Consider the following 60,948-nt stretch of genomic DNA (forward strand, 5'->3'; position numbering starts at 1 on the left):
CATAATAGTTTGTGGATATCTTTGTATTGATTGAAAAAGAGACATATTCATGGTTGGGAAAAGGCAACTGGAAATGCCAAACACAGCATAAAAATTTGTATAAGAATTGTAACATCTTCCAGGATGTTTTCTAAAGAGTCTATTTCTGCTACAAAAAATATGAAATTTAGCTCCACTTTTATTTTTTTAATTACTTAAAAATATTTTTTGACAGCGTAATTTTTCTTACACTTGCATATTAAAACAGGGGGGAGAAATGCTACAATTTATTTTTGAATGGCTGATATGTCCCATTTGTTGATTCAAAAATTACCACTGAAAAACCTAACAAGAAAGATATAAAACTCTTTTTAATACATTACGTATTTATGCTGTGCTTACTTGTCACATTTTGGCTAATAATTCTGTAGCCTTTTAAAATGAAAACAAAATGTCTTGACCATGATGTTGTAATTACGCGCAGCGCATTCATTCCCATTCCAGACTGACTCCCTGCTTTATTCTGCTCTGATAATCACGCAGCGATGGCTTTGCTACACAGTAATTTATTTTTTGTCCTCAGAGTACTTCTCCCCTAACAAGAGTTTGCATCTGTATGGTAGCATCTGTACAGACAAAGAGCTACAAATACATGTAGTTCTGTCCCCATGTATGTGTATACATAGAAAGACCAACGGGCAGCAGGTATAACTAGTTTTTACAATGAGAAGAAGAAAATCCTTCAGGAACCCACTCCATTAATTCCCTGCCTTCAAGACATACTGCTTCACCATCAGCATTTGTGCATTTGGTGTACAAGTTTCCTGTGACTTTGTCCCTTCAGATTTTTATCTGGTTTAAGTGTGCTGGGTCGGGGGGGTGGGGGGGTGGGGGTTGTCTGAGCATGGGGTCAGATCTTATTTGTTTGTTTGGTTTGTGTCATCATTTGTCACAAGCCACATTTTCACTAAACCTTTTTTGCTGCTCTACAATATAGTTCTAGATGTGTGTATGTGGTGGGGGGTTTGGCTACCAGGTGACTTGGTTTTGCCCTCAACTACCTTCATAAAAATAGACAGAGATTTCATAAAAAGGAGAGAATCATTTTGTTTGAAACAAAAATAATGCAGGCAGCAGAGATCTGCTGCTTCCTTCCCCCAAGAAATTACTAGAAAAGACTTGAGAAAAAGCATCCGTTATTTTTGCCTTGTGATTCTCTTTAATTTACTTTTATTATCCATTTTTATGTATAGATACATCTGTCCATAAATAGATTGCATTACTTGCTTTCTTAAAATAACTCTGCTAATTAACCGCAAAAAAGAAATACTTTCTTGTCACATCTTCAGCTTAAATGCCTCAAACTTGGAATTTGAAATTGTTTTAATTTCAGCACACTGGGAAAACTCATATTTTAAAAAATAAGGTAGCATTCTCTAAACTTATCATGATTTTCCTTTAGCCCGTTAAGCTTTCTAATAATCTTGAATTGCCTATTTGGAAATTTTTAAAGACGACATCACTATAAACACAGCTCTTTCTGTATACACATGCATATATATATATATACACATATATTCTAAAGGCAGGTTATAAACTGCACTGAGTTGGCAGCTGTCGGGAGGCTTATTTGTGGAGCGAGCACTTTAGCCTAGGGACGTAGTGGGCTCTTAATAATAAGCGAGGGGGGGGAAAATTAATGTTTTCTTTAAATTAAGACTCAAACAGAATTGTTTTAATGAATATCTAGAGCTAGCAGAGGAACTCACAGGCTTCAGTTTGCTCCTGCTCTAACAAAATTTCCTTTGTGGTTTTCACTGTAAGATCAAAAGGAGCCAATTAACTTTTCTATAAGGTAAACAAATGGGGAACTAGAAATATCCCCATGAATGATCTGGCTGGCGGGGTCTGGCCTTTTGTTGTTTTCCCTTTATTTTTGGTGCCATTTCACCCATTGCCAGGCAGGGAGGTGGGGGTGCACCCCACACCAGCGTTCATGGGGAGCCAAGAGGTGCTGCCCAGCTGCAGGGGCTTCCTAGCCCAGGCAGCCCAGCCCCCACCCTGGCAGGACAGGGTGGGCGCCCACACCCCCTCCCTCACGCCTCGGGAAGGCAGCCGGGGCAGGATGACGGCACCAGCATGGAGAAGCCCAGGGCTGGTCAACATGCAGATCACCCTGGGTGCGCCCCAGCTTTTCAGATGCAAGGCACTCCTTAGCACTCCAAGGAGGAAAATATGAACCGAGACCGCCATATAACAGGGGAGTGGGAGCATCTCTTCACCCTCACCAGCTGCAGTCTCTCCCCTACCCACTGGCTTCAAAGGGCCCACTGGAGCCCTGCGCAGGCGTAGGGAAGGCTGAGGAGCTGGGGCACAGCTTCGCCATACTGCATGTCCCACTGAGAGATGAGAGGGCACACACTGGGAGCGCTCCAGGGAAATCTAGTGTAGGTGAGAAGCGGCAAGTTCACGGGCAGACCCAGAAACACAGGAGCAGGGGCTAGGGAAGGAGAAACAGAACGCACATGAAAAACTTTCAGCCAAACCCTCTTCAGTTTTCTTCTCACACTGTAAAAAAAAACAACACAAAAATATGCAGATCCTCGCACCACCTTGCAGGTAGCCAGGGAACCTGCTCTTTTTAATTTTTTTCTTGCAGGGTATTTGCTTTTCTCCCTAATGCTGCCTCGCTTGCTCAGTTAGCACTGGAACAGCTGCGCTGCTCTCCCAGGCAGGGAAACAGAGCCCTCAGGACTGTGCCTCTCTGGAGGGAGTTGCATGCCACCCCCCAGGGCATCCCTGGCTCTGGGAACCAGCCACTGCTCCCTGCCATGCCCCAGGCAGGAGAGCCCAACCGCCTCCCTGCACCTCAGCAAAGTCACTCTGGTTTTGGGGAGCACCAGCTGTAGTAACAAATACAAACAACAGAATAAAACAACCTCCCCTAGAAAAAGAGAGGGCTTTCTGGAGCCTTTTCAGTTATGTTTAGCTAAAGTGGCCATTTTATCTTTGAAAGAGCCACTGAAATGGAGTGTCCCACAGGTATGCTCATTTTTGACAAGACCATGGAAAAGTGGATACTTCAGAAAGACAGCAAGCCATACTGATGCCAACACTTTGCTCTTGAGTCCCCAGCACCTTGTGGTGTGGGGTCCAGGGAGGCTGGCTTGGAAACAATGAGGCTATGCCTCCAGCCCCCCCAGCCCCAATAGTATTCCTGAGTGGGAAAGCAGCTCCTGCATAAGGCATCAAACTATCGGGGTGCAGAAGCCACCAAAAATTTCAGATGGCACAATGTCTTGCCTTTAGCCATGGGGTCAGAGCACCTAGTGTTGCAAGGCTGAGCAGGTCTTGGGCATCCCTGTGATGTGATGTTCATCAGCATTAATTGCCTTGCAGTGTCGGGGCTAGAGGTAGGAGCAAACTCAGCGGTAGTGACACCAACATCCTTAGCCCTTGGGTCAGATGTTGCAGTCACCAGCACCATGGAAATACTGCAGATAGACAGGCTGAAAGATGCCAGGACACAGATGTGAGTCACATACTTTATCACTGCATAAATATCTCAAAATACTTCCAAACCTCTGAATAACACAGAAATGCAGCCAGCTCTGGGGCGGAGGGCAGCAGACAGCAAAGAGGAGCATTACAGAGTAACAGCAGGAAGGAAGGATTTGGCAGGCTCCCACTCACACGGAAAGGCATCCGTGGCGTTTGGTGTCTGTGCAAAACTATCTCCTCCCTCCTAGGAGCACTAGGAAACTGCAGAGCCATCCCCATCTGTGTGCCCTCCGTCAGTGGTGCCAGCCTGCTGGGTCCTCTCCTTGCATGCCACCCTGGGACCAGCAAGGCACATCTGCTGCCCCGGGGGGCACGGACCTTGCTGGCTTTCGTTTTGGTGCCACAGCCCTGCTGAACAAATGCAGAGAGAAAGGTGGTTTTCTAAGGAGTGGTTTTCCCTTTGTGCTCTAGCAGGCTTGCTCCTGCACACATGGTTCAGGAACATGGAGAGAGCTTGGCCCAGCAAAACATTTCTGTCCCTGGGGAGCGTGCAGGGGTGCCCGACAAGAGCACTCAGGGTCCACAGGACAAAGCAACCCACCATGCAGAGCTCCGGGAAGAGGGGGGAAGTGGCATGGTGGCTGCATCCGAGAGAACAGCGTGCTATTTTAACCCCCAAATGGGTTTCATTACTAGCACTTTTTTTTCCCCTATTCCAAGAGACAGCTAATGGTTTCTTGGGTGTTTTAGAACAGGCTTTCCTGATCATGTCACCAGTAAGTGAAATTAAGTTTCTCTCCCTCCACTCCCATCCCCCACACCTTCCTGCCAGATCCCTTTGGTAGGGAAGGAGAGTTAGCAATATTCACAGATCCCAGTCATTAGGCCTTTCCTGCGTAATTTCTAAAATGCACTAAGAGAAAGGGGTGAGGGCGGGGGGGGATAAAGAAAAACCCCTTTATTGTGCTGAAGCTCATAAATTCACTGCAGGATGATTTATAGCAGCAGAGCGTAGCACCTAACTCAAGTCAATGCAAGAGGTTAATATGAAAGGTTAAGGAACTCGGTTCTGGCTGATTTATGGTTGGTCTGTCGGCTTTTATCCTGACCACAGCTCTGCAACTGTAGCTTGGGACTCTACAAAGCACAAGAGGGGGTGGTGGTGTTAAAAAAATAATGTGTATTTAGACATTATCCCTCCCTATAAAATAAAGACTCCAAAATGCTTAAATGACCAAGGAGTTTTCATATCACCACATGCCACTGCAAAAGCAAAGTGCCTCCACTCTTTTATTCCCCGGCTCCCAGACCAGAGGGGACTGCTGTGATCATCTTGTTTGCCTCCTGTATTACACAGGCAATAGGTTTTTCCCGGAAGCTGGGTTAAAGCGCGCCTTTCCAAAAGCTGCCCACACTTGCAGTTTCCAAGCGCCAGAGAACGCCTTTGCCCCCGGGACAGGCAGAGATGCCTTTGGTGGCAATGAAATGATAGCTTGCTCCAAGGGTGAACTGGTCCAACTCCAGCATCCAGCCATTGCATCTTGTGATGCATTTTCACTTGCAAGATGGAAAAGCCCCATGAATGTGGACATTGCTGTTTGCAAGTGTGCGCAGCCAATGCTCTCCCAACCTTTTCCCTCCAATAAGATGACTAGATCGTGCTCTACATAGCCTCCTGCTAAGAGATTGATTTGCTTGCCTTGCCAAAAATCTTTTCAACTTCCTCCAGCACTTGCACAGCCAGAGGAGAGCAGAACTGGGTGCAATATTTGAGTAGCAGCTTTACCAAGTGTTGAACTTCTACTCCCAGAAATATGCAGCATTACTACTGCTGTCACAGCACTAGTATTTCCATTAAAATCCATAAACTAATTTGCTTTTACTTTAAAAAGTTCCATCTTAATTCCACATACTACAAGTTTTTAATCTGGCAGCATTAAGACAGGCATCGTTAAGAAATACGAGTAGGCAGATTAAATGTAAATTGACTTTACTGAGCAGTCTGTATTCCTGTTTGAAAAAGACAAGCAGTTCCTCTTACAAGACCCATTCCTGTGAAGCCATATATTGGCAAAAGACTTTTGTCCGTGCTGTTTACCATAACCATTGTACTATTTAATCCATGACCAATATCAGACTACTCCGTCTATAGCTCCCTGAAACTTCTCTTTCAGTCCCAGACTTCATATTGTTTATTCTTGGAGTCTTGTGGATTTGCCCTAGATTTACCTCTGTGTAACTGAGCCCAGTCTGGGCAACTGGGAGCAGTTCTCTCTAGCCGTACGTCCTGGAGAAGGGACATAGCAAGGATACTTTTGCAGTAATATTTTGCAGCAATGATCCAACCCACAAGAAATTCCTGTGCCTGTAAGTCTATTACTTTGTTAGAGAAAATTGGGTTTGTCCTTCGATGTTCCTTATAAGAGCATCTGTCTGCCAAAGGTTTGGGGAGCTGGGCTGCGTTAAAGCTCCAGCCCAGTACCGGCTGTGAGGTTTTCCCGCTCGGGAGAGAGGGAGGAAGGATGGGGAGCCAGAGGCAACCTGTAGGTACTTGGTCTTCCTTCCTCTGCCATGCAGGGCAGGGGGTAAGTCAGCTGCCCCAGCCAGGGCACAGTGGCCTTGCAGTGACTACCAGAGCCCTTGGCCATCCTGGTCTTCTCCCATGCCGTGCAGAAACCCCACTCCCATGATTGCCATTCCAAGCTGGTTTTCCAGCCACTGCCTCCCAGTGCAGCACAGAAAGTATGTTCATGTACCAGCTGGGCAGCAGCACAGAGGGGACAGTGTCACTGTCTGCAAATGCTCCCTCCGCCAAGGATACACTCGCTCCCAGTCAAAAATAGCCTTTGGGTTTACATGCATTGGCTAAACAAATGATAAAGCTTTTAACCCCACTTGAAACCCGAATCTCCTAAGGATTTCTAATCAGAGAGAGAGAAAGGTACCCTTATGTGTTTGGGAAAGGCGTTATTTGTTTCTTAGCTGAGTAACTAAGCTTTTTGTTTTCACTTCATTTTCTTTTTTGGTCAATTATGTTTGAATGAGCTCAAATTTTAATATCTGCGTGTTTATGCTACTCGCCACTGCTCCTGCTGCTTCTGGAGAATAGAGGATATTGGTTTATGGCCCATATGAGACACAGAGAGAGAAAGAGAGAGAGGAAAGAAAGTTAACTAAGTCTAAAGTTTGAGGGGTTTACCCAGTTTTTGAAGAACAACTCATGGGCATATTCCTGCTCTTGGCTTTTAAATGATTTGCATAATACTTGAAGGGCTTAAGATGTACAAATATCTTTAAGAGCTATTGTGTAAAGGTGAAGTACAAAGTAAATTTGCCAAGCTATTCTAATCTGGGAAGGTAGACATTTGCATAAAGTTTTGTATGCAAGCGTAAGATGATTAAATGCTCAATATATAGTATTTCAAGTAAAAAAATACCATCTCTCCCTCTCCACTCACCTTCCATATCATCAGTTGGCATCAGTGGTTAAAGGTCTCGGCAGAAAAATTAAATCACAGATAAAAAAGTAACACAGATAAAAATAGAGAGCGTAAACCTGCTGCCAAGGAGCTGGACAGCAAAACTTTTATTGACTTCGGTGCAGGCCATATAGGGCCCAGTCACACAGAAATTAGGACAAGTCACTATCTAGATTGTATGAGCCAACATAATGCACTCTCAGGAGGTTAAGAAGATTTCCCTTTGGAAACACGTCCGTCCAAACATTTAAAACACTGGAGTTTCATACAACTAAGGACAGGAGACAGTTCCCAAAACTCAACTTCCCTCACAGACCTGAACATATGCCTCCTGGACAGCTCAAAAAAACCCGTATTTTTCTCTTTTAGCAGGTAGAAAAATCAACTTTAGAGTCCACCTGCCTGTACCAGTTGCACATATGTGCATGTGTAATTTTTCTGGAAAGATGGACCGGAGAAATGAGGTTTTTGAGCATTTGTCAGAACAGTTGCATTTTCTTGCACCCTTCAGCTCAGTTACCCCTTTACAGGTCGGTGGCAGTAATACCGTGACCAGCCACTGCCACAGGGAGGGCTCACTGCTGCATGAGGTCCCTTGTACTCTTACCAGAGGAATCTCAAGAGTTTTAAAAATCAAATGTACTTTAAAAAAAGTACAAAGACCTTGAATTGGCCTCTCGTTCTGTAAGGAGGCAACAAAAGAGGTGTATCCTCAGAGACCTGAAGACCAGTGTCACTGCACTGAGCTTTGCTGGAGGTTTTCTCCAGTGGATGAATTTATTTTCCAGATAAATTCAGTTCTCTATGTCCATATTTGCAACTCAAAGGACAGGGACACAGTCTTGCAGCCCCGGTCAAAACCACACCATTTGTCTGCTGCTGCTACAGCTGTTTAGGGATTTCAAGGGAGAACGGTTGAAAAGGATCAGCTTAGTAAACTCAGGCTAGCTTCTGTTAACAGACCAAGAGAGACCCTGGCAGCCTGTCATATGCAGGTATGAAACAGAGGTCAGGGCCAAGTGTCCGAGAGGACACCACCAAATCGTTCCCGCTGCCTCCTGCAGCAGGCTCCCTGGGCAGCTGCCAAAGCCACAGCACTGACTCAGGCTGCCAGACCTGCACCCAGGGTAACACAGAAATGGTGTCCCTGGGGAGGGGGAGCTGGACATGAGGCAATGGGTAAAGTTTCATTTCATCCTTGACCGTGGAAGTAACCAGACTCTTGTTTCCGTGGTATCTGTGAGGTCTCTGTTCATCCATGCAATTCAGTGATCTCATCCTTGCTGCTTGTCCTGAGGTAAAATAAATTTATGGATTTAAAGTGACTGAAGGTTTTTAAAACAAATCTCTTCTTTTCCCTCAAGAAATCTTTAAAAAATCATATTTCAGCTTTCTGTTTTGTTTAAATGGCATCACAAAACTCCATTGCCCTCCTGGAAATATCACCCAAGAACTGCCTCAAGTATGAGCTGGAAGAGTGCTGATGCAGTTGAACTAAATAATGCTGGTCATCCAGAGTGAACTGTTATTCCCATTCTCCTTATAAAAAGAATATTAACCTAGTAAAAAAAAAAAAAAAAAAAATGAATAGTAATAATAATACAGGATAAAATGCTGAATTTCTTGGAACTGGCTATCAGTTCATTGGGTCAATTTAAGGTTTTTAGTCAATATATTTCCTTCCTGCTGCTTGAGGCCTTGAAGAGGAACTACTATACCCATTCCAATATTTGGCGGTGGCATATAAAAAAAGAAATCAGATGGGCACATCCCTGGACTCTCTCCTCTTGTCCAGGCTGGCTGGGAGTCTTGCTGATTCTGACTGTTGGAACGCAATCAGCCCAAATCCATACAGCCCTCCCTCTGAACAGCATTATCCTTTTTAAGCACCATAAGATTTCTCCTTTTTTTTTTATCGGGACAAATACCAAGGAGTCAAATGCCTTGTGTGAATCACCATGGTGTCGTCAGAGCCATGCCAATTTCTACAAGGTAAAAAGCTGTCCTGGGTATTCAATGTGCTAAGCCTGCTGTAGAGAATTCTGATGGGAAGGAAGATGGGAAAATACAGAACAGGTTAAAAAATGTCTAAACCCCACTAGAAACAGCAGGTTTGTATTTCAGACCCACTGAGTCACAGACTGATGTGTTTCTTACAATGAGTCAAAATGTCCCTGTTTACTGAGCAGATTTACTCCAGTTAATAGCAAAGACATGTTCAATTAATTACTGTTTTGCCAGCGTACTTAATAACCTTGCACTCCAGAGCTGTAGGCTGCTCAACTAAATTTCTGTTCAGAAGAAGAGTGAAAAGAAAGCAAAGGACTAGGCGTAAAACTAGCGTTATCCTCATTGAAACCACTCATAAGCACTGAAGTCAATAGAGCGAACAACTTGAAGTAAGGAAAAATCTGGCACTTTCTAGCTGCCTTCTGGCTGCAAATACGGTTTTGACAATCACTGGCACAGAGCTAAGAGCTGTTCCCATTCCTGTGAGCAGAGAGCTTACTGGTGGGCAGCTCACCATTACCACAAGCCCATTGCTTCCAGTAAACCAGGCGTGAGTTCACACGCGCCTCATGCACACTGCTTGAAATGGAAATAATCACATTAGCTCAGAGATCAGAAAGCCTTGTTGAGCCTTATGGGCAGTGACACCTTCACTCTGATGAGTTACTCAGGACCAAATCTTGATGCTTGTTTTATACCACTGGAAAAAACAGAGGCCCACTAGAAGACGCCATAGGCATGAGTAATATATTTTGGCCTTCTGTGATCTGGGCTTTTTTTTTTGCCTTTGATTGCTTGATACGACAGGATGCAATGCAGAAGTCCACTCAAATGGCATGGAAATTTTAGAATCACAGGCAACACAAAATCCGTTTTAGGAGAAGCAGGACTCATTCCCAGTAAGGTGCAGTGAACACTTACTCACAAATCTGTCATTTACATCAAAATATAAGAATTAGTGTGAGATGATAGACCCCTCCACTTCCGGAAGTCATGACCATATCTAATTTATGAACCTAATGCCATAAGCCAAACATCATAGTGGAGATTGAATCTACAGAGTAATTTTGTCCATAGAAACCTCAGTGCTGTACATGAACTCAAGAGCAATATTAGCCTGACCACAAGAAGGGATTGAAATCACCCCTGTGCCATCAGAGCAGAACTGCTTAGTAATGATTCAGTGCCCTGGAGCTAGGGCAGCAAATCCTTCTGATTTCCATGCTGAAAAGTGGGGAGCAGTGAATACATATGCTATTCAGAGAGATCCACAGAGATTCACAATACTTATTCAGAGACCAGAGAAACCCAGTGGAAAAGACAGCACTGGTTGAGCCTTCTGGGACCACTGGAGTTTGTCCTAAGTGAGTGTGTGGGGGCACTGATGGTTCAGTGAAACATCATAGTAGCAATACGCTCAGTCTCTGAATCTGCTCAGGGTCTAAAGTGATCTGGGGAGAGAAGGAAATCTGGAAAATCTAGATCTAGTCACAGCTGGATTAATACACAAAGGCAGAGACACAACCATACTGGCATGTGCCCAGGCTACTGGACAGGGAATGCAAGGTGAAGTGTGCCTTGCAGAAAGGGCAACCCAAAAGCTTCTGCAACATTTAACTCTGGCTACTTCTTAAGCCCATTGGCTATTTCTGATCCGATGCACAAAGGTGGGTTTCACGTGCTCTGGGTGTGCAGTTCTGCAGGCTTAGCCCATGCAGGCTTCACACACACGTTCACTGCAAGCCTGGGACACATCTCTCGTTAGCTAGCGTCCTGGTTACGTAGTGCTGCTGCTCTCAGCACATTTTTGTTAACCACATCTGAATCAAGTCGAATTCAAGGGTTGCTACTTCTGGTTAAACAATTAGAAGTTTAATACGCATCTGGGTAAATATTCATCATTGTATGAGGGTTTAAACTACTCTCACCGGAGTCAGAAGTCATCTCATGGAGCATGCATGCTGGTTAGGAAATGCCCATGGCTTGCCTGGGTGCTTTCTGTCAGCATGGTTTCGTTCTTTCCCAGTGGCAACTGTGGGCTTAGTGCTGGTGCTTGTGAAGGACTGGTGGCTTCACAGAGAAGCAGGTGCTCTGAAAGCTTTAAATAGCTCTGCCACGTCCTTCAAACATGACTGGCAGCACTCCTAGTATTCTGCCCTGCATTATTTAGCCAAGAAGCCTCGGTCTTTAACTTCCAGACTTGGCTATTTCAACCTCGAGCTTCCATATGTCTCAATCCTTCGGAGCATCCCACCACTGAGCCTTGCTTAACTCAGGTATGGCTCCCTGGGGTGCTGTTCAAACATGTTAAGGCAGGAGGACATAATGAGAATCCATGGCAGGACATCTGTAATTTAAGCCAGGATTTGAACCCAGGCCTTGGCAGATGTCTAGGAGAATTTTGCCCAAGTGTGCTTGTTTTCCTCCTTTCTTTTTCCAAGTGTTTGTTTCCCAGTTTGCACTAAATTTTATTGAAAACATCAGGCTAATAGCAATGGGGAGAGTGGTTGAGTAGATTTTGCCTCTTTTTCCCTTTTCTTTCTGGAATGCAGCCATCAAAATAAACATTAAATACAAAATGCTGGGGCTTGAGTTATTACTTGTGAGGGTGCTGGGAGGGAAATTTATAGCAACATTACTGTGTTTTGCTAGAAATCTCTTAATGCACCAAAGTGGAGAGGTGTGTGTGTTTTTTATTAAAATGTTACACTCTATAAATCTGAGCAGCAGGGAGGACACAGGTGGCCTTGGGGCTCAGCTGACTGGACTGTCATTTCTAACTTGGGGAAGGTCTGTCTGACTGTCCTCCTGCCCCATCCCAGCATCAGCACAGCAACAGGCTGTCTCCATCCCAGACTGCAATGGCTGTGGAGCCTTTGCATTTGCTTCATTACAGCAGCCTTCCAGTACTCAAAAGGCAGACAAGAAAGCTGGAGAGGGATGTTTTACAAGGGCATGTAGTGATAGGACAAGGGGGAATGGCTTTAAACTGAAAGAGGGTGGATTTAGATTAGGAAGAAATTTTTCACTGTGAGCATGGTGAGACACCAGAACTGGTTGCTCAGAGAAGCTGTGGATGCCCCCCCATTCCAAGGCCAGGCTGGACGGGGCTTTGAGCAGCCTGGTCTAGTGGAAGGTGTCCCTGCCCATGGCAGGGGGGTGGTGGAACTAGGTGATCTTTAAGGTCCTTTCCAACCCAAACCATTCTATGATTCTGTGACAATTTATGATACGTGCTGTTACTGTCGTTGCTGTTGGGTTTGCTCTATTTTTGTCCTTTTGATCTTTAAGCCACCAAAGATAACAAGTCATGGTGAGTCATTGCTCTTGCCTTGATAGTGGGTTTCCTAATGATGTCATTCAGACAGTTCTCCTTTTCAGACTTTCTCAGTGTCTTTCTCTTGTATCCTGGCTATGGTTGTGTCTTGATGAGAAGGTTTCATGGATGGATGACCCCTAAAAGCTGAGGATGGCTGCTGGGCAGAGGTCGCTCGCTGTTAGCTGGGCAAGATTGATGGCCATGCAATTTGGAAACTGGGTGAACATCACCAGGACATCTGACTCAGCAGTCTAAATCCTAATGGCCTGATTTCTGTCCCAGCTTCTGCAGCTTTCACTGGCTCCAGGGCAAGCTGAAGAAGCTCAGGAGCTGGGGAAATCCCAGCCACTCATGTCCCTGTGCCTGTCAGTAGATAAGGTACTTCTGCCTGAAACTTGGGGGCCAAATGAGCCGCTCACCTGGGAGAATGGCTGGTGCTGCTGTGCTGCTCACTGGAGAGAGAGGCAGAGACACGCAGGACTCCTGGGCTTTTATCCCAGCTGCTGGTAGACAGCAGATTTTGTGGCTTATTGTGATTTCAGGCAACCACTTGTTTGAAAATCAATTTCTCTGCCTTAAGACAGGAGTCCTTCTTTCAGTGTGAGACTTTACAATAAATAAGTGGCATCCTCATGGGATGTATATCAGGCAACCCCTCAGCCTGCTCCACTGCTTGCAAAATTTCTTGGATGCTTTCTGTAAGAAAGAGCAACTCGTCCTGTGGAGGATATCTGTGAACCCTGTGAACTGATTCCCCCTTAATCAGGCATGGCTCTGACACCATCAGCCTTGATCGGATTTTTTGTGGGATCCCCCAAAAAAAACCCCAAAATAAGGAAAAGCGGCGTTCCTGGAAGGCTTACAAAAATAAACAAGCAAGCGGGTAACAGAAAAGGTCACAGCTATGGTCCGGGAGACTCAGAGAGCGGCATTAAGCCCCTGCTAGGAATCATTTCTCCTGAGACATCGCGCCGCAGCGGCTGTGAACTCCAACGGCCCCGGAACGCCGAGCCGGCCGGCAGCTCCGGCGGGGCCGGCAGCCCCGGAGCCGGGCCGCGCTGTGCCCGCGGAGGGGCCGCCGGTAACGGGGCGCGGAAGGGTGGCGGGGCCGCAGTCAGGGAGCCGAGTGTCCCGAGAGAAGAAGCCGAGCACGTTATTTGCAAATCCACTTCGTCCTGCTCCTCTCCCTTTTCGACACGTTTCTGGAAGGGACTTTTCCACTTTCCTCCCACCCAAAAAAAACCCAGACAAAAAGTTCCCCTCCTATACCCCTCCCCAAATGAACCCGTTGAAGAAAGGGGGGTCTCCTCTGGCGCCGCTGCCCTGGAAACCGGCGCTGCGGTCAGCGGGATGGGGGCAAAGCCGCTGCCGTGGCCCCGAGGCACGCTGCCGCCGCCGTCCTGAGCGCCTTAACCGGAGCGGGTCGGTAGAGTTTGAATCAAAGCACGCGGTAAATAGGTTTATGCGTGGTGCACTGACCACCTAACATGTTGCTGTGATTTCTGTAATTAAGGCGCGATTATAATCAGAAAAAAAAATAATCCTAACGGTTATTATTCTTAGCAGGGGATGGGGAGTTGCTGTATTTGACGAGGTCTGTTCTTGTTTGGTTTAGGGGTGGTTTTGGGGAGCTGATTGGAGATTAGAATGAGAAAGGTAGATTTTGTACAAACGACCCGGAGTGGAAATATTTGTCAGAGTGTAAGGCAAGGAGGGGAACAAACGAAATTCAATGGCTGGGCCGTGTCGGGGACGGGGCTGAGCCGGCGCCCCCACCGCGGCGGCCCGACGGGGGCGTCGGGCCGGGCACCGCGGAGCGGGTCTGCCGCCGCCTGCGGGAGGTCTGCGGCTGCCTTGCCCTGAATGCCTCATATTTGTAATTAAAAATATCCACGCTTCCCCAGGAGCGCTTTTCATCCGCTCTCGGCAGCAGGCATCAGCTGCTTTCCACCGAGGGATGCTGGAGGTGGGTCGCCGGGCTGGGACACGGGCGGCCCCGGGGCCCAGGAGCGGGGCTGGCTCCCAGCACCAGGCGTGACGGCCCAGGAGCGAGCTGCCCTTCGTTCGGCCTCCCCCCTGCCTCAGCGTGTGTGTGTGTGTGTCCCCGCCGCGGGCTGTCCCGGCTCTGCCCTGCTCGGAAAGGTCAGGGGGAGCCGCTCTCGCCGCGCTGACAGGTGCACCAGCTGCCACTGGATGCCTTCGGCACGGAGCCCCCTCCTCCCCGACCTCTGTTCCGTGCGCAGGGCAAAGAGGACATTCCCAGGCCGGCGCACCCCACGGGGAAATGCCTCCCTCGCGGCTCATCGCGGCCCCCGCCCCGAGAGGTCAGCGGCGCCGGGGGCTGCCCTTGTCCTGTCCCCGGGCCCGGGGCCCGGCGCGGGGTGCTTGTCAGGCGGCTCGCCCCGGCTCCGTGGCACGCCCCCCGGCACAGCCGGGATAGTACCCGGGGCGCGGCGCCGCATCCCTCGGGCCCCGCTGCCCCGCCGAGCCGCCCGGCCTGACGCTTCCCTCCCCTGCCCCGGGCTCTACCGTGCACCCTCCCCGGGAGCGCCCGGCAGGAACCGCGGGGCGACCCCGGCCGCTAGCCCGCCGTGCCGCCCGGAAGGGCCCCGCCGTCCCTGAAGGCAGCGCCGCTCTGCCTTCCCGCGCCGGGGCTTCTGCTTCCAGCAAAAAATAGCCCCTGACTTCACAGCGAGGTCTGGCAAGGTCACACGCAGACGGAAGGTATCGAGGAAATTAATAGCAAGTGGATTTTTCCCCGCAGGAGGGAGTTTACAGATAGCCACTACAATTTTCCATCCTGGGATGGCATATTACACGCAGGCACCCCCCTCCCCAGATCGTGCTCAGGGGTACTTGGAAGCGGGAAAAGTGTGCAGCAGAGCGTTAACCCAGCCCGGCGCGACCGTCTAAGCCCAGGCTGGAGTCCGAGGGAGGCGGCCGGGCCGGGCCTCCTCCGCCTGGCTCGGCCCGGACCGGGCACCCGTACTGGGTGCGCTCCGTTGCGCCCGGCGCTGCCCACCGCGCCTGGCGGGACCCGAGGCGGGGCGCGGGGGGCACCGGGGCCGCCCCTGCTCAGCCTTCCCATTTGCTGTCATGCAGTGGCGTCACCGGGGCCCCACGAGCTCGATGCCAAAAGCCGTGATTTTCCATGTTTTTCCGGGGGAAGGTCGGGACCGAGGGGTTCGGGCCACCCCGAGCGCCAGCGCAGGGCGCAGCCCCCGGCCCGGCCGCGCCTCGCCGCAGCGGGTCCAGCCGCCCTGCTCCGGCGGCGGCGGCCTCGGGGGCTGCGTGGAGAAGCGGGTGAATAAATGCCCTCCGCCGCCTGCAGCTTGGAGGGAGCGCGGCACTTCCTGGGACAGAACACAAAAATTAAAAGAAAAAAAAAAGGAAAAAGTTAAAGAAAAAAGAAAAATTAAAAGAAAAAAAAAAGAAAAAAAGAAAAAGGAAGGGGAGGGGGGATGTGGAACTTGGCTGGAAATCCTGAACGGAGCCCCTGCAGCCCGGAGCGGTTCCGCCAAGCCCGACGGCTCTCCCGGGGCCGTGCGAGCGGAGCAGGCCGTGGCAGCTCTGGCCCCTCCTGCCGCCGCCCCTGTGCCCCGCAGGGAGCAGGCCCAGGGTCCGCGCCTCGCCCCCTCCTCCCCGAGCGGGCACCGGCAGCGGAGGGCAGCCCGGGTCCGGCTTGTCCCGCAGCCAGCCCCCGAGGGACCAGGCAGGTACCCGCTTTTGGTGACAGCATGTAGGTACACAGACACGCGTGCGCCTGCGGATGGCGGGCAGCACCGGCCCCGGAGCGGCCGGGCGCGCCGGGCTGCAGGGCCGCAGCGGAGAGGCAGCGGGGCGAGAGCTTGCGGGAAGCGGAGCCCAGGAGACGACTTGGGTCCCTTGCTGAAGAGGCAGCGGGGGTCCTCGGAGGACGTGGGGAGAAGAGCTTTGCCCGCACAAGCCCGGAGGGGCAGGGGCCAGCCTGGCCCCAGTCAGAGCCTCCTTCACTTTCCCCAGGAAGGAGAGGAACGGGTCAGCTCCAGTGCTCCGCAAGCCTCTTCGTGAGAGGAGGAACGTCTTTTAATAACAATAGACATTGCATATATATTGCATGTATATTTACCCCCGAGGAAAGGGCCCGAGGGCAGGAGAGCAAAGCCCCTGCCTCGGCGCAGCCCAGGGCCCAGCCCGGTGCCCGGCGGGCGGCAGAGCCAGAGCACAAGGCGGCAGGTACAGGCGGGACTGTCGCTAGGCAAGCTCTGCTCTCGAAATAAAAAATAAAAAATAAATTAAAAAAAAGTCTGGGGAGATTAGCAGGAATAATTTTTCCCCGCTTTTCCCCCTAGCAGTGGTGTTATAAATAGGTCGCCTTCAGATGTCGGTCCGGTACAAAAGGAGCCCGCAGCTCTGAAGTGACCACGCAAACAAACCCAATGGGGAAACAAACCGGAGGCGGTTTCCAAGAGCAGAGCTCTGCCAAAGAGCCGGGAGGGAACGGCGTGAAAGATCTCCCCCTCTCTCTCTGTCCCCCCCGCCCTCCTAGTGAATGACCCCACTCCCCGAACCGAGGTGTTTACTCTCCCATCGCCCGGAGGGAGCGGGGGAGGACCCGGGATGCTGGACCCGGCTCCTCGGGGTCCCGTCGTGCCTCGCCCCAGCCACCCCGCCGCCGAGTCGGTTGCAGCCACCGGCACAAACCCTGGGCCGGCCCGGGCGGCCGGAGCCCCGGGAGGACGGTGGAGGCTTGCGGGTGGGCACAGCGGGTTTCCCTCGGCGGCGGCTGGGAAAGCGGAGAAGCGCGTTCCTGCCTCCTCCCCCGGCCCCCTGCGAGAGCCGGGCTCGTCCCTGCCGCCCTCCCGGCTGCCCGCTCCCGCAGCGCCGCGCTGCCGCGCCCGATGTGCAGGGACCAGCGGGCACCCCTGCCTTTTCCCTGGACGTGACACGAGCTCGAGTGTTTAGATCGTACGGAAATAAAGATTTTTTTTCTTGCAGAGATCGAGATGCAGGATCCCGCCGGCTATCGCCTGCGCCTCGAACAGGGTCCTCACCCGGGAGCGATGCCCGCTCCTGTCCCGGTGGAAAGAAAACGGCTCCTCGAAAACAAGCCAGGCAGGGATGTCCAGGGCTGCTCCTTTCTCCCTGGTGTGTCGCCGGGAGAGGACACCTGGATCTCCCGGGGCTGGAGACTCAGGTGATTCCCCCAGCAGTGATTTGCCTGGTGGGAGCTGCAGTGATTTGCCTGGTGGGAGCTGCCCCCGTTTAGACGTGGGACAGGCTGGGTCTCACCTGGGCTCCCGCAGCCCTGTGCGGGAAGGGACCCTCAGGAGTGACCCCTTCCAAAACCAACAGCGACTGTACCTGAAAACGGTCTCTATATAAAGCACATATACATACGGAACTGGCAACCGGTTGCTGCTGAGCGCAGACCTTTCGGCCGCTCTTTCGCCCTTCCCTTTTGGACTCGTTTGGTGCAGAGACAGGGCAGGTTTGGGGTCAGTCGGAGGAAAAATGGCGAGATCGGGTTTCCAGTGGTGCGTGTCCCCTTCTGCCCCTGCTCTGCCGATCCTGGCTCCCGCAAGCGGGGATGCTCCCCTCGCCGCGCAGCCGGCAGCCCTCCCGGCGGAGGTGCGGCGGGACCGGGGGGGCAGAGCCCCACCGCCGGACCCGGCGGGCGGGCACGGCCACCCCGGCAGCCCCACGACACGCAGATCCATCGCCCCGCTTAGCGAGGAGGGCGGCTGAAAGCTGCTTGTGTGTTTTTGTGTTCCCAGCTAACGGGGGCTGGGGGGAAACCCCGTCAAACTTGCTGAGAGGACTTAATGCAAAATCCAACCCAGTCAAACGCAAACCGTCAGGAAAAGCGATTCCCCAGCTATCCGCCCCCCCACCCCCACCCCCCCCAACCCCCGCCAGATCGCCAGGTATTTGCGAGCACCCTTTTCCCCTGGTAACGATTCCCGAATTAACCTCCCGTTTCCAAGGACACAAATTGGCCATTAGGGAGAGGGGTTTATTGCGGTCCTTTCCGCGGGTCTGCGGATTAACCGTGATTGGGAACTAAGGGACTTTTCGTTACAGCTTAATGCAAGGAGGGGCTGGCGGAGCCCTCCGACCGAGGCAGACCCCGGGCAGCCCTCCTTCGGCTCGGCCAAGCTCTGTGAGCCCCTGCACCACAGCGCTTCTACAAAAAATATTATATAGATATTAAAAAAACCCAAACAACCAACTCCTGCCCGATGCCGGAATTTCTCCGTTTAGTTTTTGTTCTTGCTGTTATTTAACTTTGCCGAACAGAAATCCCGAGGCCGAGTATAACGCTGCAGCATCGAGGACTGCCCTCACATGATGTCTTTCAGCCTGCTTCTGCGTTCGCCAAAATAATCGCTGGGGAAGTAACTGGCTGGAAAATCCGTATTTATCGCGCTCCCACACCCAAATCTGCTCCTCCATGGAGCGCGGCTGCGAGTCCGCTGCGGCGGAGCCGGGGATGCGGGAGCCGGGGCGCTGCCGGTACCGGCAGTCTGCGGGTACCGGCAGCGCCCCGGCCCCCCTGGCCGCCCCTGAGTAGTTTTTAGAAAGACTCATGTGTTGAGTTGGTTTGCTCTTTATTAAGTCGTGGACAAGGGAGAGAGAGGGGGCTGTGGTGGGGTGGGGGAGTTCGAGAAGGGAGAGAGAAACGACGAGGAAAGAATTAAGCAAGGTAATAAAGAGAATAAGGAAGGCAAATCCGCTGAAAGCTTTCTTGGACCAGAAAGCTGAGCGAGCCCAGCGCTGCTCTGAGGGAGACTCGCAAAATGGTTTGAAATCTAGTAAATTAATCCGTCTCCGTCTATTTTAACGACGACCTCGCTAGAAATCCCTTCTGCATCTGGGGGGCGAGGGGCGGGGGGGACTGTTCCTGTCAGACCCGAGCTAATGAAAACGGCGGTGCTGGTCTTGCTCCAGGAGCAAAGCCCTCGGGGGTGGCGGCGACCATGCCTCCCCCCCCCCCGAGCCGTCGCCCCGGGGGTCGCATCCCCACCCTGCCGCCCCGCTCCCCCCCGGCGCACCCAGATACACACACACAGATGAAAGCCACGGCTGCCCTGCTCTCTGCACGGCGGGGAGGAAGCCGGGGGGAGAAGGGAGGACGCATGGGCCGGACCCTGGGGGGACCCCGCTGGGAGCCAAGAGCCACCGCCGGTGCCCCCGCTCCCCACCCGCAGCCGGCTCGGCCGCGGCCCGCGCTCTCGAAAGGGTTAAAGGCCTTATTTTCTTCCCTTCCCTTTCCTCTTTCTTTTTTCCTTTTTATTTTTTCTTTTCTTTCTTTCCCTTTTCCTTTCTTTTTTTTTTTTTTTTTTTGACTGAAGGACTGTGGATGCAGTTTGCGTAATATCTTTATTACTGAAAACTTCAAGGTAAGCGAGCAATAGAAACCAGATGTGGGGATGGGAGGAAGGCAGGGTAAGAGTAAGTGTAAGGGGTAGCAGGAGTTAACCGGGGGAGGAGGGGAATCAGGTTGAATGGCGGGAGCGGGGGGACGACGGAAGGTGAGTATTGATTTACTTTTAAGCCCTTTTTGGGTTGCAATTGACCCCTCAAACTAGAAAGGGCTCCTGCCAGCCTCTGTCCCCTTTGCAAGTTCACCTCTGGCAGTCCCAGAAGCCGGGGCCAATTTTGTGTGCTTGGCAACCCTGTTAAAATCCCTCCCTGCTGCCCTCCTGCTTTTGATCCAGTTGTTTTACACCTGGTGAGAGCACGTTTTTAGAGGTAAATAAATAAAGACGGTCATAAACGAGTGGCGAGACGCCGCGGAGAGCTTGCCTGGCGATGTGCTGGGCGACCGCGGCACCGCAGTGTCAGGAGACCCAAACGGCCCCGAAGGGGTTAAAGGGGGGAGGCTTAAAGGCATATAGTTGCGGGGGAAATCCGTATTGTCTTTAATACAGAGGAGGGGACCGCGGAGGCGGGGGTCCCCGCAGCTGGGAGCAGTGAGCAGGAGAGGGCCGGAGCGAACCGAGCGTGTCGCGACCATAAAAACGTCCCCGGTGCTTCCGCCTGCGCGGATCCCACATCCATCCCTTCGTGGCCTTCATGTCATCTACTTGATTTCGAGTTTATATCATAAAACTTTGGGGGTTGGTGTGTGGTGGTTGGTGTTTGGTTTTTTTTTTTTCTTTAATGCAAAAGATACGACCTCCACCCCCCTCTGCTTCCACACACCCCCATACACATACACACACACCCCTTCCCTGGGCCCCCTCCCCTCCACTGTCATCATCTACATAGTAATTGGGGGAGAGGTCTCTCTTTTTTTTTTTTTTCCTCCTTTTTTTTTTTCTTTCTCCAATGTGTTGGGGGGGAAGTGCGGAGAAGAGCCTCTTTAGAGTGTAGATAGTTTGAAGGGAGAGACGGAGGGCAAGCGTGTGTGTGTGAGAGAGAGAGAGAGGGAGGGAAAGAAAAAGACCCCTTTTACTGTGCGAGATCTTAAGGGGGTTTGGAGATCTGGTCAGCTTTCAAGAACATCTGAATCCTCTTAGAGCTCCCTGGCCCAGCTGTGAGTGTGTGTCTATGCGAGAGAGAGAAAGAGAGGTTCCTGGTGCCCCTCCAAGCGCATTAAGGACACTCGGGCCTTTTAATTTTAGGAATGAATGCTGATACTTGTGTTTCTTATTGTGATCCGGCTGCCATGGATTCGTACTACAACGCAGCCTCCCAGGGCACAGAAGGCTCCTCGCCTTTTAGGGCATTTCAAGCAAGTGACAAGTTCAGCCCTACTTTCCTGGCCAGCAAAGGACAAGGCTTTGGTGACAGCAGCACTAAGTGCCGGAGCCGCTACAGCCAGCAGGAATGTCAGTCCCTGGATGGCAGCGTGCAGGCTCCCGGCTCCGCCGGAACTCCGGCCTCCTTTAACAAATACCCTCCGCAGCAGCAGCCGCCGCACCTCTACATGCAGCGAGGCCCCTGCAAAACCCCCCCGGAGAGCAACCTCAAGCTGCAAGAGAGCAGCGGCCACAACGGAGCTCTGCAGGTCTCCTGTTACGGTGAAGTCCTTGGCGTACGGCGCGGGAAGCACCGGGTGCGACACCGGGCAGAGACGCCCGGGGCTGGAAAGGGCCTCCCGGGGGAGGGAAAGGGCTGTTGGGAGGGTGGCTGCCCGGCAGGACAAGTCCTCCGGGGGTCAAGGAGACCTTGCCCCGCACCGGCCCGCCGAGCAGTGCTGCCGGCCCAGCGCGGCTCTCCCCGTCCCGCCGCGGCGGGGGCCGCCGGGCCCCCCGAGTACCTTCCCCCGCAGCCGGGGCTGGAGCCCGCCGTGCCCGCGGGAAGCCGCCTTTCCCCCTGTCCCGCTTTGCGGTGATTGTAATGGTAATTTCTGAGCGGGGCCGATGCGCCCCCGCAAAGCGTTGGCTCTTGAGCAATGCAGGGAAATCCGCAGTAAAGCGGGAGAGAGACAGAAAGAGAAAGAAAGAGCGGACCGCCGGGCTGCGCAAAATACTCTCTTCGGGGACCCTCTTCCAGAGGGAGAATTTCTGGAAAAGTTCGCCGAAATCTTCACTTTCCGCTGTAACGGTCTCCCACTCTCCAGGCTCTCACTTTCTCCCCTAATTGATTTCTGCTCGGCTGCAGATAACCCACTCGCATCCTCTCCGCGGGTCATTAGCGGCAATTAAAGGCACTCCCTTGCGCTGGCGCTCGGCAGGACAGCCTGGAATGGGGTCGCTTTCCAAGTCGCTTCCGAACGCGGGTTTAAAAGGCTTTTTTCGCGAGGATTCTGCTGTATCGAGGCAATTAGGGAAAAGGAAAAAAAACAAAACAAAATACCCCCCCCCCCCCAAGCCACAGTAAAAAAGCCAACAACCAAACAACTAAATCCCCCACAACTATTTTTCCGAAGAAAAGGGAAGTGGAAACGAAATCTCTTCCTCTCCCTCCCGGGGAAAGCGGGACTGTCCCGGCCTGGATTCAGCGGGTCGCTGCTGATGGGGGGCAGCCATGTCCCCGTCCTCAATCCGCCGGTCCACCGTGAACCCGCCGGGCAGGGACAACGACAGGGCCGTGCCGGGCTCTCCAGGGAGCCCCCAGGACGGGCGGTCACTGAGGAGCGGGAGCGCGGGGAAACCGGGAGAGGCCCGGGTCAGGCCGGCGATTCCACCTCTAGGCTCTCGCTGTCATTTTGGGTGCCCTTTGCTCTTTAGTTTCCCTTTCCCCCATATCTAGACTCAAAAGGAGGCAGAAGCGCCTTTCCCCTGCCCACCGCCCGAACCCCGACATGCCGGACCGCTTTCAGGCGCCGTCGGTCACCCGCTGCCTGCAGCCAAGGTGTCCCCGCACCCCTCCCTGTCCCCGAATCCCGGTCCGCAGACCCGGTCCCTCCCCACACAGGTGACTCCCTTTCCGGGGAGAGGACGTTCAGTCCCGGCCGCGCTGCCCGCTCTCCACCGGGCCGGGCAGGGGTCAGCCCTGTCCCCCCACCTCGGGCGGCGCTCTGCCCGGCCCTCACCCGGGTGGCACAGCCCGTCTCCCGCTGGTGTTTTTCCGCCGGGCCGCGGAGTGGGGCAGGAGGGCTCCGGCCGGGGCTTAGGCTGGGGTTCTCTCCCTCTCCCCCGCTCCCTCCGTTCCCTGCCCCTTTCCCGCGGACGGACAGTCCCGCGACGGCGCCAAGGGCCGCTCCGCATCCGCTGAGGCCTTCTGTGGCCAGGCCGGGCCCACGAGGAAAGGGCACGGTGGGGCCGGGCAGCCCCGCGAGGACAAGCACGCTCTCCGCTCCCTCCGGGCGAAGTGGGGGCGCAGGGGAGCCCCGGTGCCTTCCCGGTCCTGCCACCCCGTCCTGCTAACCGGTTCTCTTCTCTTTGTAGGTTGCAAAGCCCAGGGCACCGGCTTAGCCTGTGATGACACATTACAGCCCCCGGCAGAGGCACACGAGTTTATCACTCTCCTTAACACCGCAGGGGTCGCCCCCTCCCGCCCCGTTCTCCCCCCGCCCCCGATTTATTTCCACGCGGGGCTCCGGGCTTGGCTCCAGCGGGAGCCCTGCGTCGTCGGCGGGTGGCCCGGCCCGGCCCAGACCCGCGCTCGGTGCGAGCCCCTTGTGATGTGGCTGGGGACGATGGGCTGTAATAAAAGACACATGGATCCGCAGGGATAATTAGTAGCAATAATAATAATAGTAATGGTTAATGATTGAAGAGAGAGACTCGCTAATAATAGCCAGATCGGGGGTTCGCAGAGCGACTGCAGCACCCGTAGGCGCCTCTCCGCCTTCCCCCCAAGGGCTGAACGCACCGCGCTGGGCGCAGGCTTTGTCCCGGTTCCAGGGACCGGGATACCACCGAGTCCGGGTAAATGCCTTCGGCGTGGGTGAGAGCGGGCACCGGGAGCGCCGTCCTTCTGCTGCGCAGCGGGCGGGACGCAGAAGGTCTCCCTCGGGGAGCGGGCAGCTGCCCGCTGCCTCCCGCCGAGCCCGCGGCCGCGCCGGTGCCGGTGCTGCCCGTGTGCGCCTTGTGCGGCCGGGGAAGCGGCGCGGAGGCAGCGGGGGCCGCTGGCTCCCCGCGTTCCAGCTTGCCCGGGACTGAGAAGGATGCTGGGGTGGCGGGGCGCCGTGCCCCTAAGTCCCTCAATTTTAAAAACAACACCTCCTCCCGCAAAAGAGGGGAAAACCCACGCAAAACTCTAGGCCGATAAACCGGCAGGCTCTCCCGCCGGGCAGTGAGTGCCTCAGCGGCCGGCTCCCCCAGCCCCGCGCCCGGAGCTGCAGCGGGCCCCCCCGCCCGGGACGCTCCCCGCACTGCCCGGGGGACGCCGCTCGCCCCCGTCTTTCGGCTTGTAGAGCCCCCGGGAGAGCCCGGAGCGGAGCGGCGGGGCCCAGGCCGGCGGGAGGCACGGTGGGCACGTAACGAGCCGGTGGGAGAGGGTCTACCCCTCCTTTTTTTTTTAAAAAAATTAATTTTAATTCTTTAATAAAGAAGTCGTTTTGAGTTATAAAAAGCCCGTGCCTGCCATCTATTGCTTTCGGCTTCTATTTCTAGATCTAAGCCTTTCCATTGCATTGTAAGGATAAATATAGGCCAGGGAGAGCTGCTGCCGTAAATACACGGCGGACACGAGCGGCAGTCGCCGGAGCGCTTCCAGCCTGGCTGCTGGCAGGGCTGGTGGCACCGGGCGCCGGGCTCCGCTCGGCCCTCTCGGAGCGGCGGCTGCCGGGCTGGCCCGGGGGGGTCCCGGCGGGGCTCCCCGCCTCCCCGCCGCTCGCCCCCCCTGCCTGTGCGCTGCCGACAGGCCGGCGGCCTCGCACGGCTTCCCCCGCTGTCCCTGCCGTAAATAGGGGTACGGGTTATCCCGCAGCCCAGCACCGGCAATTAAAGCCAAAATCTGAAATAAAAGCTCTAAGAACAGGTTATATATATCTTGGCTTAGAAGGGGAAAAAGCTTTCGAATGATTTATGTGCTGTAGTAATCTGACTTGCCATTTCTACTGCGTGGAGCTGAAGGAAGTTATACGTCTTGAAACATATGTATCCATATACACACACAAATATATATGTATATTGCTGTCTAGAAGGACGGGCTGGGAAAAAAATCCTTTGCGGAGTGAAGGCGAATGTGATGGGGATGTTTGCTCAAAGGAAACAGGAGAAAGGAAACAGGTTTTCTCTAATAGAGGAAATTCTTTAAGTGCCCGGTTATGCAAATAACGACCATTTCTATTATTTAGCGAGCAAATAAGAAGTGCAGCCTAAAGTGCGTTATTAGCAGAAGTGCAGAAAGCAACTGCCGTAGGAATCAGCGGCTCGCTGTGTGCTTTTTCAAATTGACAGTTTTAATGCATTTTTCCTCCTCCTCCTCCCCCCAGTGCAATGTAAACTGCAGGCACGGCAGGAACGAGCTCGCTGGCGGTCCCCGCTCCGCCTCCCAGGAGAGACCGCTGGCTGCCAGGCGCTCGGGGCTCCCCGGGAGCGGCGTGGAGCCCCCGCCGATGTCGAGGGGCTTTGCAGAGCTCGCCGTGCGCCGGGGAGCGCCGGCAGCATCTGCCTGCTTCCCCCGGCTCCGGCCGCAGGCCCCAGCCCGGGGCGAGAGGGGGTACCCGGGGCCGTGCGCTCTCCCCGGGATTCTTGCGGGGCGATGCCGTGACCCCGCACCGGTGTCTGGGAGCGTTACGGTGTATCGTGTGTTTCCCCCGCCCCGCTGTGCATCCCCGCAGGAGCGGCTCCGCCAGCGGCCCGGGATGCAGAGGGCTTTGGGAGTGGTCCTGGGCTCCGGCGGCCGTCCCGGTCCTGCCTCCCCTTCCTCTCCCTGTAGCTTTGATCTGGGCTCCCGGCCGAGCTCCTTTCCCCGCGGAGAAGAGCGCCGGCGGGGTGTGCTCGGCCCCCCGCGCACCCCGGCGGGGAGAGGTGCGGGGGGCGGGCGGGGGCGATGCTGCTGCCCTGCCTCCCGCGGGGGGCAACAGGAGAGCGGCAAGGGGAGAGGAGTGCGGGAGAGAGGCGCGGGCGGGGAAGCGGGGAAGGGCAAGGGGGGCCGGGACCCTGGCGGGCACCCGGGGCGGGAGAGGTGAGCAGAGGCGAGCGGGCGGCGGGGCCGGCCCCTTCCCGGGTGCCGCGGGCCGCTGCCCGGCCGCGCTCGGCCGCCGCTCCCGGCGCGCTGCTGACGCCGCCCTGGCAATCGCCCTCTCTTTCCCACAATAGGGCCACCAGATCTGCCATTCAAGGGCTCCGGCACCCTCCCAGGGAGGGGAGGGAGCTCTCGCCAGGAGTTTGGCTAAGCCTCTGTTTGAACAGGCACTCGGAGGTGCGGGATCTCCTCCGCGGGAACCTGCGGGCTTTCCTCAGGGAGCAGGAGGCGAAGGTAGGGCTCACGCCGCTCTCCCCGGCTCGCAGCGAGACTTACTCGCGGCTCTTCCCGAAGATGTTTTGCGCTTCTCTTGACTTGGCCGGTCCATCTGGCTGGAGGCTTTTATAGGATTCCTGACCCGAGCTGTTTATAACGCTCATGTGTCAAAGGACCTGGAGCCTCCCTTCCCCTGTATTCCTGCCTCTCCCCCCTTGCAGGAAGATGTCTTTTCGCACTGGAGCTGTTTATTTTCGATTTGTCCGCTGCTGATGGGGATTAACTCCACTTTGGCCCTACGCTTCTGCGGTGCAGGCTTGTAACCCCAGCAGGACATTACCAGCAACAAGGAGGGTGTGGAAGGAGAGAGAAAGAGTCTTAAAACTTTTACTAGTCTCTGTTAAAGCAACACAGTGCGAAGCAGACGAGAAAAATACTGATGGGGAGAGAGATTTGGAGATGCTTACTGAGTGCGTCTTTTCCTAAGGGTTTGGTGTAGGAGTCCTATTAACAATATATGCCGATGCCAGATAGCGCAAATGAGCTGTGTGTGTGTTATCTGGGGCTGCAGGCTGTTTATTTTGTGCAGCCTTTTGAGTGTACATTCAGTGTGGTTGCATGACTAACTGGCTGGAGTGATTCACTGGCTGCTTTATGGGTGACTGCTCAAAACAAGTTGTGAATCAAAAGAGATTTCTTTGGCTGTGGTTTCTAACCTCCCAAGTTAAATGCACTCAGGGTTTAAGGGGAGCTAATGTGCGGACTTCAATCCCTCAGACCTTAAAGATTTATTTCTTTTCCAAGCCCTGCGTTCAAAGTCATGATGAGTTTCCCTTGTAAGAGGGAGGTGATGTCTGGGAGGCTCGGAGCCAAGGTCTGCTCCAAAGGACATCTCCAGCTACAGCCCTGTCCATTTGGTCACCCTAGTTCCCAGCTCTTCAGCCAGTTTTGCTCACTGGAGTCCTTAAGCCACTTCATTCGGGGCATTTGGGTAGCTTTAGCAATTCTCAGGTAAAAAGCATGGTGCATCGTGTGGCAGGAAGAGACTTTTCTTCCCATTTTGCAGCTGGAAATATTGAGACTCAGAACCTGTGAGCTGCTTGTGCAAGGTGAAGCTGCCACAACTCAGTGGCATCAGTGTGACCTTCCCAAGGCTCTCAGCTGGCTGGAGGAGGAGCCCACAACCAGAGTCAGAAAACTCACAGAGCAGAGGTCCTGTGTTTCATTTTGGAGGGGACTGAACTTAGTGTTTTTGACAGCCAGGTCTTCATTTGGTGCAAGAAGCTGTAGCAATTGGTGTGTTCTTGTATGCTCAGGTCTTTCGGTACATAAAATAGGCTTAACCTGGCAATCCACATTAATGGTCTAATCTTTAAAAATCAACTCATCAGGGTGGGCAACTTATACTGGGCAACACAAGACATGGGTTGGTCACTCCATTTAAAAAAATTCTGAGAAATGCCTGCCCTAAAAGTTGTATGTTTCTGAGGTATTCCTCCTACACATCTGGAAAAAAAAATCTCAATTGTTAATCAGCTTGGAGAGCATAAGTCTAATATCTTCATGTAGATACTTCCAAAAGGAGAAGAGAAATAATTCTGAATCAGGAGAAGCCTGAGCAGTAAGGTAGCTAATACAGGACCCCTGTGACTCAAGAAACATTTATTAAGAGAGAGATGGGAACATTTCATATGAATAAAGTGTTAGAGTAATTTACCATAGTTAGATGTCTCTCAGCTGCCTGAACTTGTAAATTAAAGTTCATAAGTAAAGGAAAAAAGCTACTTACATATGTTAGATGAATGTCCTCCACTTTATTTTCTGTGTAAGTTCAGATGAATCAATGTTATTACACATACTGGTGAATCTGCTTGGCTGTGTTTTCATTCATGTTTGCAAATCGTCTTCATATTTAGACTGTCACATACGCAGACATGATGTGAAAGAGCAATTGTGATCACCATGATATTTCTAGGGTGACTTTTTTTGATGAGAAACAGACGGGTCAGTGAGGAATCGGGGAGAGGGGTGGGTGTAGGAAGGAACAGAGATGAATGAGAAGAGGCAGGGGAAGAAGAAGAGGAGATATCTTGGATGACTGATGAGCAGTGGCAGACTCAGCACTAATATTGAAGGTGGCCTGCAACTGATTTTACGGACTATGTAACTATGAATCCACCAGCATAAAAATTTTTCTCTCTCTGTTGAGAATAGCTGTGATTCAACATGTAGTAGCTGCTATCTTCAAGTTCCAGCAGGATTTAGCCATTACAAGCTGGTATGTCATGAGCTGTGGCCTCTCCTTTTCTGCACAGATCAAAGACCATTGCATCGCCTAACTCAACAGTTAAACGGCTATTTACAACTGATCATTCTTTTCTAGTGAAGATGCAGTTTAAGGGTTTATCCTGTTGCAGTTAAATCTGCTTGCTGGAAACAGATTGTTGAATCAGTATTATTTCTAAATATACTCTTTATTAGCAAGAACTGTGTTCATTAGCTGCCAGGCAAGTAGGTTTTCAGCTGGTGATGGAGCCTGGAAGGTAAACTGGTTTAGTTGCTGATAGACATGCTGTATGCTGAGGCTGGGTGAAAACTCTGTAGGGCTTATGAAGATAGCAACTGCCTTTATTCAGTGAAAGTCTGAAAACACTATGAAACCAGAAGGAGGGAGTCACCAGAAAGTCGAGGCCCACCACAGAAGTACTGTCAATGGGAAATGAGGGACCTGAGGACGAGACAGAACAAATATTTTTGGCAAGCTTCTGTCTGGGGGAAATGAAAGAAATGTGTAACGTCTCGAAATAACTTCTATCTGATTGCTGTTGTGTTTAGGGAGATAGGGCTTTGTGTGCGAGCACTGCTGCATAAAAGAAATACCTCAGGTCTCATCAGGTCCTGCCTGTAGTGGAAGCTGCCTCCTCAGGACTTCAGATGTTGGCTGCCTGCTTCAGTTGGGAGTGGTAACGCTGGTGTCAGGGTAGGATGCAGTTTCCAAAGAGGGAAACGGGGAACTGTATTCATTCTTTTGATGTAAGAGGAATCAGATAACAAAGGTGCTTGCAGACATCTAAACTAATCAGGAGCAGTGGAAAGTGAAAGGAATTCACACCAGTATCAAATCAAAACAAAACAAAGTTGTAAACTGTGCACAGGGTGAGAGGGCAATATTGGAAATTTTCCCAGAAAGGGTCAGAAGCAATCAGACAGTGCCCAGAGAGATCCAAAGGCCCAGCTGCAAGACCCCGACTCTGCTGGGGAACGCATGTGACACAGGCCAGAAGGTGTTTTATGAAACAGGGGAAATGGGAAAATATTATTCAGCCTGAAATTTAAAAGGAGGCCTGAGCCACAGCAAGGTTTTGGAAAGAATAGAAAACTATCTCAAAAAGGAAACCAAAGGCTCACCAGGGTACCAGTACCATCTCTGGTGTTGGTCTCAGGCTGTTGGGTCTGCCAAGCGGGGCTTGGGTCACCCGTAGGACTGGCCATTTCCAGTGCCTGTGCTCTGTAGTGCAAGCACAAGGGAGGCCCACAGCATCGGATTTTTCCAACCCCAGCAATGCCACTTGAGAAAGGACCCCATGGGAGGCTGACACATGTCCGTTCCCATCATGTGACTGGCTGGAAAGAGGAGCCGGGAACAGCCTTGCCCTGCAGCGCTTGTTCACAGAGAAGAGCCTGAGACCAAACGCTGGTGCAGGGGTACGTTCTGTAGCCTGGATCGCGGTGTTGGTCTTTGGTTTATCAGGTCAGGCTCTGAGACATTCTGGAGCACCACGTGGTTCTTTTCCAGCCTTCTCTGGGATGGTGCATGCCCAGACCTCATCCTGGAGTGGAGTCAGGAGCACAGCTGTGGCAAGGACCCATACCTGAGAGCTGAGAAGCACTGCGTTATAGACATAACCTGGCTTATCAAGATTTGGTCTGAACCTCGTAAGCAGATTGGAGCCAGATATCAGCCTGAGCTAGACAGGACACAGCCAAATGCTAGAGGGCAAGAGGAAGAAGAGACCCACCTAAATTGGCAGAGGACCTGCAGACGTTTTGTGTTCCTCACATCTCCAGATGCCAGTGAGGACTTCCAAAATAAATAGCCGATGGACCAATTGCTAGACACTTAGGCAGATTGTGCAAGAGGCCAGAAACGCTCCATGAAGCTGTGGGATTTATGGCAGAGCTTAAATATTGCATTTCAGCCCTTGAACAGAAGTCGGAAAGCTTGTTGCTTTATATAGGTGTAAGGTCCTGTGCTAGAGAGAAGAGTATTTCCGTCCAGTTCATACCACTTCAAGCTATTAGGAAAAGGAACTTATGCAGGATAGAAAGCAATGGGGGATTATCTACAACATCAAACATGAGTGCAGCAGCTCGGTTAAGTGCGGCTCTGATGGGGAAGGGAAATATCCACAGAGAGGGTTGTTATAAATATACGGCTAGTCAGGACAGAGCCTCATAAAAGTCTACTGAAAGGCCCAAACTCACCTCAGAAAGCAAGGGGAACTGAAGCTGCACATGCAAAGCTGGGTGATGCTGGTTTTAAATTAGAGTTGAGGCTGTAGCAAGGCTTTGTGGTGCCCAGGGCTGGATATTAAGTTGGTGTTCAGAGAACCCTGCTATTCCCTTGTAGCCTTTAATTAGTTTGCTTTTGGGAAGGGTACTTTTGTAGCTGGTTTTACTGGAAATCCCCTTTACCTTGGCCTTGGTAGCAAAAATTGGAGTTCTTGGTTGAATAACCTATTTGCCTGCATTTGGCAGTGGTCCACTTCAGAGAGAGGGCTAAGCCCAAGCAGCAAGAGAGGGGTTTATCGCCTGTGTAATTTAAAGGCATCGCAGGTGCTCATTCAGGTACTGCAGTTGGTAATTAAAACTAGACAGAGAGGGAGATGATGGGATAATCCAAAATGGAGCCACCCCATGGGTATGAGGGGAGGCAGGGACTGGGGAAAGTGTCCTTGATGTGCAAACATGCATACGGGAGACTGGACCACTGGCATCCAGGAAAATGCTCAACATAGTATAAGGTGGGAGATGAACGAACACTCAGCATGTACATCACTGGCTGGGACCTGGGAGTGAGCACCAGGGCTTTCAGCCTGAAGTGTTTTCCTTTGAAGACATGGCTCATGTGAAAGAGAGGTTTGGGCAATCTGTTTGCGGCGCCTGCCTCTGTGGGCAGGCCCCTGAGCTGTCTCTTTGAGCTTGCAGCCAGTTCTTGGACCTCCTCTGTTGTCCTGGTTAGAAAAAAAGGCCAGAAAGAGCTTTGCTGTGTAATGTATTAATCAAAGGGTGCTTGTGCCTTACTATTAATAGATAATATCTGGGATATGCCTTACTAGGTTCATTTTGGTTTCCATAGTGGGTATCTGGAGGTGAAAATGGCGTTCATGTTAGCACAAGTCCATAGCGAACTGTAGCATGGGTCTCCCATCACCTGTGGAAGGCAGCCCTCACTCGAGAGACCAACACAGCAGGTATTGCACAGCCAGCCACCCTGTCCCTGCATTATAGCTGAGGATATCCTGGCATATGGTGGAATCTTTAATAGGAACTAGTAATGTTTTATAAACAGGCTGTCACGAGCTTGAGGCTGCTAGTCTGAAATTGAACCCAGGGCAAGGTGAACTGTTGAAAAGAGGCCTAATGCTGACCAAACGTTCAGCCCGGGGTGATCAGGCAGCACTTCCCTAGTGCCAGGGGAGCATGGCACTGTCAGCCTGCCTGGCCTTGCAGGGCACTGGTTCTGCTGCTGGAGGCTCAGCTTCAGACTTGCCAGGATTACAAAAGCTCCACATGCTCCTTCTGAAAAGAGAAAGCTACCTCCGTGGCCGGAGGAGGGCAGCTGGGCATTTTTGGAGCTGACGCAGTTTCTGTTGAACACAGCTGAGGCTGCCCGTGGGGTGGGGATAGCACTGACACGAGCCCATAGTCACCAAAGGCTAGTTCTGCCAGCACCTTGTTCAAATGCCTTTTTGAGGGCAGACACCTCCCTCAGCTGGACAGCGAGAAAAGATTGAGACTGCATCCTTTTTTTTCTCCTTTCTTTCACAACCTGCAGGAATGAAAACACCCTTGCTTCATCCAGTATATATAGGTTCTCAAAAGCAGAGGTCGAGGAGCTAGAACTGTCCCTCAGAAAGGCTCCCAATATCAAAACAAGGTGTGATTGAAAAAAACGACCTCATTTGGCGACCGTGTCAGCTTTTCAGTATAGACTTTCTTCAGAGTAGCGACTCAAAAGCTCTCTGGTCATGGTGGGAAGGCTTGGAATTTAAAGCCAAACCGTTGTATAGGAGGTGGAGAAATAAAACAATGGGTGATGAGTACTCATGAGAGCTCGTTACACCCAAAACACTCAGAAAAGAGGTTCTGGGGTTTCATTATGATGTCAAAACCGTTGGACATCTTGAGCTTGCAAAATTCTTAGTCAAGCCAAGAGAGAACTGGTTTTGACAAAAATGCAGATAGATGATGGAAAATTACTACAGGAAATGTGATGCATTTCTTGCATGTGTTGTATTTCAAAAGTGGGTCCCCAAAGATGGGGAGAAACCCTACTGAGCAGTGCCTCCTGGGGACCTTACTGCGAGTCATTGCTGTTGATGTTGTTGGGCCTTTGCCTGAGATGGAGTCTGCCAGACAATATTTGTTGGTAGCTATGGATTTCTTTAGAAAATGACCTGAAGCTTACCCAAAAAGGAACCAAGAGGCTGTGATTCTAAGGGATGAATTTTTCACCATATTTGGGGACCTAGAGATGAAGAGTGTGCAACAGGACAGAGGCTTTGAGGCCAAAGTGTTTCAGCAGGTTTGTCAGATGTTAGTAAATGCAATAGGAGATACCCAGCATCCTATGGATGGTGAAGAGGGGAAGCTTGGCTGGTGCTGGGAGGAGACATTGAACCACTTGCTTGGCCTAGATGCCCCCATTTACACTCCTGGTCTCCCAGTGTTGCTCCTCAAGGCATTGGTATCTAGCTGCCCCATGTCAGCATCTGCGAGACTACAGTGTGTTTTGCACAGAACCAGAAACTGATGAGGGGGCAACTGAATCATCCCCCTGATACTTTCCAAGAGAACGACAAAAAGACCAGGACTGATCCATCCCTTTGTCTATTCTGTTGATTTTAATGACTTTTAGAGGAGTAGAAAGGGAAAGTACAGTCTGATCCCAGTTCTCCTTTTCAGACACTAGCCAGGAAACATAGCACACTCCTTGCAAGAAGTTCATAGATTTGGGCCATTTGATGTGCTCTGGTCCGGCTCATCTGGACTCTGCAAAAATCAAATGGCAGGGCTCAGTTTTTTCTAGAGAAAACCAAATGCAAGTATTGCCTCAGGCAGCACGCACGTTCTCTGATGTAGGCTTACGTGTGGAAACCTGGCTGATTGCACATCCCATGGAGATGGGGAGATTAGGAGCCCAAAGCAGATAATCTGTGGTGTGTAGCAGTGACCACATACATGCATTAACACATAAGAGCTCCAGGAGGAGTTATGAGGGAAACTGAGTGGGTCCCAAAAGCCAAGAATACAGCTGTGGATGTTAAATCTGACAGGAATTAATTCCCTGCTGGAGAAAAATAGGGAATGGCCTGGTTTAGCCTACAGATTTCCTTAAAACTAAAAACTTTGCTGAGAACTCCTTCTCAGGGGGTCAAAAGGAAAGGGAGCAGCAGCTGAAAGCCTGCAGTGGCATCCCAGTGGGAGCACAGTCAGTTTGGGTTGGCTCTATGGAAATGGCCCAACAGAAAAATGCAATATGAGTATGTAGGTAGCTAAATGGATTGCCCTGACACTCTTCCTCCCTGTATGTCTGAGATGAAGCAGGTCCATGGGTCTGGGTTCTGCTGGCAGGAGGCTGAGCAGGGGGTGGTTTTGCAGGGGTGCCTGGTGATGGTGAGTGAAGCAGCTCCCTTTTGCTCAGCTCCATGCCAGAAGTACTGACACAGCTGTGTGAGCATGGGCAAGCCAATGAAACCGGCAGATGAAGGCACCGAATACTGCTTGAAGCACATCCAGAGCAGGCTAGGAACACCCGGAGCAGGGGCCAGGGGTGAGCAGGGAACCCAGCAGTGTGGCGGTGTTAGCAGCGTAGCACCATGGTGGAATTCAGCAGGGCCCATTCCTTGCCCTGTTGTCTCCTGCATGAAGGGATATTGCACTAGGCCACCCCTTCCACAGCCCCAGCTCTCCTGGCAGAGCTTTCTCCTTGGGTCAAGAACCATTAAATAAAGAGATGACACACTGGCTTCCAGCCTGTCCCCGACTGGCAATAACCTGTAAAGCTTCTTACTGTAGCATCTGAACATCTACTGACAGGAGATGGAACACCCAAGTTTTCCTTTCTGTTTATGTCAGATCATGTTCTTAACAAAGTTACACACACAAACACACACATATTCCCCATCCCTCTCAGCTGGGAGTTATTTTGCAAAGGAGTGAGTTACATGGGAAGGTTATTTAGACTAGCATGTACTAGTTTGAATCAAATTGGACTGTATAGTAGTTGTGCTAGCCCTGTTTATAAGCCTTGCCTTCATCAGCTGTGGGAGGTGTCGATGGGGAACAATGGTTTGATTTAAGCTGATTCGGGTAGCTACATCCTTGCTTTGGAAAACAGAGGACACAAGCTGCAAATACTCAGAGTCCCTAATTCCAGGCAAGCCTCTCAGTACTGGCAGGTGCAGCACAGGGGCTCTCTGACCCCCTCTTTGGGATGGAGAACTTCCACAGTTGCCTCTAGCACTAAAACCTTGTCTCTAAAACCCTGGCTTGCTGGAAGCTACAACCTCGTAACCGTGTTCCCTGAAGGAGTTTTGTAGTTTGGAGCCCCATTATTTACATCTGTTACATCTGACTGTATAACTTCTCTTGAGAGCGTTATGAACAAAATGAATTGCAGCAGAAATCACACATTCTTGTACAGGCACGTTTGCCTCTCATGAAGTTTGCAAAATCACGACCCAGTTGTATGGTGAGCTAGTAAATCTGGGAAGGCAGTGTGCAGGAAGCCTGGTCTGAGACGAGAAGGAAGGAGACAGCAGCGTGCTGCAGCCCCCAGCAGCTTTCCTTGCAGATGCTCTGTGCCCGAGAGCTGGGGGTGCTTTGGGAAGCCGATGCTGAGGCTGAGGCCAGCCGGTGCCTCGTGGCCCCACTAATGCTGGGAGTTCGCAGACATTGGAAACTGGTTATCTGTTCTTCCCAAATTTCATTCTTCCCAGACCCTTGCAGACAGGTGTATTTCTGAAGAATGGAGGAAGACGGAGCGGGTGGAAAGGGCCCTCGCTTACTCTCAGCTGGGAAACTCTGAAACTCTATGTACCTTTCAGACCGGCACTTTTGACATGTATTGATTCCAACCCATGTTTTATGATTGTGTATTTTATTCTCCTTTCTAGGCCATCCTGCCTACAGTCACTTTTTCCCACGTGCTGTTGAGGCTTCCCATTGCTTCCCACCCTGCTAGAAAAGGCAACTTTTAAACACGGAAGCTCTGGTTGTGGCACTGGTGTAGGGATGGCGTCTTCTTTAGGCAGAGACCTGAGCTGGGGGCTGTGTCAGGACACAGACACCCTCATGTAAATTAGAAATCTCCCAAAACAAGGGCTCCCCTAAGGGAGTATTTTCAGAGACAGGGGGCATGAGGAATGAACTCCCCCTGCATTATATTTGCAAATTGTAAGCAAGGTATGATTTTTCAAGGTCTGTCTGGGACCCAGGAGTGTTGTTGGGATGACGTTGGTGAGTAATCTTTGGTCAGCAGATTGTGTGTGTGCGTCAATCGGTGCAAGGAGTAGGCTGCTGGAAGGTGATCTGTGGTGGTGAGTGGTACACGGTAGACACATGAGATAAGAGTTTTTTCTGTTCCCTGGTTGGATGATCATCGTTGGCAGAAGTAGGCTTCTGGGGTAAATACTCCTTTTCGCGGGTTCCTAAAGATGATTTCTGTAAATATTTGCTAATGTTTACTTGACATTTGCAGTCACTCATGTCAATATGACCCCATCCAGGAATGTTAACTCGAAACAAACACAAAAGTGGGCATGAGCTCAGCTGATGTGGATACAGTTTTTAATTTAGGCTGATTTTCATGGTCATCATCTTTCACGTAATCATCCAGTTCTGCTGAGAATTAGTCGTGCTCTGGGAGCTTCACTGTTTCCAAGGCTCATGATTTTTTTGTTCTCTGTTAGGAAGTACGTTACCAGAGTCACTGTTGTTTGTGTTAACTGCCTGACACTTCCTACCAAAATCCTGCCTCCAGTTGCTTCTAACTTAATCAAAACTTAACAATATGGCCTGAAAGCTCCCACAGCAGTTTTTTGCCTCTGGCTGTTTTTATAATACTTTTTTTTTTAAAGTTCATCTGAATCAATTAAGCTGTTTCCAAGAATGTAGCTAAAACTAAGCACATTTTTGTTTTCTCCAGTTTAGAAAAAAATCTGACAGTGTCCTTTTTCATAAGTTCTGGTGCACTGTGCTGTGGAGCAAGATCATCAGACTTGCAGTGGAGCTGGGCTTTGGGTAGGAAATGTGCTTTGTGCCTCTCCTCTGAAAAATTATCTAAGAACAAGCCTTAAAAAGCTGTGGCTCTCACTTGCTCAGTAGCATCAGCTTTGATTTTCACACCTAAACACACTGCAAGATTTCCCATGTTCTGGGCATGTTTCTGGCCAGGTCTGAACTCACTCTTCTTGCAGTGGCCATTTACCCCAGTAGATGGTCCAGCCTTTCTTGGACCCAGGCAAAGGAGGGGAGCACACTGGTTGATGTAACTGCAGTCACGAGAGAAGCTGTATCTGGGGAAGCAGCAGAAGGCTGGGATAAGAAATCTGGGTGTGGCAGCAACTTGGTCTGAAGACTGGGGAGTGTGTTGGAGTGAATGGGGTCTTAGGACTGAGTGGCCATGATACAAAGGTATTGCATGATTCAGGGCATCTGAGAAGCATAGCTGAGGCCAACAGGACCTTCAGCTCCAAGCTGCAAGAACATTAGACAATGTTAAGTGCTCTTTAAAGCTCAGGCTTAGATATCTCAGAGTGGCTGTTGTGCATTTGGTGGCTCTCTGTCTTGGTTTGCCATGGGTACAACATGAGCAATAGTGGTGCCTCATCTCACTGGGCTCGTTGTGGCTCAGGCATATCTCTGTGACGTTCTGATATGACTCAGTGAATGCTGTGGGAAGCCCAGAGGACACTGCTGAACAGGGCGTGGATGTCATGCAGTAAGTAAGGATTGCCTTCATATGTTGGATGATGAGAAAAAAATGGAGAACTGTTCACTGGGGGTAGGGGTCCAGTATATATCATCTGATGACCCAGAAAGCAAGAAGTATGTTAGAAAATAAATAAGAGGAAAGGCACAAAAGCCCTTCACACAGCGCTCTCACTGCTCTTCTTCCTGTGTCTGGTAGCTATGTTTGGTCCCAGCGCTGGGCGTAATCATGGTGCTGAGCAGCCAGGGGTCACCCACAGTTGGCAGAAGCAGTCCATTAGTGCCAGTGGAGCCACACCACTCTGGGTGCCATCCACAGCCACAACAGAATGAGGGGCAAACATCTTCTCCTGTTCAGTCTGTCCCCAGAAAAAGTTGGTCCCAGAATGGCTTCATAAAGAAATTCAGTGATGGTGAGAGATGCACGTCTTGGCCTGGTTTGGTCACCACCAAGTGCAGTGACCAGACTCCAGTAACTTCAGTGGTCAGGGCTGAGTGGCTGGAGAGCACGTGCAGGGTGGGCAGACACTGTGGGAGTGCGGCTCACCGGGCATGTGCAGCCTGGGGAGGGAAGTGAACCACAGAGGTAGAGAGAAAGAAAAAGAAATTTTCTTGGCTTGTGCAAACCTACTTCTGTTGTTGTTTTATCCCCCCTCCTCCTCGGTGACAGTTAAATGTGTTGCAAGGTGAAGCAGTCCCCAAGTGAAATGAAATCCCCTTTCCCTTCTCTGACCTTGGAGTGCATAGCGCTCTGAATTACTTGACAAGCACAGTTTACCCTTTGAGCAATTCACAACTCCCCTTTCTCAAGTAAGAGCACACTTCTGTGGATTTTTTCCTTGCTCAGTACTACCTAATGGATTTTTTTTTTCTTAACAACTGTCATTTGCCCTGCCTCTTGCTATTCTCAGCTCAAAATGAAAAATGTAAGTTGCTAGCTGCAAATACTATTCGTTATTAATTTACCAGAGGAATCTTGGGCACATTCATCCCAATTTACTCTTAGTGTCTCATTATCAATAAACCTTTGCCTCACTGCTTCTGTAAATAATTTTCATCCCTTTCTTTTGTAAACCCTGTGGTTGGTCTCTGGCACAAATGTCTCATGATAATAATTGGCCAAGTCATGTAGTATGATTTTTACTCCTTGATAAGCTGGCAAAATTTCATTAAAAGGAAATTATTGAACTACACATAGAAAATTTTTTTGGAAGAAAAAAGCATTGCACTTCAACCATGAAGCAAGCAGGGTTTCCCAGTATTTTCCAGGGCATAGGCTTGCATCAGCGATCGGTATCATTCAAAAGACTTATATTAACCTGGCTCCTACAGGCAACATGCTCCTTCTCTGCTGTGATACAAGGGACATTGACCTAACTCTCCAGAGATAAAAGTGTACTAAGCTGGAGGTTACATTTTGGGGCTGAGGAGAAATAGGGGAGAGTTGCAAACATCTTCTCCCTGCTCCTCATGGCCCCAACAGAAAGAAATGCAAGGTGTGAGAGTGTAGCATCCCACAATTGATGGTGGGCTCCTGCTGGAGGCTGGAACAGTGTTGGTGGTTCCCCATCCTTGATGGCTGCTCTTCATGGCAGATGCCAGCGGTGAACATAGACCTGGAGCCAGACTGGGGTAGGGGAGGACCAGCTGCTACAGAGGCAGGAGGCCTCTACAGAGGCTACAGAGGCCAAAAGTTTATTAAACTTCAGTTTAACTGGAGCTGAAATATGTGCTTCTAACGCAGGGCAGCAGAGGTTAACGGAATCCTTTTTGTAGATGTTTTATGACACTCTTTGGGGATACATATAAGAAGACTGGGACGTTCCAAGTAATTTAAATAAATATTTGTTTAGACTGTGTAAGGGGCAACTGGAGTTTTCAGGCAAGTCAGTCTTAGATGGATTTTCCTTTCTTTGCCCTTTCTCCCCAGCTATAGTGTAGACATGCTGCAGTTCACAGCCAGGCCACACAGCACAGCTGTGCCCCCCCCCCCCCCCCCCAATCAGCTTTTGTGGTCAGCGAGACCTTGAGGCCACTGTGCACCCCCTGTATTGTATGGGTGGCTCATGGGGACAAAGGATGACAGCCCCTGGCTAGCAGGGGTGGCTGCTGCCCTCAGACCCAGTCAGGAGCCCAGGCTCCCCGCTCTCTCTCAGCACCAGCATCCTGTAGGGCCGCAGCACCGTCCCCTCTTGTGACCCCACAGCAGGGAGATGTTTTGCAGTGGGTGACCTGAGTAATGGAGTGAGGAGGGGTGTGGAGGTTGGGGGAAACAACCTGCCACGGTCAGGTTTGCTGTTAGTTACTTTGTTTTCCTCCTTGGTTGGCAAGTTCCCAGTTTGGTTGTGCTGCTTCTTGCTTCAGTTTGTGATTTTGCTGCCCTCTTTCTCTCTGCCTGTGAAAGCTGGTGCCAGTCTGCTGCCCAGCCCCCGTGACTGTGAGGTGGTGGGTTTGATAGCCTGATTTCTTTCTGGAATACTTCTAAAAGCCTAGTGCTCGTAGGAACATTAGCAATTCCCAGACCTGGCCGGCCTTGAGTTGCAATGTGCAGTCAGAATGGAAATAAGTTTTAGCTGTGCTTCCAAGAATGGGCAGGTTTGGGAAGGCTGAATGTTTTTCTTCCCTTGTGTGGGCCTTTCTTTAGTAATCAGCTGTACAAAACTGAAGAATAGCAGAACTACTTTGTTAAATAACCTGGCCCAAACTTTGGCCCAATGTTCAAACTCAACCCTTTCTGTGGTTCAATGGGGTTCAGCCAGCTTAGGGTGTTTTTCTGCTTTTACTCCAGCTTTCCTGTCATTCGTGTTTTCCAATTTCCAAGCGAGAATGGTAGCACACAAATCCCCCTGTGACGAGCTGTACTTGGGTAGCAATGGGACTGCCACAGCATCTTATCCAGGCTCAGAGTCTTCAGCTCTTCTTCAGGGGAGCACCTGGGGCTCCAAATCGGGAAGCACGAGGAGCAGCACAGGAGCTGTGCTGGGAGGATTTGTTGGGGCTTGTCTCACTGCCCGTCTGAAGTACATAACGACTTCACTTTGAGCGTAAGGGTAGTCCAGGGACACACATATGCTGCAGCTCTTTGCTGGATTAGGGCCGCAGGCTGGCTTCTTTAGCTAGGCAGAGCCCGCTCAGACGCCTGCAAGCCTTTTGAAGTTTGTCTCTCTCTAATTTGAACCAGGATTCCATAACGCAGAGGCAGCTGAGTTCTTGCTCAGCTCATGACAAAATGACTCTAATATCCCTCCTCCTGCCCCTCTGCTCTGCTGGTTATTTCAGGTTGCAGCTCCAGCCTTGTTACCAGCAGCACAAAACAGGCAACTGGAAGTCACCTCTGGGAGGCAGCTGAACTTCAGCAATGCATTGCTGCCACTGCTGCGAAGAGGTTGCTCTTGCAAAGCAGACAGAAGAATGCTGAGAGAGACAGACTGATGGACCAACCAACCGACCGACGGCATGGATGCTGTCTGGGCAGGCACAGACACATAGGATGGGGTGAATCACTTTCCAGGCTGGTAGCAGGGAATTAAACTGTGCCATAGCCAGACATCAGAGCAAGGCTCAACTCCCTTCAGGCTGTTTTGCCTCACCAGTCTTCCCCACCAGCTGGAAGGAGCATCCCGCCACTCTCCTTTAACTAGATGGCTGATTTATATCTGCTGTCATACGCTATAGCTGGTGGTACCTCCCCTGGTGTGTGGTTAATGTGGAAGGCAACATGCATTGAGACCACGGAAGGTTGCACCCGTGCCCTCTCGCCCCGACAGAGCAGATGCCCAGCTCACTCAGTGCCCAGCCTTGGACGGGAACTGTAGGGGAAATGCCCAGGGTGTGTTGTGGGGAAGAGGGAGGTGCTGACAGGTTGTGGGGAAAAACTCTGGAGGAGGTGACAACTTGCACTGAAGAGCCCTGTTTTGTCTTGCAGTGCTCAGGCAAGGGATCTCTTCAGACCCCCGCAGTGGCCAAAGGGCATGGGTGAGGTTAAGATGAATACATAAATCTGCATCCAGTGAGGAGGCTTACGCTCTTCCTTTCAGAGTGAGAGCTTAGCCCTAAGCCCTGCATCACCCTCATTTGTTACTCACATCGGAGCAGCCCTCAGCGTTTGCACAGGCACTGAATGGGACTGCCTGCCACCAGCCCCAGAGCTCCCCAGCGCTTACCTTTCCCTGCTGCAGGTATGAGTCTTGGAGAAGGGAGGGGGGCTGAATCCTGGGTACCTTAAACACCATCGTCATGTAACTCAGCTGGAGATAACTTCCAAACAGGGGAGGAGCAACCTTGCAACCTGGCTGCATCTAGTTTTTTCTAAAGGAAACGCAACCCTGAGAGAACTGGGTGATACTAAAGTAAGGCAGAGGGGTGGACTGGGCAGCTGCTCACAGTCAGTGACAGCTCAGATGGGAGCAGGACAAAGGCCCCATGTTGGGTCAGTGCATCAAAGTGTGTAAAACTCTATAGAGCCTGTCTGTGGAGAACAAAAGTGTCCAGCAAACAGGATGAGGACCTGCCTGTTCTGCCTTTCATTTACCCAAAGGTCTGTGGACCCTTTTGGACTTCACTGCCAATAAACAGCTACTGGCCTGTGTGTAGGTACGAGTCTACAGCTGAGATGATCCTATTCAATACTTTGTTCTATATTAGTGATGCTGATTTTTTTTTTCTTTATGAGCTCCCATATTTTGTCTTATTCAGTGTTGAACCCAGTCTTCAGAGAAGTTAGGTGCTTACATCTGATTCTGAGGAACTTGGGAAAAACCAAGACTCTCAGGCAATCATGGCCATGGGAAGGCAATGCAGAATTGCTTTGGAAGAAGGAGACTACTTATCCAAAAGGTATCAAATTCAGAGCCAAAAGGAAACTGAAAGCCCTTTCAAGCCCCCATCTGATCCTTGCCTGCCTCTTTCATCTTCCTTGGCAGGCAAGCACTGTGGATGTAGCAGTTCAGAAGTACTAGGTGGCTTTTGGTTCACATACACTGTTTTAGGCAGAGACACAAGTAGGACATAGCAGAAACCCACAATTATTTCCCAGCCGTTTGTGACATGCCTACAGTGGGAAATAAAAGAGACATTTTAAAATGCAGTAGCTGACCCATCTTGACTGTCAAACTTTTGAGCAAGACTTTGCACGTAGCCTAATGAGGCCACATCTGGAGTGCTGTGCCCAGTTCTGGGCTCCCCAGTTCCAGAGAGACAGGGAGCTACTGGGGAGGGTCCAGCGGAGGGCTACGAAGATGACTTTGGGATGGAGCGTCTCCCTTGTGAGGAAAGGCTGGGAGAGCTGGTCCTGTTTGGTCTGGAGAAGAGAAGAATGAGAGGGGATCCTACCAATGTCTACAAATATCTTAAGGGCGGGTGCCAAGAGGACGGGGCCAGGCTCCGTTCAGTGGTGCCCAGTGACCGGACAAGGGGCAATGGGCACAAACTGCCACACAAGAAATTCCATCTGAATATGAGGAAAAATTTTACCCTGAGGGTGCCAGAGCACTGGGACAGGCTTCCCAGAGAGGTTGTGGAGTCTCCATCTCTGGAGGCTTTCAAAACCCACCAGGACGCGACTGTGCAACCTGCTCTAGGAGAACCTGCTCTAGCAGGGGGCTGGATTAGTTGATCTCGAGAGGCCCCTTCCAACCCTGACTGTTCTGTGATTCTGTGATTCTGTGGCATGCTGAAAACCTACACCACCCTCAGCCCTGTGCCTGGGGCTGCCTGTGTGGGATCTGCTGAATCTACTGGCTGCTCCCGAGCTGCGCAGAGGTGACTGTCACCTCCCTCTGCTGTCACTTAAAAAGCCGTCTTGTGTCTGGTCCTAGCGTGGAAGAGCACATCCCCAAAGCACTGTGTCATCCCCTGTGGCCACTGAGGACCTTCAGGTGAGGAAAAAGCTAGGTCACAAAGAGATTCATGTGTTCATCAGAGAGAACCAAGATGCCCAGCTCCAGAATATTTGGCATAAACAATCATCTCCTTTTGCCTTCAGTAGTGAGGAAACTAGTAAGCAACTGAGCAGTTTCATTTTCTCCCTGTGGAGAAAATGGCAGTACATTTTCTTGCTCTTTCTCTTTTCTTAGCTGGTATTCTGGGAGCCAGAAAGTCAGCTACAATTACAGCAGGTTGCTAGAAACTTTTTTGTGCCTTCAAAATTCGTAGTCAGCTCTTTCCTGCTGTTCAAATGAATGTGCCACATGAAGAAAGACTTGGGGCATAAACTGTGCCTTTTTACTCTAGCCACAGCTTCTATGCAGAGTTTTCAGAACTGCTTTGTTTACGTAAAAGCCAGTTTTGTTAGTGTCCTTTAAATAACATGAAAGAGGAGCAAGCAGCGCATGTTGCATTTGTGCAGACAATACTGAGCTCTCCCCAAGTAGCCACAGGGTGTGTGAGTTCAGCTAATCAGACAACAAAGCAATATGTGCCCTCGAAAGCAGATGTTTGTATTGGAAAAAAAACACTAGTTCAGAAAAAAAGCAAAAGGAACAGCAACTTTCACAAACAAATAACACACACGCAGACACACACGGACACGTTCCCTAGGCTTGCTGTGACATATACTTCTTAGCAGCACTAGAGTTAATATTTATCAAGCTGTCTGTCCCCAGACGCACACAGTGGTTTACTCTGGGAGAGTGTAACCAGCCAGGCACAAGAGAAGTGCAGCCAGGGCTGAGGCAGTTTTGACTCCCAGGGAAGCATCTCTGGGGCACACAGAGTAGAGATAGAGCCAGTGACTTAAGTCATCTGCTGCTGGCAGGGCCACTGAAAGCTTCTGGACCCACTGGCGCTGTGTGACACTGTTGGCACTGCCCCCAGGCTGCTTTTCAGGAACAGGAGTTTTTGAGATCTTTCTGCTCCGGGCCTTAGCACCGCTCCTGCTGTATGCTCTGCTCAGAAAAGTAAGTCTCTTCTTGAGGAGAGGAGCCCTAGGTGTTGCCAGGAGGAGCACAGTAGAAAGAAATGCTCCTCTCCTCCTTTCATCTTTCTACAAGTAGGCTTTTCTGCAGCTCTGTCTGTAATTAGCTCTCCAAGGTGGCCAGGTATTTCATAGCTATTTTTAGTCCACAGATCTCAGTACATCCCCCCTTTGCTGTAGAGCCTCAGGAGGCTGCAGGCAGCAGGGCACCAGTGCCAACAGCTTTGGTCAGGCTCAGCAGAGACAGCCGGTGCCCACACAGATGAGCACATTCATGCAGTGGTCTCCCCAGCACAATGGGAAGTCAGTGCATGCAACGCTGTGAGCAGAGGAGCTGCCCAGATTATGTTCCAGCCTTCCTTCAGGTTCTGCAGGATCAACCAAATGAGCTCCCTGGCTGGGACAGATGGACAGATGTGCTTTCATACAGGAACCAGCTCTGTTTTATGCAAATGCAAGGGAACTGCTGGTAGACTGGACACAAGTGATGTGTTCATCCTTATCCAGAGTTGAAATGCAGATGCTCCAACCAGTTTCTGCTTAGCAGTAAGGGTAACTGCAGCTTCCAGGATGATGCCACTGGCTTGTGTCTTATGCAGACTTCTACCACCTGCATTTAAAAGATGGATGCTGCCCTGTTTTACCCTTCAGTTGGACCCGAGTGAATGTGTATATCTGATCATTGCTAAGAAAATCAGGGATGCCACATTCAGCTAAAAAATAGTGGGTCTTTTCTCTATCTTTAAACTCTTTGCTACATCTGTCGGCTTCAAAAGCACTGGCTCCCTGAACAGAAATAAACCTAAAGATTTGGGCCTTTATATGTCTAAAATCAAGCCTCTCCATTTTATCCTATATGACCCAAAATGTGTATATTTTTAAAATGATAGCCTTGTGCTGACTTCTAGGCTTCAATGACAGACAGGAGGCAGAAGGCTGCAACAGGCAACTTGGGAACAAGCATAATGGCTTCAGCATGTGTTAAGGCAAGATCACAAGGACTGGATAAGGTTACTACGGCTGGCCAAGTCCTGGAGGTGTGCTGGCTGGGCTGTGGGGCAAATCTTCTTTGGTAAAAAGTATAGAATACACTGCCCAAATCCTACCTAGGCAAAATTTTAGCATTGGTATTTAAGCAAGAGATGAGAGGATGACATTAAGAGCCAGAACTGGATTTAAAAAGTCATCTTAAACATCTGCACTAGAGGTTCAGTGGCTTGGGATTTTGTTTTTTTTTTAAACATAGCTGCTATGAAAAGTAAGAGTCAGACTGCAGTTGTGCAGGCAGGGAGAGGCACCATGAAATGGCCAGTGTAGGAAGCCATAGGCATCTGGGGGTGGGCAGGGGAGAAAACCCCTGTGCCCACAGCTAGGAAGGAGGGCAGAAGGCCCCTACATCATTTAATGTGGGAGGAAAGAGGTGCAGCCACGTGTCACCCATGCCATGTGCTTTGGACTTGGGTCAGCTGCCAGCAGGCAGCCTCTGTGAGCTGCCACGTGCTGGTAGGGGTCCAAGTGTTCAGGGCTATGCTCAGAGTTCCCTGGGGCTGGGATAGTGTGGGGCTCCTCACTGAGACCGTAATACCTTGGATGAAACGCCACCAGAGCAGTACATTAGCAATGCCAAGATCCTGCAGGCCTCTTTGCCTGGAGCGTTGGGGGAAACAGCCCTGCGCCAGCTGTGTCCCTGGGTTTTGCTGGCCATGTAGCTGTCTTGCAGCCTTGTAGGCTGTGGGGCTGCCATCAGAGGATGTATGTGAAAGAATCTCTTGTGAAGGAGCTGTGGCTGGGCTTCTCATGCACGTACTGTGCAAAGGAGACCCATTATGTGAAGCTGGGCCCAAACCTGACATGTGGATGCACCAGGCTGACTTTGCTCTAAATTAAATTTCACGGATAAGATTGTACATAGTGAATATTTTACTTCATCATCCTTCCAAAACAGCACACTTTGGGAACAAAGAAGATACAAGCTGTGAATCCACATGTTGTGATGGCATGGCTAAAATGGCCATTCCCTCCAGGAAGGTGTCAGCAGAGCAGGGTGATGCCTGGCCATCCTGGGGGTTCACTGCGTGGCCATGTGTGCAGAATGGTCTGTGTCTCCTGCACCCCTTTCCTCCTCCATGGGGTTTCCAGAACAGGCATGGTGAGATTGGAAAGGCATATCCCCTCCAGGTGAACTGGGGGTGCAGGCAGCTCTCCTGCCTGAAAAGAGGAGCAGTGTGATGCTCATGGCCCAAGTGCCCAGCTCTGCTGGGCTGTCCCTGCCCATCAGCAACTAACACAGGGAAGGTCTTAGAAGTGCTGATGGTCTAGCAGGCAGCCAAGGCACTGGGAGAGCCGGGTATAAGTGTGGGAAGCCAGCAAATCTACTTCTACTTGTCCTTCTACTGCTATGAGGGCAAGAACAGACTCATAAGCAGTGAAGGAGGCACCAAGTGGACCTGTTGGGCTTGTGAGGGTGTGATGATGCTCACATAACCTCCTTGTCATGGAGATCTTCACAATATGTAATACAAGGTCTCTCTAGGTTTGATTAGAAACAGACACCCCAAACTTTGCACTGAAACTTTGAGGCCATCTCCAGTTACAGGAAGTCTGGGCATATCCATATGCAGATGTATGCAATTTGTTTCACTTCAGCAGTTAGCATGACTGTTTTGAGGCCAGGGAGCCTGTTTCTAGGGAATGAGAGTTACTTTTTGGGATGCTCAACCGAGGGTGGATGCACGCCATCCCCTCCTTATGCTGCTGCCCCTGCTCCCTGCCTCCATCCCACTGTTGCTGCACAGAGACAGCTTATCCCTGCCTGTGCCCACAGGGGCTGGAGGTGAAGGAGCCCATGTCTGCTGCAGCAGGAGAGCAGCGTGGCTGAGCTGGCAAGGGAGGCTCTGGGCTGGCAGCTGGCAGGCACAGGGACACCTAGCGCCTACGCAGCAGGGACAGTGGCTTGCTCCTTGGGGCTGATGGCTTGTGGCGGAGATAACTATCGCTGCTGAAAACCCTGGGCCCAGCTCCCAGCTGCAGTTTGAGCTATGCAGTCAATAAAATTAGATGAGACCCAGAGCTGCTCTGTGTGTGTGTGTTCATGCAGACCCTTCCCCAGCTGGCTGAGCCACTCAAGCAGATAAGAAACAGCAGAGGAGTTCCTGATGAAAAGCCTCAGATCTTGTGCTTGCTGCTGCTGGAGTCGCAGGTGACCCGGGTGTTGGGGAGGCAGCCAGCACAAAGGCACAGGGAGGAAACGTCCTGAGCTTCCTGACATCATAAAAAATAAAAAAAAAAGAAAGAAAGGAAGAAAAAATATTCCTGGAAAACCTTTATTTATTATTCCATCTCTACTGACTTTCATAGGTGGTAACCCATTGCTGCAGATTTTCTGGAACTGTTTTATTATCATTAGTTTTCAAAATTATAAATATCATGGCCAAAGCATAAGATTTATGCAGTCTGTGGGGCAGGGCACTGTCCCAGCCTGTTTTGGATGGGTCTGTCAACCTGCATCTCCCAGGACGTGGCGGAGGAGGCCAGCTGGTCTGAGAGTGCAGGTGCAAAGAGGAGGCAGGGTGGCAGTCACTGGCCTGGACATAGGTTCCAGGGTCCAAGGATCATAAATCTTGGCAAAATGTTCCTAAGGATCAAAGCAAAGAGAGTTGAGATAGACAATGTAAGGCTTTGCTGAGCATTGCAGGGAGCCCCTTGAAAGCCTGAGGGAACAGTATTAGAGAAAGCAATAAATCTGAAAACAAGTAGGGTGGTAGTGGCAGATAGCACCTGCATCTGGGCCACCTTCATCACCAGTGTGCCTTCGACTTCCCTATACTAACTTGACATTTTTTTTCTCAAATCCCTTTCATAGCTCATCCTCCTAAGCTTAAACCTGGGCATTCCTTGATCTCCTGCCAGAGGGTGACAGCTACATTTCATCCTCCTGTTTCCATCCCAATCACCTCAATGCAGTCTTTCAGCTGCGAGAGTGAGAAGAGGGCAAGGATACATATACCTTCTCACAAGCCCACTCATGGGCTTTTGGCTGTGAAGCCATGACAGAGTCATTCACAGAAGGCTAAGCTATAAATATATAGTGAACTAAGTGGCAGGATGTTGTAATGAGGATGAGTGCTGGAAAAAAATGGGGATTTCCAAAGACATGGGCTAAGATGCTTGAGCTGGCATTAATGACCCTGGATATGACACAGCTGGGGAAAGCTCCCAGTGGGGACATCACTAGATCAGTCTCCCAGAAAGACTGATCCTGGACTGAGAACATTTAAAAATAGGCTAATGTGAAATTAAAAAAAAAAAAAAAAAGATTAGCCAGTTGGCATGATCTTGGCTTGGTAAGGAGAGCATGGATAGGAAGTACCACCACACCCTTTCCTTCCTGGACTTTTAGGAGCCCGGTGTAGTGGCTCAAGGTTAAACCCTGCAGTAGGGCTACCATGTTTTTTGTCCAAAGATACCAGCCAGAAATGTGGGTGGGCAGGCATGACACTGGGCTGCACAGCTTATGTGAGGTGGGCCGGTCACTCACACAAATCCCCCTTTTTCTGGTCTGGGACAGCCTGCTGCGCAAAGCAGCAGCAGCAGGCAAGGGAGATCCACAGCCCCTTGCCATGGGTCCCTACCAGGGTCCTGCTGGCGTGGCAGCACTCTTGCTAATGAAGGGGCCACCACTGTTACTGGAGGCAGGAGAGGATAGCCCATCACAGTGTCTGTGCCTGAGGATGCGTATGCTCTGTTACAGATGCTCAAGGTGGTTTTACTTGTAGCTGCTAAGCCTTAGAGAGGAACTAGCTCACTGTAGTGGTTGAAATGTCCACCTCCTGCTTTGCCATACTGCTCCTGTACATCATGGACCATTAATTATGAATTGTTGAGGGCAGGCAGAGCTGCCCAGGCTGCTGTCAGGCTCCTCTCGATTCTCTCTGCCCCACACACAGGCTGGAGTGTTTCCATAGGTGTCTCACACCAGCCTTTTCTGTGGCACTAAGCACCGTTCATAGCCTCTTTGCCAAAAGCAGTGAAAGTCTTCGCTGAAGGCTGTGGGGGTGACTGTGGGGTATCAGTCAGGAACACCTCTGCTGACACACCACCTTTGCCTGGGGATGCAAGAGCAGAAAACAGACCCCACGGAGTGTGATGCGTGGCTGCTCTCTATCCCTGGTTTTCTACTGTGTGTTATTCAGTAGGGGAGCTTGGATGGGCTGGTGACAAGGCACCATCTTTCAAGGCCTGGGTTTTGGTCCCTTCTGTCCTCAGAGACCTCTCCTGTGGCCAGGACCAAGGAACATAGTGCTCTGCAAGGTTCAGTCCCACTGTGGGCAGTGGGAGGGTGAAGAAGGGTCTTGCTGGGGTGCGTGCACATGGGTGTGCCAGGCTCATCTTTCCACCCAGTTCCTGGCAGGGGACTGGGAGGAGCTGGCAGAACTCATCCCAACCTCCCTTTCCCCAACTATGCTGACACCCATAGACTGTCAACCCCCCCTACCATAACAGCCACGTCCTGCCTTAAATACAGCCTGGCCAGCTGCCTGTGCCACCCCCGAGCAGAACTCCCAACACCTCCAAAGCTGAAGCCAGCAGCTCTCCTACACCCAGGGCAGCCCTCTGGGGCAGCCCTGCCCAGGCTGCTGTCAATCTCCCTTGCCTGTGTTTGGGGACTGCTGCCCAGCTGCTGTGGCTACCTTTAATTGGTTGAACCAATTAACCAGTCAAAAGATTTACACCTGTCTCCTCTTTCTCTCTTCCTCCTCAAACCTGTCCTCCTCTCCCCTCCCTGTCCTCCTCTCCTTGCCCTCCCACCTCAACAGGCAAGGAGAGCAGTTTGGCAGAGGCTGACTTGCAGCCAAGCTCCGACCCTTCGGGAATGGACAGCAGCTACCTCAGCGTGAAGGAGGGTGGGGTGAAAGTGCCCCAGGACAGGGCCAGCACGGACCTCCCCAGCCCCATGGACAAGGCCGACTCAGAGAGCAACAAGGGCAAAAAGCGGAGGAACCGCACCACCTTCACTAGCTACCAGCTGGAGGAGCTGGAGAAGGTTTTCCAGAAGACCCACTACCCAGATGTCTATGCCAGGGAGCAGCTAGCCATGAGGACAGACCTCACCGAGGCTCGTGTACAGGTAATGGGGGATGACCTGGGGCTGGGCGAGCTGCAAACAAGCCCCTGCTCTCTGGGGAGTGAAACCATGAGCCCTGCAAATTTGTTGTCCCTTGCTGTACCTGAGGTCCCCTGCAGCCCCTGCCCACCTGCTGGCAGCTGAGCCCTGTCCAGAGCCTGTGCTGCAGGGACAGGACAGGGAGGTACATCCATGGTGATGAGCTGGTGGGGCAGCAGGCTGGCAAGCCTCATCACCAACGTAAAACTATTATGATCACTACTTTCTTTGGGAGACTCAGCAGGGGACACAGGTTCGTTAGTCTGGGTGGGAGCAAGCTTTCCCACAGTACGGATTCTTTTTGGCAAGATGGGGATGTGGAGGTGACCTGTTCAGTACCAGAGAGCATGAGGTGATACAGGAGAGGTAGCTCTTGTTGCCTGCTTGGCCAAGCAGGCGCTGAGACTGCACGAAGCCTGGTGATCTGGAGCAAACAGGTGCTCCCACCACCTTGAGAAGAGCGGCAGAGCCCAACAGTCTCAATTGCCTCCACCCACCCACGTGCCAGCTCCCATGAGCTTGCTCCCCCAAGATAACCTGGGGGTCCAGCAGAGCCAAACCCCACATGGAAGGAGTGAAAGATTCCCTGAGTGCTGCCCTTCACTCTGAGTCAGGGTTAAACTGGAGGCCTGGCAGAGCTCAGAAATGTGCAAAAAGGAGCACCATCACTTGGAGTGGACATCCAGAGCTCATGACTTTATGGCCATCAAAGGTCCTGCTGAAGCTTAGGCTCTCATTCTCCAGCCTAGCTAATCCTGTGACTTCTGTCTGCAGGTATATATCAGCCTACCACCCCCCAGAACCTGCATTAGCATCAGGAATAGTTGGCACGTGGAGACATCTGTACCTCTTACAGCAGGAAGACTCCTGGGTCCCAGGCATCCCGACTTGCTCTCTAACCTTTACAAGTAGCTGTTGCAAACAGTTGAAGTAGCTGGGCCAGCACCCTTGCAAAAGTCAATTTTAGTCTGTAAATTTGCTTCCATTTTCAACTAGCTGCAGGATTTTTCTTGTTTGCTTGCCTAAATTGGTTTGTAGGGCTGGTGTGCTCTTCTTTCCCACAGCTGTTTCTCTTCAGGCTGGACACGGCTGCATTTCAGCGGAAAGCAGCGTGGTTCCCATTGGTCCTGTGCCTAGCGTGCTGAGCACTGCGGGATGGGCAGAGGAGGGCAGCGCTACAGCCGTCAGCTCTTTACGTCTGCCACTGATGAAGCCCTGGATTTCCCAGGGACACATCACAAGTGCTGACGGGGTCTCCTGGGGGGCCATGAGCGGCATCGCCTTACTGATTGTCCAGTGCATGAAATTCCTTTCGCTCAGGAATGAAAATGAGGTGCTGGAGGGTGGTAATCTCCTCCCGCTCGCCTCTGAGCTAGGGTGTGCAGCTAGCGCTTCCCAGCTAGCAAGCAGGGCTGGCGAACAGAGCCAGGGCAGGCAAGGCGGATACAATTCACAAGTGGAACCCACAGTCTCAGGGGTTTTTTTCCCCACTTTACTGCTGGCTAACACTGCAGCTGAGGGCAGGAACGCTTCCGCAGGCAGCCAGGAGGAAATGTGGCAGAGGGAGGGTGCAGCCTGGGAGTTCCACTCTGCCCTGAGATAAGGGTCCCAGCAGCCCACCACCACGGGCAGCTGAGAACAGCCCCTCTCCTCTTGCAGCCGCCAGTGCAGCTCGCGCTTGGGACAGCGATGACAGGGCTCATGTAATGGAGCGGCTGAAGGGCTTGTCTAAGTGGTCTGGCTACTCGAGCACTTACCCCGGGGTGAAAGGGGTAAGCACTTGCATTTCACTCATTCCCCCAGCCCTGCCAGGAAGGACCCTGTCCCTCAGGCTGCAGGCTGGCACCCAGCCACTGCCTTGTGACGAAGGGCTGCCGTGCCATCGGTAGAAATGCAGACTCCCTGTCACTGGAGAGCGAGAATCAGCAGGCTCATGCTAAGTGCTGTGGGTGCTGGCTGGGTAGGCTCAGGGGCACCCCGAGTGCCCACATTTCATGTAAGTCCCCAGGGGGCTGGGGCTGCCAGCTAGCAAGCTGCTTAGCCTTGGCGCGATGGCTGTAGCCCCCAGGGGGCATGGGGACACAGCTTGGAGTGGCACAGGACTCTTCTGCTGATGGCACAGGGCTATGCTTCGCACAAGGGAGGCGTTCGGGGCTGGGGCCTTAGTGAATCACCTAGTGCCTGTCTCAAGCTATAACACAACCCAGAGCTGGTTTAAGCTTGCCTTTGGCCTCCCACCCCTCTGGGCAGCTCTGCTCTGTGGGGGCCTCATGCCATCACTGCAGTACCAAGGGCCGTCAGCTCACGGCCAAAGTGTGTGGACAGGCATGGGGCAACAGCTCAGGTGACTGATGGCAAAGCAAAGGCCTACTGCAAGGGCCCAACCAGAGCCAAGGCAGAGGGTGGAAATCACGAATAAGCCATGAGAGCCATACTTCTTTCCTCCTGCAAGCCAAATGGCCACTACGTATTCAGAGACCCTCCACCAAGCTGGCAGGGGCTCTGGCTGCTGTGGGGTGTCTGGACACACACCTGCTGAAGCCCCATGGGCCTTCTCCATAACTCCTCTTCCAGGGGAGGTATGGTCCTCTAAGGGATGGCGAGTCCTGGGATAATTTCACGGAGGCCAGCTTCAGCTGCCTGCAATGCTGAACTAAGCAAAGCAGAGCAGCAGGAAGGTGAGGCACCCAGCATGTTTGAGGTATGATGCTCCCTCCCACAGCTGGAGCCAACTTTTGGCTCGAGGTCATCCCCTCTAGCCAGGCTTGGCTCCCTGGGGAGCGCAACCAGCCACCGCACTGCAGGCAGGAGCAGATGTGGAGTCCAGACAGGCAAGTGGCAGCTCTGTTTTTCTTCCACCCCTTTCCCAAGCTCACGCTTCATTAGTGAAATAGCCGCCAGAGATCCCGGTGCCTGGAGAAGAGCTCATGCCAGCAGCATGCGTGGGGCAGGCTGTGCTGTCTGCGGAGTGGTGGCATCCTGCAGCCTGACGCTCTCCTGCTCCATTTCTCTGCCTGTCTTGGTTTCCATCCATCAGTGCTGGTATCCAACAATGCCAAAGCTAATTTCCCCTGTGATGCAATGCAACATTTTGCCTGCCTGCCCACCACAACCTGGCCCCTTGTTGCCAGGTACTATTAAGCTATTGCTCGTCCCTTTTTTCCAAAGTGGGAGCCATGTGTAAGCCCTGCACAGAGGCAGAGCCACACAGCCAGGGGGAGGCTGCTGGGGCTCAGAAACAAACCTGCAAGGGTGCACAGTGGGCACTGCTTTCATGTAGGTCCTACACAGCGTGCATATCCTGTTCCTTTCTCTTCCTCTTCCGTGTCTGGGACTGCAGACCTCCAGAAAGAGCTCCTGCTCAGTAGCAGCAACTGCCTGAGCTTCTTCCAGCCCATCCAGGGCTGTAGCAGGTATCTGAGGCAGTGGCACTGGAGAGACATGGTAGACACACACGTATTCACACATGGCTCTTTCCCCTTGTATGCATGCATGCACACCCCCATGACAGCCTGGCCCTGGCTGTTCATCTCTCTTGAGTTGTGAGCATCTCTGCCTCCTGGCCTGCCCTGTGGCAGAGGAGAAAGAGATGGAGCTGGAAGGAGGCTTCACAGCCAGGGAATATAAACCCTCAGCCAGTCCCCCTCTGAGCCAGCCTTATGATTGCTGGGACCATTAATGAAATGTTTTTGGTGGTGACCCTGTGATGCGTCGGAGGCTTGAAAGTGAGAGGGAAGTGTCAAACTCCACCGTAGCAAAATCGCTGCTTTGGAAAAAAAAGAAAAGAAAAAAAGCAAAGCAAGAAGTAATATATCTTGATCCCTTTCCCCCTATAAAACCCTGGGAGGCTGGTGGAAGGAGCGGAAAGACTGAGCTAAGCCTGCAGGAAATTAAACATGAAATGAAAACAAGCTCGAGTTATTCAATTCTCTCATCCCAGGCTCCAATTTCCCATTCCAGGCCACTGATAAAATGGTGTCCAGTTTCAGTGCTCAAGGATGAATTCTGGCTCTGTTCTTCAGGCTGGAAAGCAAAGGGCTGGTGGCCATCTCTGGGAAGAGGGGAGACAGCCCAGCCTTTCGCAGAGGGATAGAGTCCTGGAGACCAGACAGACAGACAGACAGATGGAGGCTGAGCAGGAGGGCAGCAGGACTGGATGGCAGGGATGGGGAGAATGGATGCTGTGAGGCTGCCAGGAGAGAGCAGGCATGCGAGAGGCTTGAATGTGGCAGCCAGCTCTTGTCTGCATCGGGGCAGCAATGCAGTGAGGGGGGCTTGAGCACAGGGCGTGGGGCACCACACTGGCTCTAGCCCTGTGGCTGCCACCAGCCCACCACCACGCGTGCAGGGGCCAGCCTCACCCTCCACCACTGCACTGGGGTGGGCAGGAGGGAGGGGAAATCACTTTTTTAACTTGGAGAAAGGACAAATGCAGCAATGCAGTCCCCAGCTATCCAGCCATGACCAGAGGGGCCTGGGTGAGGTCCCAGTTCAGCCCGGCTGCCCGTAGCCTGTGCAGGGCGAGTGGGGCTCCATGGCAGGGGCAGGCCAGCAGCTCCAGCTGGGTGCCAGGGTAGCAGCAGCAAGACAGCCACCAGGAGCCTCCTGCTTTCTTTGTCTCAGGCCGTTCCCAGCCTCTCCACCCCCTGCAGCACATCAGCTGTGTATGCATATGGATTTAGGTACCAGCATATGGCTGAATGTTTATGGAGACATGAAACATTTTCAGTTCTGTAGTTTTTTATAGGGCTGATGTGGTACGTCAGGCCTTATCAAAGCATTGTCTGCAGGAGTCAGATACATGACATTACCCTACACTCCCATTCTAATTGTTAACACTGAGATGCAGCCCACAGCGACTGCTTATCCCTGGGTGAAGAACCCCATCCTGACCCCAGGGGATGTGCTGCACCAACCCTTGCAACCTCCGCTGTCACATCTTCATCCCATAGCAGCCTCTCTTGATGAAAGGTGACAAGCAACGAAAGAAAAATGGACTTTTGCTGGGTTTTAGATTTGCTTTTTAAAAGCAGGTGGTTTCTAAGATTGAGGAAATACTTAGGATTAGTTGTTTTTTTTTCCTGACATCTTCGCATTATACATTGTCTTGCCTGCCCTGTTTTCCCTGGAACACAGTGGAGGCCTGGAGAAACCTGCCTGCAGGACACCAAGCAGCCTAAAAGGACTTGGACCAGAGAAGAAAGAAGAATTTTAAAAAGTGGTTCAAACCTTGTCACGAGTGTTTTGGAGCAGTGGATCACTGCCAGCCCTCAGAGTGTCTCCAGTGCCCCCGGCATCAGCACTTTGACTGAAGATGCTCCTCTTTTTCAGCCTAATGCGATGGTTTGCCACAGCCTCCCAGCCCACCGGTCACGTGGGGATTGCAATTCAGGAACTGCCAGTTTAAGCCATTTTGCTCTGTCAGTGCCCATTCAATCCAATGCATAAATGAGGAACAGCAGAGCACAAGCCTGTGCCGGAGACCCTGCTCTGCCTCGTCTGGCCCTGAGGAAACCTCCCTGTGGCTCCGGCAGGGCAGCTGCTGTACCACCCCAGGAAAGCCGAGCGCACAAATCCCACGCTGATGGCTTTGGAGGTGACGCTGCAGAGCTGGGCACTGCCGTGGGAGCCTGTGCTGGGCCGCCCTGCTCCCGGGCGGGATGCTCAGGCAGGCTCCCCTGCACTGCAGTGCAGGTGTGTGGGCAGGCGAGCTGGTGCCTTCACCAAGCCGGGGAACGGCCGCATATGCCTGGCATATGTTCGCCCCAGCCTCACGCACAGCCAGCGCTCTGCTCCCTACCTGCTCTCCACCCCTCTGTGCACAGCAGGGCCTCCTCCGCCCAAGGAGGAACCGGGTCACCACCACTAACTTTGAATCTGCAGATCAAAGCAGCATGATCTGGGCCAGCCCTGGGACTGGCCTGCAGCTGGGCTGGAGCAGCTGTGCCAGGAAGAGGTAGAAGAAAAGCAGACAGATGCCTGGGGCATCAAACCTGCTCCAGTAGGATGGTCTTTGGGTACAGCATGTGCTCAGCTGGGGTAAAGTTAGGACCTTTCTGCTGGTGCTTTTTGCACTGGCTGAAAATCCTCACAGGGTGTTTGGTTTGGGATGGGGCGTTAATATCAGGTTGCTACTTTGGGTATGGCTAGCATGGCTGGCTTGTGGGTGACCCATGCCAGTGGCATTGCCATGGCTGTGGAGCAGGGAACTAAACCCTACACCATCCACAGCCCACATGGGGAGGACATGCCCGGGTGCTGCACTGTCCACACCCTGCACCAAGCAGCCCACAGCCCGTGGCCAGACCCAGCTACCCACTCGTACCACAGGGCTGGCCACAGCGGGGAGCTGTGAGAGACCAGCACAAGGCTGCCTGCATGGCAGGGAGGGGGAAAATGAGGCAGGAGACCCTAAAACGACTCTTCCAGCACAAGCAAGATCAGCTCAGACCAGAAATCACAGACCCTCGGTCCTGTCTCTCCCTGTAGCAGCTTCTAGCTGTACTGATGTAGGCTGTAAAGGCTGTAAAAACCGCTCTCATGCCCCCTGAAAGGCAGCCTGCCACCCCACCCTGTGCCAAGTGCCCAGCTTGCCACGCTGTCCTCTGGAGACATGAGCTTCCCACACAGCGTCTGGTTTCCCGAGCTGCCTGCCAAGCAGCGGAGCTGCCCCACGGCCAGGCGCAGGTAGAGCCAAGCTTTTCGTTAGTGATTCCCCCCTCCCGCCGTGAGTCACCATGTAAAACTCGAAGCAGAACTCAGCAGCTCTAGGACTGCTCCTTTCATGCACTGGCGTGACCTGCACAACCCAGCCCCTGGTGATCGCCTGCATCTCTCAATGCCTTCAAAGCGGCTCTTGATTGATGTGTTTCCCTGACTCACAAGCTTCAAGAGGCTTTGAAGACACTGGGCCAGGCTCTGATCTCTCTTAGGCTGATGCAAATCAGGAGCAATGGTGCTGACAACAGTGCAATAATCCACACTGATGTCAAGCCAGTAAAAATAAGAGCAGAATCAGAGTTTTGGTCTTTCCTCTGCCTTGAAGGGATCCGAGCAGCACTGTGAAGCAGAGAGCTGCAAAGCCTGCGAAGAAAACTCAGTGTAAAGCAAAGGACATGCAATGCTGTAGAAAGGCACATGTCCTTTCCTGCAGCTAAGGAGGGAAAGGGTGTCGTGCTTTTTATTTTTTTTTTCACAGTTAAGAAAAATAAGACAGAGCTCAGTGAGAAAAGCAAGCTCTGAGCCAATGGCATTGTCATAGCCAGGATCAGGCCAGGGGAAAGCCCCAGCACTGCTGGTTTCAGCCTGGCAGCAGCACACACGAATGTATTCACACTTCTTGTCTGAGACTGGCTGACTGAGACTGGCACGAGAGCTGCCGGCAGCGCCTGGGTAATGCTGATGTAGGGGTGTGAGGAGGGTGAGCTATCCCAGGGCAAACGAGGCTGTGGGAACCAAGAGCTGTGAATGTCCCCAGACAGGCAGGACACCGAAAGATGGGCAGCGCCTTTTGCTCCCGGTTTGGGAGTGCAGGCTTGCCCCAGACCCTCCCAGGGATGCTGGGCAGGACCGCTGCTTCCCCTCAGGGCTTTGTGGGGGGCAGCACCCTGCCCTGTGACGTTCACAACCATCCACCTGGTGAAGCCCTGTCTGCCAGTGGGCTCCTCGGGGCTGCCAGGCTCCCAGCCACCGCTGGCAGCTCCCCTTGTTCACAGCCCCCTCTTGCCCTCTCCCCAGGTGTGGTTTCAGAACCGGCGAGCGAAATGGCGCAAGCGAGAGAGGTTTGGTCAGATGCAGCAGGTCCGGACCCACTTCTCCACCGCATACGAGCTGCCCCTGCTCACCCGTGCTGAGAATTATGCCCAGGTGAGTGCATCCCCCTGCCCTGGCCCATCTGTCCCAATGCCTGCTGGACACACCACCTCTGCTCCCTGTCTCCCAAAGTGATGCTTCGCTTCTTGGGTTCATCCGCCTGCCCTCATGCAGGTCTTCAAGAGAGCCAGGGCTAGGGCTATACTGCCAAGGACTGAAGGGCCAGGAGCTATTTAGCAGAGTGTCCTGCCCTGCTCCCTCATGCCCTGGCTCCGAGCAGCCATCTCCAAAGCAGGCATCAAGCCCAGCCCTGCGTGACATAGTGCAACCACCCTCTGGGCACAGGTTGCCCTGCTCAGCACACCCTATTACGCTGTCCATCTCCCATCACATGTGCTGCTGCCCACTAACTTTCTGCTGGTTTGGAAAAGGTCCAAAAGGTTATTTCATGCCTAAAGAGCAGCAGTTCCCAGGAAAGCTTCCTGTTGCCTTGCCTAGGTTTCCATGCCCCTTCTTAAGGCAGTTGGACAAAAGCATTTATCCCCTGGGAAATTCCCACAGCTGTCTCCCAGCGATGGACTGTAGTACCCGCAGCGCACTTGGTGACGTCTGGGGATGCTTCCCGAGGGACTTGCGGGTTTGTGCTCCAAAGGGAGCCTTGTTGGGTATCTGGGGCTGCTCCCAGGGCCTGTTGAAACTGTTCCTGCCCTGACCCAGGAGGCAGGTGACACAGCTGCCTCCCCGCCTTTGCATCCTGTCCTGGGAAACCTGTCACCACAGTAGACTCCTAAGCACTGGGCTAGCCCCCATTTCACAACACTGCCTTCAGATGATGCCAGGGCAGAGCAGACAGGCATTTGTTAGCTAAAGGGCTAGGCTGTGCCCCCGCAAAGCACTCCCTCCATCCTGCCAACTCCTTCCCACCACCCAGAATTTGCCTGAGGGCACAGTTCTGCAGGCATGATGCTCTGAACCCAACTTGTCCTCACAGATCTGCTGAGAGTCCTCCCCCTGCAACACCCCGGCTGTCAGCCACCTCCTCAGCCAATGCCACACCAAAGCTGCCTCACAGCCAGGCCAAGAGCATTTAACCTCTCTCCTGCTTGGCGTCTCCCCTGAACTGAACAAGAAGCCCTTATGAAACAGCTGAGAGGTGCCAAAGTAGCTTTTTCAAGCAGAGGACACTCCCAGCAGCCTTTTCAGCACTTCATTCTCTTGCCTTTGTAATTTATACTGCTCCCTCCCTCCATACTGCCCTCCTCTCACAGCCCTAGAGATCAAAAAAATGAAAAGCAATTTGCAGGAGGTAAGAGATCAGAGAGGGCCCAAGGGCGAGCAGTGCAGTGGGCGGTGGGATGAAGGGCCCTTTGCTCTCTAGCTCCAGCCAGCTGCTCGCCTCCTCCCTGCTTTCATCCTTCATGCCCCTGTCCCCCTGCCGCCGCAGCACACCTACTCCCACTGGCAAATACTGAGCTCCTCTCCTTTCTTCTGCAATATCATTTTATGAGTGACACTGCAGGAGCCAGGCGACCTTCCTCAACAGGCAAGGAGCATTGCTGGGGAGAGGGGCAGGGAAACTGCCTGTGCTGGGGGCTGCAGGCAGCTCAGCTCTGACGGGCACATCTGTGCGGTAGAAAAAAGCCCTTGCCTAGGCAAAGCTGCCCCAAGCTGGGGCAGGAGGGTAGATCAGCATTCTTGCAGCGTCCCTTTCTGCCTGTTCCTTCTGTATTGGGTAGGCCCACAGAAACACCATGGATGGCTCCAGGGTTTCTGGGTTTCTGTGCTGGGAGCATCCTTGCTCCAAAGAGTGCTCAGTGCGAAAAGATAAAAGAGAAATGGCGGGGAACAGATGAACAGAGAGACTATGGCAGAGGAGGGGCACAGTACTGCTCCCTGTGAGCTAGTCTTCCACACTCCCTGCCCTGTCTGGGCTGGCATACAGATTTTGGAGCAGATTTGCTCCGGGGGGGCTGCGGATGCTGCAGCTGGAGGGGGCCAGCATACCGCATCCCATTGTACCGGCTGTCCCTCGTGTGCAGGGCTGCCCTGCGGGGTGGCGGCAGGGCCAGGGCCAGACATGCTCTATCCCACCAGGCCAGCCGCTGGCCACGTTCTGCGCAGGGCAGCCCTAACGCTTCTTTTCCCATCCCCAGATCCAGAACCCCTCCTGGATTGGCAACAATGGAGCTGCCTCCCCTGTGCCCGCCTGCGTTGTCCCCTGTGAGACGGTGCCCTCCTGCATGTCCCCCCATGCTCATCCCCACGCAGCTGGCGGCGTCTCCGAGTTCCTCGGTGTCTCTGGCCCTGGCAGCCACGTGGGACAGACTCACATGGGCAGCCTCTTTGGCACGGCTGGGATGAGCCCCGGCCTCAACGGCTATGAGCTGAACAGCGAGCCGGACCGCAAGACCTCCAGCATCGCTGCCCTGAGGATGAAAGCGAAGGAGCACAGCGCCGCTATCTCCTGGGCGACATGACAGGGTTGCAGCCCAGCACCCATGAGACATGGAGAGAGCACATGGGGACAGCCAAATAAATCCATCCGCTTGGACTCCAGACAGCAGTTGCCTCCTCGGGGATGTGAATACAGCACTTTTAGCTACCCTAGGCATATAAAGTACATATGTTAACGTAAGTGGAGTGTTTCCAGCATGAACACAGCAGCTCCCGGCTTCCCAGGATCAGGCTTCCAGGGGAGAGGGAGGCTGTAGAGCAGCACCTCTTCCAGTGAGATCTGGGTTGGGATGTGTCCTCTCTCACCAACACCTCC

General features: G+C 52.1%; 1 protein-coding gene across 1 annotated transcript; it reads left to right on the top strand.

The window, feature by feature from the left end:
- The first annotated feature begins 20,899 nt into the window (after nucleotides 1–20,899).
- On the top strand, nucleotides 20,900–60,658 carry ALX4 (ALX homeobox 4). The gene is made up of 4 exons (XM_037395715.1): nucleotides 20,900–21,296; nucleotides 50,020–50,330; nucleotides 58,104–58,232; nucleotides 60,332–60,658. The coding sequence occupies exons 1-4, from the start codon at nucleotides 20,900–20,902 to the stop codon at nucleotides 60,653–60,655; spliced, it is 1,161 nt and encodes a 386-aa protein (XP_037251612.1). The 3' UTR covers nucleotides 60,656–60,658.
- The last annotated feature ends 290 nt before the right edge of the window (nucleotides 60,659–60,948 follow it).

This window comes from Falco rusticolus, chromosome 7 (genome assembly GCF_015220075.1).
Source record: "Falco rusticolus isolate bFalRus1 chromosome 7, bFalRus1.pri, whole genome shotgun sequence".
Taxonomy (NCBI): domain Eukaryota; kingdom Metazoa; phylum Chordata; class Aves; order Falconiformes; family Falconidae; genus Falco; species Falco rusticolus.

Excerpts from the sequence above, each read along its gene's own strand:
- ALX4 (XM_037395715.1), top strand. The coding sequence starts at position 20,900 with ATGAATGCTGATACTTGTGTTTCTTATTGTGATCCGGCTGCCATGGAT. Across the intron at positions 21,297-50,019 it reads TCTGCAGGTCTCCTGTTACG|GCAAGGAGAGCAGTTTGGCA; the intron begins GTGAAGTCCTTG and ends CCACCTCAACAG. Across the intron at positions 50,331-58,103 it reads TCACCGAGGCTCGTGTACAG|GTGTGGTTTCAGAACCGGCG; the intron begins GTAATGGGGGAT and ends CCCTCTCCCCAG.